This window comes from Microplitis mediator, chromosome 6, assembly GCF_029852145.1.
Source record: "Microplitis mediator isolate UGA2020A chromosome 6, iyMicMedi2.1, whole genome shotgun sequence".
Taxonomy (NCBI): domain Eukaryota; kingdom Metazoa; phylum Arthropoda; class Insecta; order Hymenoptera; family Braconidae; genus Microplitis; species Microplitis mediator.
This window is the reverse complement of record NC_079974.1, coordinates 4,417,031-4,489,119: the sequence shown is the minus strand read 5'-3', so window position 1 is coordinate 4,489,119 and position 72,089 is coordinate 4,417,031. Positions and strand designations below refer to the sequence as shown.

General features: G+C 32.9%; 5 protein-coding genes and 1 pseudogene across 5 annotated transcripts; 2 read left to right on the top strand and 4 right to left on the bottom strand.

Annotated features, from left to right (window-relative positions):
- Nucleotides 1-25,207: 25,207 nt before the first annotated feature.
- LOC130670382 (E3 SUMO-protein ligase PIAS1-like) lies at nucleotides 25,208-26,029 on the bottom strand. The gene has a single exon (XM_057473784.1). It carries the CDS (start codon nucleotides 26,027-26,029, stop codon nucleotides 25,208-25,210), a length of 822 nt encoding a protein of 273 aa, XP_057329767.1.
- Nucleotides 26,030-30,488: 4,459 nt separating this feature from the next.
- On the top strand, nucleotides 30,489-31,310 carry LOC130670381 (E3 SUMO-protein ligase PIAS1-like). Its single transcript, XM_057473783.1, has one exon. It carries the CDS (start codon nucleotides 30,489-30,491, stop codon nucleotides 31,308-31,310), a length of 822 nt encoding a protein of 273 aa, XP_057329766.1.
- A 10,088-nt stretch (nucleotides 31,311-41,398) lies between these two features.
- Nucleotides 41,399-42,302, bottom strand: LOC130670379 (uncharacterized). Its single transcript, XM_057473782.1, has 2 exons — nucleotides 41,643-42,302; nucleotides 41,399-41,563 (listed from the first exon to the last, which is right to left on the bottom strand). Exons 1-2 carry the CDS (start codon nucleotides 42,300-42,302, stop codon nucleotides 41,399-41,401), a joined length of 825 nt encoding a protein of 274 aa, XP_057329765.1.
- Nucleotides 42,303-42,358: 56 nt separating this feature from the next.
- On the bottom strand, nucleotides 42,359-44,107 carry LOC130670378 (uncharacterized). Its single transcript, XM_057473781.1, has one exon. The coding sequence runs from the start codon at nucleotides 44,105-44,107 to the stop codon at nucleotides 42,359-42,361; it is 1,749 nt and encodes a 582-aa protein (XP_057329764.1).
- A 237-nt stretch (nucleotides 44,108-44,344) lies between these two features.
- Nucleotides 44,345-44,998, bottom strand: LOC130670377 (uncharacterized). Its single transcript, XM_057473780.1, has one exon. The coding sequence runs from the start codon at nucleotides 44,996-44,998 to the stop codon at nucleotides 44,345-44,347; it is 654 nt and encodes a 217-aa protein (XP_057329763.1).
- A 26,586-nt stretch (nucleotides 44,999-71,584) lies between these two features.
- Nucleotides 71,585-72,089, top strand: part of LOC130669676 (uncharacterized) — a 3,188-nt pseudogene continuing 2,683 nt past the window's right edge.

Here is a 72,089-nt window from a genome sequence, read left to right as displayed (position 1 = left end):
CGCCTTGGCAGAGACATTTCTTACTTTACTGCCCTAGGTGTGTAATATACTATTTATTTTTTGATATATTTTTTTTTTCAATCGAATTAACTTGTTCTTTTTGTATATTTAATTGAATTACGGTTCAATTACCTCTCGTGCGCTTAATTATTTTTTCTGCTTCAGTGGCAGCCAACGATGTCTCTGTAAGAGTTCAAATTTTTATAAGTTTTCTACAGTTTTATTCAACATTCCTATTGTAACGAGGTCTTTTAACAAAAATTGATTAATATTACTTTAACGTTCGTCATTCAGATCTCCATTTGTAGAAAAACCAATATTGACAACGGGGCTGGTCTTGGCACAATACTTGGCCTCCCAGGCTCGGACTCTAAAGGTTGGTATGAGATCCGACCAACGTTCAAGTGACGAGCCTCGGTTTGCCAGTCTTGTGACAAGATCCAGCCACTAATCAAGTAACAAGCCTTGGCTTGTAAGTCTTGAGCCAAGATTCAGCTAATACTCAAGTAACAAGCCTTGGTTTACCAGGCTAAATAACAAATCGTACATATAAACCTCAGGCTTCTATGCATAGTGTAACAGCCTAGTGGATAAGACACTTGCCTAGCAGCCGTGAAGGATCAGGTTCGAGACCCAGCAAATGCAAAAAATAATTAGATTCATCGATCTACCCGATTTCTCCATTGTACAAATTTATTCTCATATGTTACCACCACGCACATGTCTACTAACGTTTTTTTTTAATTTATTTATTTTTAATAAGTGTAAGTGCTTATTTAGCTACAGTCTTGGCACAATACTGACTCTCGATATTGGGCCAATACTTAGTTGCAGTTTTGGCACAATACTGTCACTCAAGCTTGCCTGGGTGTTATCATTTCGATGCTCAACGAATCTCGGGCCAAGCTTGGATTTCAAGCTTTCCCCAAAGTTTATAAATCTTTCGCCAAGCCTCGGCCAAGCTTGGGCCTATCGTTTTTTCCTATAAGGATCATAACTATTGTTCGTAAAAACTTGAGAAATAGTTTTTTACATCCTAATGTGTGTGTCTTAAGTGTTTATGTCATATGTGAATTAATTTATCAAAGAAAAGTTAAAGCTTGTGATAGGTTATTTGTGATAAGTTAAGTTACAAAGTTGTAATAGGTTTTTGGTCAATCGTTTTAGGAGGTGTAACAGGAAAGTTATTAGGTCGTCAAACGTTGACGTATTGTTTCTCACATATCTGATGCTTTTGAACCAATAGTTCGAATTTGGCACATTTTTTTATTAATTAATTAGAGATTTGCTAAGATGAAATGGGGTGCGTAAAAGTGATGAACAGTATTAAGAATATTATTGAAATAGAAAATCTCTTTTAATCGGTAAAAAAAAAATTTATAAATTCTTAAATCCGGACTGTGTGAGTCTACATTCTTTCTATTCACGCGGCGTGGATTTATCAGGACTTTTTTTTTAAATAATAGTTACTTCTTTAAAAAAAAATCGGTCTATCGGTTAACCCTGCGGGCCAGCCCCAAAACTTCCCGCTGTTTTCGAGCTCGTTGAGCTCGAAAACATTATTGTGAATACATTTTCAAGCTCTTCGAGCTCGAAAATACTTTTGTATGCCATTGTTTTCTAAAAAAACATTGTTTAGCATTTCTTTCTCCCACGATATCTCGCGAACGAATTAACCGATTTTTATGGTTGAGGCGGCAATCGACGCGTTTTATTAAGTTCTAGAGCTGATTAGATTTTTAAATCGAATGATTCAATTTTTCTGTAGATATCGGAAAAAAAACGTTTTTCACTATTTTTTTAATCAACGATATCTCGTAAACGAATTGACCGATTAAGGCAGTTGAGGTGGCAATCGACGTGTTTTATTGAGGTCTAGAGCTGATAAAATTTTGGGAATGATTGGTTTACTCGTTTCGACGATATTTGCAAAAAAACGTTTTCTACTGTTTCTTTCGTCGACGATATCTTTTGAAAGGATTATTTGATTGAGACGTTCTTGGTGGCAATCGAAAGCTTTTATCGAGTTCTAGAGCTGATTATATATTGGAATCGATCGATCCAACAGTTTCCACAATATCCAAAAAAAACGAAAAAAAAAATTTTTTTTTGTTTTCGTATTTCTTAAATATCTCAGAGTTTATTTGACTAAATGGTCTAAAATTTTTTTAAAAATCTAAGTTCAGAAGATATCTTTCGAATGCCGCAAGAACCATCTAAATCGGTTCATTCATCAAAAAGATATGAGAGGCTTACATCCACAAACACACACACACACACACACACACATACATACAGGCATCGCTCTAAAAATTTCAGAATAGCATCTTAGCACCTTCAAACGTCGACATATGATGAAAACCCGATTTTTGAAAATCGGGGTGAAACCAATAACTTCCCGAATTTTTTGAAAATCGTCGATTTTCTCAGCGGGAAGTTAAAAAAATGGCATGGATGGCATAACAATAGCACATTTGAACTTTCAACGAACAATAGCTACAATATCAACAAATATAAAGAACATATAATACATTCGAATATACTTATTATGTGAATTTTAAACTAGTAGAAGTATGCAAGGGAAATAGATTAGTCAAGTGTCAAGTCTTTGTTTCAAAAATCACTTTTTTCATTCGGGCAGGGAAAAGCAAATTCTTAATTCACAGAAAATAGTTATCAAAATTCTACCGATTTTTAATAGTCCTTTCAGAGGTGTTCGTGCAGGTTTGGAAAGCGTTGGAGGTGACCTGTTTTTTTTTATTCCCGAAGTTGAAGGCTGATCTGTAATCATATTATATAATAACCCTGGTTAAAAAATCTCATAGAATCCAATAGATTCTCATAAATTCCCATAAAGATTTTATAAGAATGAATGAGTTCTATGAAAAGTGCTATAGTTAAGTATAGGGCCTTACATATACAGCTATAAGAATCTATCGAATTTTTTATGCAGGGAAGGTTAACAATATGATATTATAGAGATTATAATTGATTAGAATGCCGATAATGTTAATTATCATTTAGAATTAAAAAAGTTTTATATGATTAGCAAATTTTATTATATCATGTAAATTTGAATTGGTTAACTTACCATTTCGCGGTGTTTCTGTTAAAATGACTGGAGAGACACTTTTCATTTGGCCATTTTTACTGTTGCTTTCTGCATTTTCGTCAGCTAAGACAATTTAAAGCTTATGTAATTCATACATTATTAACTTTCAGAAATTTTATTGAATATACGGTATTCAGAATAATCAACAAATATCAACTATCATACTCTCGATTATTCACAAAAGCTTTCTAATAGTTTAGCTATTTTGAAAAATATTAATCTGACATTATTTTATTCTGTAATTTTTTACATCTCTGATTAAAAAAAAAACAACTCAAAACAATTGGAAATGTTAATTTTCCATAAACAGAAGAAATTCAAGAGTATTGAAAATATTTAGAAGTATTAAAAAAACTTCAAATTTCGATATTCTGAATATTTTTAACTTCCCGCTAAGAAAATAAAAAATTTTCAAAAATTCGGGAAGTTATTGGTTTCGGTCCGATTTGCAAAAACCGAATTTCTATCAGATGTTGACGTTTTGAAGTTCTAGGAAGCTATCTTGACTAATTTCACGATGATGTCCGAGTGCATGAACTCTTGAACGGATGAACCGATTTTGATCTTTGAGGTGTCATTCGACGCGGCTTGTTAATATCTTGAAGCTGTAAAACTTTGAGCTTAATCGGTAGGGTGCGTTCGGAGATATTTCAAAAATAAAATTTTTTCAAAAATGTTTTATTTGGATAACTTTTAATTTGCTCGGTGGATTGATTCCAAAATCTAATCACCTCTAAGACTTTATAAGCCGCGTCGAATGCCACCTCAACTATCGAAATCGGTTTATTCGTTCAAGAGAAACCGTTGATGAAAGAATTCAAAAAAAATTTTTTTTTTGTTTTTTTTGAAATTTCTCAAAAACGACTAAATAAATCAATTTCAAAATTCGATCAGCTTTAGAACTTGATAAAACACGCCGATTGCTGCCTAAACTATCAAAATCGGTTAATTCGTTCGCGAGATATCGTGGGAAAAAGAAATGCTAAAAAAGATATGAGAGGTTTACATCCACACACACACACACACACACACACACACACACACACACACACACACACACACACACACACACACACACACACACACACACACACACACACACACACACACACACACACACACACACACACACACACAAATGCATACATACATACAGACATCGCTCTGAAAATGTCAGAATAGCATCTTAGCACCTTCAAACGTCGACATATGATGAAAACCCGATTTTTGAAAATCGAGGTAAAACCAATAACTTCCCGAATTTTTTGAAAATCGTCGATTTTCTCAGCGGGAAGCTAAAAAATGGTATCATTTTCCAAATAGTTTTTTTAATCTGGAATATGATAAATTTTTTCAAATTTCTAATACTGTACCAATATCAACTTCTGAATCTGAGTCATCGCTCGGAACCGCAAATTTCGGAGCTCTCTTTCGGATGAGATGACTTATTCGACAAAGGAAGAAGTTTATGGACTTTGTTCCTTCGTCGATTTCATCCCACGCCTGCCGAATTTCTCTTAATTTTATAAGAGTATCGCCGGCCAAAGTGTCGACTTTTATTCCAGCTTTAATCGACGCTAGTTTCCTCTCTCCAGATTCCAAGTTCTGCTTGATGTAATCTTAGGAACGAAATAAGTGTATTTAAGAATTTAAAGAGATAAATAGGTAGATAGATATGATAGGATACGATAAGATAAGATAGGATAGGAGAGGATAGGATAAGAAAGGATAGGATAGGATAAGATAGGAAAGAATAAGATAGGATAGGGTAAGATAGGACAGGATATGATAAGATAAGATAGGATAGGAGTGGATAGGATAGGATAGGATAAGATAGGACAGGAAAGAATAAGATAGGATAGGGTAAGATAGGACAGGATATGATAAGATAAGATAGGATAAGATAGGACAGGATAGGATAAGATAGGAAAGAATAAGATAGGATAGGGTAAGATAGGACAGGATATGATAAGATACGATAGGATAGGAGTGGATAGGATAGGATAGGATAAGATAGGACAGGATAGGATAATATAGGATAGGATAGATATATACTCACCAACGAGCTGTAGAGGTTTTGGTTTCTTTCTTAGATTGCGTGTAAGGTTTGAGTTATATGACTCTGAAAAGTTGTCTGTTTTGAAGTTCAAACCATACACGCTAATATCTTTTGGGCCTCTTTGCTCAATCCAGTACTTTTGATAATAATCCAAAAGAGGTTCGAAAACATCATGTTGATCTTCGGGTAAGTTTTTAATGAATTCTCGGTAGCCCTCCTCAATACGTTCTTCAGACAGGAAAGCAATTGCCATCAATTTCCTCAATTGTTGTCGAGCATCATCATCATTTTTTATTTTTTTCCAGACTCCAAGTTTTCCCGCTTGTTTTTGGATAGCCTAGGAAGGAAATGAGGAGTTGGGATGTAATGAATGAGAGGAATAATTGAAAGAACGAAAGGATAGGCATTTGAGGAGAAAAGTGGTTTTCATCAGTAGGTTAAATTTAACCAGTTCTTCCCCGGGTAGTGCCAAATGAACAAAGCCTGTAAAAATGTGGTCATGTTTCACAATACTGGCCCCTAGACTTAATTGAACGTGCCACGAGATAGAAACCCTTGCGATACTGCCTATGATTTTGTAACTACTGCAACTCCTAAAAAATTATGTCCAAAAGATATGAAAACTATAATTTTCAAGTTTTGAATCTTTTTTAAATCCATATCACGATTATTTTCCATTGAAATACTGCCCAGATAGCAAAATGACGTCTTGATAAGTTCTGAATGAGTTCCTATGTATAATTTGGACGTCTTATAAACTTTTTAAAGAAGTCTTTAAGAAGTTTTCAAGATGTCGAATGAGTCACCTAGTGAATTCAGTAAGACGATTTTAAAAAGAGCTCTCAAGAAGTTGTTTTTTCTGACTGCGCAAATAAGACTTCAGTATGAATTTAAAATGACGTCTTGAGGAGTTCCTAATTTAGACTTCACGAATAAGTTGAAAAAAAGAATACATTCAGCCGTCACAAAACTGATGTCGTATTTATGGAGTTTTGAAGAACTCTTATTTAAGAGTTCTTAAAAATTACACCTTTAAGGAGTCGTAACTTCTTGAGAACGCCTTCAAAAACGCATCGTAAATCAGTCATTCCGACTGGAATGCTGTTTAGGTTAGGATATAATAGGATAGGATAGGAAATGACAGGATAGAATAGGATAGGATAAGATAAGATAGGATAGGATAAGATAAAATAGGATAGGATAGGATAAGATAGGATAGGATACGATAGGTTACGATAAGATAAAATAGGATAGGATAGGATAAGATATGATAAGATAGGATATAAGAAATTCTACCTGGGCATGGTGAAAGTAACATCCCCGTATGTCGGCTGCAGGCATAACTGTTTTAAATGCATTTCGTGAAGCGATTTCAAAATCAGCCATTATAACATTTTTATATGATCCAAAATCTTTGAAAATAATTTTAAATACAGAATTATAAGCAGCTTCTGATTTATGATCCATTAATATCCACGCCACAGGAAATGCCTATGAAGTAAATAACATTGTAAAAATTATAAACAGAATCATAATCAAACTGTGGTCACGTTCTTTTAAATTAAGTATTAATTCGAATATTTAGCAATGGCACTGAAATTTTGAAGGAAAATATTTACTCACCGAACTTTCGTAAATGGCATTAATGACATATAATTGGTGGTACTTAATGTCAATTTTAGGGCCAATGTCTGGGTATCTCGAAAATGTGCCATCCCCACACAACATTTCACAGTTTTTAAATTTGGCCATGTACTGTGGATTCCACAGAATGACAGATTCGTTCCCATTTTCCATTACATAGTCCACTTTTAATCGCCCACCCGTATATTCCAGCTTATCCAAAAATTCATCTTTTGTAATGGTTTCATAAAACTCCTTTAAACCATTTTTAATCATTGGAAAGGATTTTCCAGTGCCTGACCAACGCTTCATTGAACTTTTAATTGATGAATAGGGAATTTCAACGGCCGCTTCAGGATGTCTTTATTTGAGAAAAAAATAACATCTTTATACATGAGTTATTCCATTTTAAATCAATCACCCATATAACAATCTTTTTCAATTCTTAAGCAAGTCCCCAATAAAAAATGATTTTATTTGATTATATATGAATATATATAATTATATATGAGATCATATATAACTGTATATAATCATATATGGAATTATATATGATTATACATAGTTATACGTAGAATTACTTATATTTATATGAGTCTATTAGGGTGGTCGTTAAAAATTAAATTTTCTCAGGCGCCCCATAAAAAGCTTCTTTTTAGTGACAAAATACGTAGGGAATTTAGTTTATTCGTTTTAAGTAAAAAGAACACGTGCCGAAGGACGATCAAAGTTCATTTTGCGATACAATCGCGTTTTTTTAAAAATATCTCATGAAATATGCAATTTAGAGGAAAAAAAAACATGGAAACAATTTTGTAGGAATAAATACTTGACAAAAAAGGTCATGTTCATTTTTTTCATAAAATGTGTATTTATAAAGATATTTAAAAAAAAAACTTTTTTTAGATCTGATGAATTGAGCGTTTTAAGAATTACAAATTTTGAAAATAACATTGTTCTAAGTATATAGAAACTGTAACAAGCATTAATAATTGATATGTTACGAGTAACGAAGTTGTCTATATTTAAGAAAAAACGTTATTTTTAACATTCATCATCCTTAAAATGCCCAATTGCTAATCTAAAAAATTTTTTTTAAAATATCTTCATAAAAACACGTTGTATAAAAAAATTGAAAACAACATTTTTTGTCAACAATTTAATTCCCTACAAAATTGGCACACTAGTTTTTTCCTCTGAACTGCATATTTCATGAGATATTTAAAAAAAACCAAGATTGTATCGAAAAATGAACTTTGATCTTCCTTCGACACGTGTTCTTTTTACTTAAAACGAAAAAACTAAATTCCCCACGTATTTTTTCACTAAAAAGAAGCTTTTTATGGGGCACCTGAGAAAATTTAATTTTTAACGACCACCCTAATATATATATAACATAATATGACCATTTTAGTATTAATGTTATTAAATTTTTATTTTGTCAACTATCAATCAAACTTTAATCCCCATTACTTACAAATTATTGAAAGGTTTCGGCAGCAATTTAAAAGTATAAATCAATATCGATTTATATATGGATTTTTTATGTTTATAGATAAAAAGATTTGATTGTATCTATCTTATCAATGCTATTGTAATTTATGTACAAAACCAAATTCATCATTAGGTGCATTATTTGCGTAGGATGTATCAACTAGATTATTTGAGTTAAGTTATGCCATGTCTTTTTTTTAATTATCAGTGTATAGCCGACTAGAGGATCACACTACAATCCAGCAATAACCAGAGTTAAGCAGGATTGACGTGGGATATTATCTACACAGGTGACCCGTAGTAAAATAATAGTTAACCGAGAGTAAATGTTTTTTTTTTTTTTTTTTTTTTCAATTTAAATTTAACCGACATATATATTACTGAAGACAAAAAAATCGAATTTAATTACTTAATTAATAATTTACAGATATTTTCAATGAGATTTTAAAAATGACTATATTCGTTCATGCATGATTATGTATAATCATTTATGATTATATATGATCAGATCTGGCCAATTTTCAGATCTGATTATATATGGAGTCACATATAATTATACTAAATTATTTTTCATCGGGTCTACTCTCAAGATCGATAGGTGCTAGTGTCTTTTTCTACGTATGTGTCTTGCTGCAGATACTAGTGAACAGATTTAAATTGCAAGCCTAGTGTAAGCCTTACACAAAAATTCGTGCCAGATGAAAACTCAATTCTGGAGGAAGAATATAGTTGAAAATAGTTGCGCATGGCTTGCTTAAGATATGGTCAAGCTTCAAAATTGACCGTTAGCCTTGGGAGATCTTGAGCAAGTCATGCGGGAGTATCTACTGTAAGTTACTGTTGCAGAAAATGCGTCAGATACTTTTCATTACACGTGTTCAAAATATCTTTAATATAGTTGTGTACGAGAACATGAGCAAGACATACACAAATCTTGACGTAGGTTTCTTGATACACGATCTTGCCAAATCTTGTCAAAGACACATGAGTAGTAAAAGACACTAGCAGCAGGGGGTCTTGCTCAAGATACTTAATACAGAATCTTGCTCAAACACGTGTTACTTGGGTAATTACTTTCATTATAATAAATAAAGATACTAACTCTTTAGCGATTTCGGAGTAAATCAATTTTTTATCACAATTAGGCAAACATTTCTCTTTTAATGCCTGCCTAAATCGACGTTTCGCCCCAAGCATTTTATTTTTTAAGCAACTATGTTTTTGATTCTCCGTGAACCAACCATCTCTCCAAACTAACGTTCCGGTGCAGTGATCATTGCCTTTAAATTTTTTATAGTGACAATTGTAATATCTACGAAAAGAAGAAAAAATATTTATTGATTTTCAGTATAAAAATATAACAGGATCTAACGATTTCGCGCGTTTTCATTCCCCGACAAAATATTTCTGGAAATAATATCCCCGACAAAATATCCTATCAGCAAAATTTCTCTATTTTATTTAAATGTTTTATTAGCACTATTCACAACTAATTTGGGTGCTTGTTTTTCAGGGAAATTGTGATAATCCTCTTCTAAAAAGTTGATGACCGGATGTCGTATCGTTTTACGTCACTTCTGTGACTATTTTTTTCGGTTGTCGATTGGTCGACTGAGATAGTGGCGGGATTTTTGAAAGAATGAAGGCGAGCGAAGCGAGCATGTTGTGTCTAGTTTATAAACAAAAAGTAACTGCCTATTTAGAGTGCTAGTTTTATAGGAAAATTGTGAAAATTATATCGAAAGATATTTTGTCGGGGATATTATGTCCCCCAAAAAAAATTTAATGCTTATTTGTACTATTCACAACTAATTTGGGTGCTTGTTTTTCAGGAAAATTGTGGGAATTTATAAATAAAAAATAACTGCCTGCTTAGATGCTAGTTTTTTCAGGAAAATTGTGAAAATTATATCGAAAGATATTTTGTCGGGGGATGAAAACGCGCATTACCGATCCAACACTTAAAACAATTTTATATCAATTACAAATTCCAAAAAAAAAAAAATAATTTGAAGAAAACGTTTTCTTTATTAGTATAGCTAAGATGAAATGTGAAAAACAAGTTTTACACTAAAAAATACCGCTTGCTTTTAACTTGGTTGATTAAGTCTAAAGTAAGGTTAGTAAATAACTTTTTTCGACTTGAATCAGCAAGTCAAAAGTAAGGGGAACGATTGTCGTGCTCAAAGTGAAGACGAGTAAGTTGAAGCTAAGATGACAAAAGTTTTAAGAGTTGCCAAAAATTTTATTTAAGTCGAAAAAGTCGATCGCTTATTGAAAAATCGTCGGCAAATTTGTAATTTAAAAAGAAAATAAGGTGAAGCGAGCCTGAATCAAGTTTGATTATTAACCCGGGTAGTAGAAACTCAAAGAGTACCAATTATTAAAAATCATTGATTTCGTAGTAGGAAGTTAAAAATTAAATTTTAGATATCATTTTTTTGATAAACCATGAATTGAAATTAATTGTTATTAAGGTACATTTATAAAAAGAAACGATTTAAAACAACTAGAAAAAAATAAATTTTTTTAATACTTTTCAATGCTTTTGATAACCTTGAATACTTTTGAATCACCCTTCTTATAAGCTTTTAACATTGCGAATAATTTAGAATCGTTTCTTTTAACCAGAGTATTGCAATAAAATTACTTACATAGCGGAAATTGTCCCATCATCAAGCCTAATGACTTGATTACGGTGATAATTATAATCACCATACTCCATTTTTTAATAAAAAAATAAAATTTACAGCAAATGAAAATAATTTATTTAATGAAATAATTTAATGAAAATATATATTATTTATCTCAATACTTGTATTTAAAAATAAACAGTAACAGTCAATTAAAATAAGAATAATTTAAAGAAAATAATAAATTAACTTTGTTGAAGCATACGAATAAGACTGAAACTAGCCGCTTATAAAAAACAATAGCGAAGCAATAACAAATATATAGATATGTTTATATATATATATATAAACATTTATATATATATATATATATATATACATACATATATATATGTTCATATGTATGTGTGTAAATTCGTCAAAATACAAATGCGTATTTGTCAAGAAAATAAACAATACGGAATAATCGTTAAACATAAATATATGGAAAAACTAAAATAAAATTAAAAAAAAAAAAACATTTACTCTAGTCATTATCGTCGTGTTGAAAAAATATATAACTCAAACTTACCTTTACAGAGTTATTGTAAGCTTAAATAAATTTGTTAGTTACTTCTTGAGGTTAACCTGTATAAATTTCGATATTAAATAATATTATATTTAAAAATATAAAATGACACTTTTTCTAAGATGATAATTACCTGCTCGGCATAAATGTCAGAAGTTCATGTTACTGGTATCATGAAGTTATTTAAATAAATTTTGTTATATTTCCGATGTAAAAAATATATCTTTCTGATATTCATGCCGATCGGGTAATGAATAATAATATGATTGATAAACCTTAATTGTTTATTAACGAAATTAATAATAAATAGCAGAGAAAGTTAAACAAATATTATTTTCAATAAAGCTGAGCAAAGGCACGAAAATATGAGCATGGACTAAAAGCCTAGGGCCGATTAATTATGATATGAAATTTAAAGTTTGGATAAAAAAAAGGTTTATTTGAACCTATAAAAAATTTATGGAACCAAAAAAATTTGTTGGAAGACGGAAATCATGTTAGACGAAATTCATATTTTTATGGGCAAAAAAAAAATTGAACTAAAAATTGTTTCTTGGCTGAAAAAAATTTTTTTATTTCTTCAAATTTATTGATTTAAAAATTTTTCTGTCATTTATTTAAGTAAATTGTTTTCATATTTAATGATGACTACAGTAATGATAATGAAAACAATTTTTCCAAATATTAATAAAAACTTTTCGTTTATGCGATTACATCTGTAAATAATTGTTCAATTATTTTTGAATATTCATTTTCTTTCAGAGAAGTTTTGGCTTCGTCAAGTCGCGTCATGTCACCGATGAAGTATTCAGTCGTCAAGTTATTTAAATCTTTTAAGTTTTTCGCTCCAACGTTGTTAATAGAGTTATCTTTTTCTTTTTCCAATTGTTCATCCAATTTTCCATTTGTGCTGTTGATCGTTACTACTTCTCCATTCCGTTCATTATCATTGTCTGTCATGTCGCTGACTGATGTTACTTCCATTTCAAATCTGCCAGGCTCACTCATAGTTTGATCTGAATTTTGTTCCATTACGTCGGGTTGATTAATTGTGCTATTATCGGCTATTTCAAAGTCATTATTTTCTGATTCTATTGATAATATAGACTCATTATCAATAGAATCAGGAAAGTTATGATCATCAATTTTAATAATTTCTCTCGCACAATTGCTTAGCAACAATAACTTTTCTTTCACAGTTTCAGGATTTTTCAAAATATTTCTGCTTATCTTTATCCACAATTTATCAACTGCTTCTTCTTCAATAGTTTTTACCATTTTTATGTTACGTTCCGTCTTCTTCAGTGCCCATTTAGCTTTTTTCGCTTGTCCAGGAGTTCTATATCTGTTAACCCAAGTTTGATCACATTGTCTCTGAAACGAGAAAAGAAACTATGAAATTTATAACTTTTCCCGCTTTGACAATGCATCATTTTCAAAAATAGGAAGTAATTAATTTCGGTACGATTATGGAAATGCGAGTTTTCATCAGATCTACACGTTTTAAGGTCCCAGGAAGCCATTCTGACTATTCCCGGTATGTATGTATGTATGTATGTATGTATGTATGTATGTATGTATGTATGTATGTATGTATGTATGTATGTATGTATGTATGTATGTATGTATGTATGCATGTATGCATGTATGTATGTATGTATGTATGTATGTATGTATGTATGTATGTATGTGAATCAAATTCTATCGTACGTTATCTTTAGAATGAATCAACCGATCGAAATGAGCGACATAGCGTTCGAAAGTGTTAAAATTAGATACACAGAAGCTCAAACTTTTAAACTTTGGTATGCATTTTATCACGGAAATATAAAATATCGCTAAAAGGTAAATTTTTTCGTAAAAAATTGGATAAAAGTCATAAAATTGCATATTGTTGAGATTTACATGCGATGTGCGATGGCCTAAATTCGTATGTACTTTTCTCCGTTTAGATATTTGAAAGTGCTCGCAGTAAAGATTACAATAATTTATTATTTACCTCAGCTGGCTGGTGGTTATGCTCATGAATCCATGTTGTGATAACAAACTTTCTGGACTTCTTCTGCAGCCTACCAATCAGTCTCACGGGACAGTCGATCCTATGTTTCGTCAAAGAAACATAATTAATAATCCAATCAATATTTATTTATACTAATCTATCGCCAATGAACTTTTGAAGAAAAATATAAAAAAAGTAATAAAAATTTCCATTATTTTAAGTTAAAATTATTGAATATATATTATTAAATAATTTTTATAATTAAATGGATTTTTAAAATCCTTCAAAGTTTAACGATTTTTTTTTAAATTGAAGTAAAAGTTATTGCTCATTAACAAAATCGGACAAAAAAATGTTTTTGACATGTTTCATAATTCTTCAAAAGAATCTTTAGTGAAAGTATAAAAATTATGAATATAAAAATAAAGAATAAAACAGAAATGAGAAAAAAATAAATAACAAAGTTTCAGTAATATAAAAAAAAAAAAAATTGCTTACTTTGAATGCTGGGATGCTAATTTTTTTTTGTTTCCAAATACGCATTGTAAATACATTTCAGACATACTAATTGCACCAAAATTTTTCATTTTGCCAATTTTATCACGACAATTTTTTATTGTTCTAGTCTCGTATGATGAAAACTCAAATCCAGTTTCTTCTTCATAGTGGTCAATATCTTTCAAAAAATCTTTCGTATTACTATAATTTTTTGCAAGTGAAAAATACTCCGCCATTTCTAAATTGCTGGAATAAAATAGATTAGTAAATATTTTTAATGTATACTTATTTGGAATATACAAGAAAAATAACAAATTGATATTTGTTGAAAAAAAAAAAATATCACATGGAATATTGGTTTAAATTTTGTGTTACTAATGCGGCTGAAAAAAAATTTATAACTACAGGTACAAAAGTAAATATATGCAGAAACAGGACACAGTTTTGTAGAAGCAATATAATTTTTAGATAATAGAAACAGAAATATTATATTGCAGCAACATAAAAAGTCGTAAGAGCATCATGACTGACTTTTGCCAGAAACAGAAAAGACTTGCAACAGTGAGATATTATTATTGTTATTTTTATTATCATTATAATGATTAAGTTTGTAGAATATTAGCTAACCGTTCGAAATAAAAAATAAAACAAGGGGCAAAAAATATGCAAAATTTTGAAATGTCAGAGTATATAAGTAAAATTTAAAACAGATATGCTTGTGAGAACAGTAACAACGATAGTAAAAATATATTCACAAAGAAAAGTAGCGATAGAAAAAAAAATATTAATTAAAATAGAAATAATGAAAAGTAAATACTTACGTTTGTAGCTTCGTATAATTATATGTTACTTACTGTTAAGTTTTTAGGTTTAGATAAACAAATGACGGCACTAACGCTTGACAATCACAAACTTTAAGGCATCAATTAACATCGGAATATTTAGATTTAAGAATTAATAAATTTTTTTTCATTTCCAATTTCATTTAAATACTTAAAGTTTTCTATACAATCACAAAAATTAAGAAAGCAGTGATTGCATACTAACGACTTAATTTTAATAAATAAAAACATGTCACGTAACATTGAATTGGTTGAATTATAACATTAATAATGGGAAAATTTTTAGATAATATTGAGGAAAAATAAAAGCTCATTGAAAAAAATGAAACAATATGAAAACCAGTATACATTGTAAAAAGGTGACATAGAGCCATGATTAACTATCCTTGATTGAGAAACCTAATTTAAAATAATTCAAACACGATCCGAAACAATTCAAAGTTGGAAAACTTGACTATATGTAGATATACACTTTAGCATGGATTGAATCATTCCAAAAGAGATTTCTGAATCAGGGATATGGGAAAATAATCCTACACTAGATCATTTATCCATTTGTATGGACTTAATACACTTAAATACATTCAAAAAATGGTTATAAATTTTTTTGACTTGTTATGAAACAATAAACACTGCTCATGTTATAATAAATCATCGCTTATGAAGTGCAATAAGTAATAATATGGAAAATGACTCCAACATTAGGCCATTTTTTTCATGTATGAGCTTTATAAATGTTACAAACTTCCAGAAAATAGTAAAAAAATATTTCTCTGAAGTTCCGAAGCATATAAGACTACCCGTTTTATAGTAAACAGGCACTTGTAAAGTGATATAACTAATTATATAGCAACGAACTTCTAGGCTATGCCAATTTTTCACATATAGGGGCTTTACACGTCCATATATTTCTAAAATATAGTCACAGAAATTTCTTCCTTTCAGCCACAGCAGTTGACACTACCCGTTTCATAGTAAACGGGCACTTGGATGGTGATATTAATAACGATATGGCAAGAAACTACTATACTAGGCCATTTTATATGTATATGGGCTTTATATCTCCATATACTTTTAAAAAATAGTAGGTAAATTTTTTTATTAATCACCGCATCAGTTAAAACTAGCCGTTTTATAGTAAACGAGCACTTGTAAGGTGCAGATATTAATAACATAGCAATGTACTCCTAGACTAGGCGATTGGTTTACACATATGGGCGTTATACGTCCATATACTTCTAAAAAATAGTCACTGAATATTTTTTCTATCCACTACAGAAAGAAACACTACCTGTTTGATACAGAACAAGGACTTGTAGGGTGAAATTACTGATTATATGGCAACATACTTGTAGATTAGGCCATTGGTTTGCTCATATGGTCTTTATACTTCCATATCCTTCAAATAAATAATTACAGAATTTTTTTGACTATTTACCCCAACAGTTTAGACTACCCATTTTATACTAAACGGGCACTTGAATAGTGCTATTAATAATGAGTTGGCAATAAACTACTCGACTAGGCCATTTTTATATATATGTGAGATATTTTCCGTCATTTAGCTCTAAAAAATAGTCACAGAATTTTTTTACGACTTACCGCAGCAGTTAAGTCTACTCATGTTAAAGTAAACAGGCACTTGTAAAGTGCAGATATTAATTACATATCATCGTACGCCTAGACTAGGCCCATGTTTTGCTCATATGGTCTTTATACTTTCATAGACTTCTGATAAATAATTACAGAACTGTTTTTACGATTTATCGCAGCAGTTTAGACTACTCGGTTTATAGTGAACGGGTACTTGTGAGGTGCAGATATTGAAAACATGCCAACGTACTCCTAGGCTGGAACAATGTTTCAAATACATAGGCATATAAACTTCAGAAAGATAGTCACGAAATTTTGTTACTATCTACCACAGCTGTTGAGACTACCCGTTTTATTCTAAACGGGCACTTGTAGGGGGCAATTACTGATTATCGGGCAACGTACTCCTAGGCTAGGCCATTGTAGTACATATATGGAATCTATACGTCTATATACGCTGAGAAATAGTCACCAAATTAATCTACTATCTATCACAGCAGTTAATACTTCCCGTTTTATACAAAACGGGCACTTGTAGGGTGCAACTACTTATTATATGTCGACGTACTCCTAGGCTAGGCCACTTTGTTACATGTGTGGACTTTATACGTCTATATACGCCTGAGAAATAGTCACCGAATTTTTCTACTATCAATCACAGCAGTTAATACTACCCGTTCGATAGTAAACGGGCACTTGTAGGACGCAATTACTTATTATATGTCGACGTACTGCTAGGCTAGGCCACTTTGTTACATGTGTGGACTTTATACGGCTATATACGCCTACGAAATAGTCACCGAATTTTTCAACTGTCTACCACAGCAGTTGATACTACCCGTTTTATACAAAACGGGCACTTGTAGGGTGCAACTACTTATTATATGTCGACGTACTCCTAGGCTAGGCCACTTTGTTACATGTGTGGACTTTATACGTCTATATATGCCTGAGAAATAGTCACCGAATTTTTTTACTCTCTATTACAGCAGTTAATACTACCCGTTTGATAGTAAACGGGCACTTGTAGGACGCAATTACTGATTACATGGCAACGTACTCCTAGACTAGGCCATTTTATCACGTGTATGGACTTTATACGGCCCTATATTCTAAAAAATATCCAACGAATTGTTATACTATCTACCATAGCAGTTGATACTACCCGTTTTATACAAAACGGACACTTGTAGGGTGCAACTATTTATTATATGTCGACGTACTCCTAGACTAGGCCATTTTGTTACATGTATGGACTTTATACGTCCATATAGTTCTAAAAAATAGCCACCAATTTTTTTTATATCTACCACAGCTGTTTAGACTACTCGTTTCATACATAACGGGCACAATTACACCATAATTACTGAATATATGGCAACGTACTCTTAGGCTAGACCATTTTTTACATGCATGGGCCTGATATAGCTATATACTTATAAGAAATCTCCACATAATTGTTTTACTATCCACTACAGCAGTTATAACTACCCGTTTAACAGTAAACGGGCACTTGTGCGGTGCTATTAATAATTATATATCAATGAACTTTTACGCTAGGCCATTTCTTCACATAAATGGGCTATATACGTTTATATACTTGGAAAAATTAGTCACAGAATTTCATTTTACCCTACTACAGCGGTTAAATCTACCCGTTTTATGGTAAACGGGTATTCGTTAGATTCAATTATTAATTATATGACAACGTTCTCTTACGCTTGGCAATTTCATCTTCTTTTCCTACAAAACACGGTTAAAATTTTCTTTATTTACTTCGGAAACATTTCACACTACCCGTTTCATACTAAACGGCTACTAGTATAGACCAATTTTTAACTATATTTTAAATTTTGTACCATAAAAGCATCTTTTTACGTTAATTTGTTAAAAAAGGTGAAAATTTTTTTTTTTGGGCCTTAAGGCCCCAAAATAATTATTAATTTTTTATGGCCTTCATGGATAATAATTATTTAAATAACAATTAGAGCTATATTTGCAATTTGTTATATCATTCTCTGTCTAAAAACAGTTTTGGGCCTTAGTAGTCCTACTTTCGGCATTATTATTTATTTCTCATCATCATGAGTATTATTTGCTTAAATATTAATTCTCTTCTATTCCAAAATTTTAAAACTAGTGCTCAATAATTTTTATGGGTCCCAGGGGCCTTACTTCCGGTCTTATATTTTCTCTGAAAAAAAATTAACCGGACTACAATTTATTTGTATATTACTCATAAATTGCTATCGAGATTTTAAATTATGACCGGAAGCCCCCCACCTCCGTCTGTCAGGGTTATGCTACATCATACTCATAGCTCTTCTCGATCTGTACTTTTATTCTAATAAATTCCCGCAATATTCATTTATTGCACGCAGTCCGCCATCTATTCATTCACATTGAAACTACATTACCGTATTTCTATGTCGATAATAATTTCATTCGGGATTTTAGTCTTCGGGGAAATAAACCTCACCCTTATTTAACCATATCTATGGTTATCTTTGAAGAAGATTCCTATTTTACCACCACTTTATTTAAAAAAAAAAAAAAAAGAGAAACAGAAAAATTAAGTAACAAACATTTACTAGACTTAAGTTTATATAATAAATTTTGGTGAAAGAGAAAAAAATCTATTAACAGATTCTTATATTTAAATTATTGAAGAAATTTAAAATCACCTGAACATTCGAGGAAACAGGATGATTGGTAAACTCCTGTTAAAAACCGCGAAATCACTTTTCAAACTAATGTAAATTATTTGAACGTTTACCTTTCACAGCGCATGCGCGAATCCAAACGTAAATGACAGCCGCTGACAAATACTATCACAGCCTTGACAAAATTTTCTTACAGGACGTCATTTCTCTGCCAAATTCTCCATTTAAAAATTTAAACCCCATGGAACCTCCTTAAAAAAAAAAAACTCCTTTTCACCACCTACAACAAAAAAAATGGAAGCAGTAAAGCGATAGAAATTTTTCTTTCAAAAACAAACTTCAGAATGTTACTCACCTCAGACTAGTCATATGTTCCATAATAAACTCAAAACACTTACCTGGCGAATTTAGATAATTGCGCCGTAATAAAAAAAAAAAACTTCAAACTCAAAAAGAATAAGGGAAACCAAGTTTTCTTTACGTATACACTTGCATATTTAACCATATCCAAGTTGTATACGGTTATTTGAAGGAATAGGCGAATTTTTGGGTTAAAAGAAGGAACACACGATCTTTAAGCTCATTTTCTCTTTATTAAAAAGAGAAAACCGACAGCTGAAGTTGACTTGCAAGTGGTAACATCACTTCCGTTATCCAGCGAACGCTGGTGATGGCCGAATCGCCCCATTTTCTTCCGCTACCTCGAATTCCTACTCTTCTGGCTCATCACCTCCATCTTCCCTAAAGAGCCAGGAAATTGATATCCAGTCCTCCATCAAATCATCCAAGTCCTCGTCCTTTTCCCACCAAAGATGTTTACTCGATGCCAGGAAAAGCTCACGCTTTAGCCGGGATGGACAGCACGGTAGAGAACCCCGACTTAAATAAAACTGGATAAATAGAAAGATTAATAGACACTACAATCACAATTAACTGGACTTAACACTTTAACACTTACGTGGAACAGATTATTACACACACTACACGAGTAATGACACTCACAAATGTGAATTCTGAGATCCCAAATTGAAAAAAAATTCCTTCGAATATGAGTAAATTCGGCGTAAAATCTTACAAAATAATAAATGGGATCCTCAAGGTCATACTTTTGATCGAAAGACGTGCACATTGTGCTAGTTCCAAATCAGATGGCTAAATGCCCGACTTAACGTATAAACGCACCGTCAGCGGTAATAAGACGCGCTAGCTGTGAGAGTGTTTGTTAAAATCACATGGAATTAAACTTATGAATAAAATGATAAAAGTCACTCTTAAAACTATTAAAATAAATTGTAAAACATGTTGAAATTCACTTTGCCTTTATTTTCTCAAGGTCATATATATGCTTATGTGTACGCATCATATGCGTGTGAAAAGTTGAAATAAATAATATTGTAATCCTAATTTGGGATAATCATACTATGTAATCCTTATATTTAAGAATGATTATAATTATTTTGGTAATGGGAAATGATATACTTTAAGAAAAAACTATCACACCAAAAACAGCACAGCTGTAATAGATTGCGCCAAGTACACGTTCAAATTGCAATAATATATTAACTGTACTATTCTACAAAAATATTTGAAATCACTAAATAATGCCAAGTTAAGATACAACATTCTGCAATAAAATAGTTGATAGATCGGTTCAATAGATATGAATGTACTTAATATAAAAAGAAAATTGCCAAAAAAGGCGGAAATCATAAAAATATCAAGTATTTGGAATTTTCTTTAATTAAAAAAAAAAAAAGTTTTAGAAAATATATAAATGAAAAAAAAAATTAGTTGAACGTACTTGGTGTGCGTTCACGCAAACAACTTGTTATGTCATAATTCAGTTATTTCATAATTTGTAAATGTTTTACAATCAATTGATATACTTATTTCGCTTTAATAACGCACACCAAGTACGTTCAACTAATTTTTTTTTTCATTTATATATTTTCTAAAACTTTTTTTTTTTTTAATTAAAGAAAATTCCAAATACTTGATATTTTTATGATTTCCGCCTTTTTTGGCAATTTTCTTTTTATATTAAGTACATTCATATCTATTGAACCGATCTATCAACTATTTTATTGCAGAATGTTGTATCTTAACTTGGCATTATTTAGTGATTTCAAATATTTTTGTAGAATAGTACAGTTAATATATTATTGCAATTTGAACGTGTACTTGGCGCAATCTATTACAGCTGTGCTGTTTTTGGTGTGATTTCTAATCTTTTTGTAAAGACATTATATGTATATATATTAGGGTGCTTTTTTTTTACGAATATATTTTTTTTTCGCTCCCATCCCGAAATTTTATTAGAAATAGCCCCAAAAAAATTCCCTGAAAGTTTGAGCCCTTAATATTAATATTAAGTACTCGACGACAGCGTGTTAAGATTTCCCATTTAAAATACACGTAAACTCGGGTTTTTATTTTTTAAACTTTTATCGATAATGATCGTACTATCAATTTCACAGAAAAATTAATCACACGATATTTAAATTCTGTCAAAATTAATCTCTTCAACTTCAGTTAATAGGAATTAATATATATATGCTATGAAGTCGAAAAAAATATCCCAAGCAGTGCCTCTATGTTACTTTTTAAGTTATGAAAAGTTAAAAATAATCAATTACCCTGATAGCCACCCTAACCGTAAGTTAGGGCCAGTTTTTCAAACCGAGTTTCTTTTTATCCGGGTTTTAATTAATATTGTTAGTATATCTATATGTTAATAATTATATAGATATACCAGCAATGATAATCAAACCCGGACTAAAAATAAACCTGGTTTGAAAAACTGGCCCTTAACTACAAGCTACTGCCGTATTTTAAAGGTAACTTGAAGGAAAGTGTTGGAGAGCGAGCAGATTACCTTTAAGTTGACAGTAAATTGTCTGTTAAGTTAAATTCAATTTGACTACATGTATGACTGTCAGACAATGACGCTAAGTTGATTGAAAATTTCACTTCAAATTGACGTTTTTCTGTCAAGTTACTGCCGTATTCTGAAACCAACTTAAAGGAAAGTATTATCCAGCCAAGGTTTGCCAGAAACTTTCTCGTTAAGTTAGCCGAAAGTGTTGCTCTGCAGACCTTACTGAGTAAGGTATGGCTATCAGGGTATATAATAAAAAACCCAGTAAGTAACTGGTTAAATAACTATATGGCTAGTAATTATGTACAAATTGCAGCTAAATTCGTCTTGAGCGCTGGAAGCCGCCAGCTTTTCAATCCAAGATTCTTAATCTGTGACTTAATTATTGCTAGTATACTTGGATATTTTCATATAGATGTACGAGCAATAATAGTCTAATCACATATTAATCAAATTTCGTATTGAGAAACTACCTTTATGTATACGTGATTATATGTATAGACAGAGTCACTGATTTTACATTTCGGGTAAGTTTTTCAAACCGAGTTTATTATTAATCCGGGTTTGAATTATTATTACTGGTATGTCTATATATTATTAATACCAGCACTTTAATTTAAACTCGGATTAAAACGAACCTAGTTTGAAAAACTGGTCCTTAATAAAATCTGCTTAACATGTGTGTATACTCAAATGCTAAGAACGAAAATATTGTACATATTATAAAATATATATTGATGAAAATATACACAATTTATTGTGTATATTCATGTGCTAAGAAACTAAAATATTCATACATACTAAAATATATATTGATGAAAGTATACACAATTCATCAAAAATTAGAGTTTATAAAATTTATTAAAATTATCAAAAACGGCGCAAGCAAAAATTTAGAAATTTAAAAATGAAAACTCAAATATTAAACTCAAAGATTTCTCATGGAATTGGTAGAGAATGATGAAATATTAATAATGAAATAGGTAAATAACGGATATAATTTATATTTATCTATTAATTAATCAATTTAAATATGAGAGAGGTTAAAAAGGCATATGACACCGGTATAGAGACACGGTCGACTCGCGCCGCCACGTTCACACATATGTATGTATATGTGTTTGAACGTGTACTTGGCGCGAGACACGACCGTGTCTCCGGATATAAAATTCATATTAACACATATATACTTACACATATATACATATATAACACATATATACATACATATATACCATAAATGTTGAAAACACAAATATAATCTCATATGTTTTACATATCCTATATATGTTTAGTCGTAAAACATTTTCAAATTTTCAGCTTTTTAAAAGAGGGGACATATGTTTAGGAAAGCAAGAATGTTTTGCAACCCTCTTACTTTCCGGGGGATTGTTATGTCCGAATAATTTTTGTTTATTTTAATAATTATTTAAAATAATTATTTCTGAGCTCCTCTTTGCAAAGCGCGCGAAAACGCAGCGTCAGACTTTTCACCGTTTTATGCGGCAAAGAATAGTGGGAGGATAACTGCAATAAGTTTAACGAATGAACAATAAACTGTCGTCACCTTCCACTAATGACGATAATTAAAAAATCCCCATCAATCGCCAAGCAAAGTCTATAAAATGCCTGAGCACCATGGCTCAGGACCTCAGTTTTATTTAAACTTCTTGGTCCGCGTAAACGGCGTCGATAGCCCGTAATCTTATTGCAGAAATCTTCTGACGTGGCAATAAGTAATCGTCGCTGATCTAGGTATCCGGCTGATTAATTTCGTGTAGGATATTATTTTATCAGTTACGGTTTTCCAAAATTCACTTTAAATAAATTGTAAATCGATCTAGGTATCCGGCTGATTAATTTTGTGTAGGATATTAATTTATTCATTTACAAAAATTCAAATCAATTATACCGTAAATCGATCTAGGTATCCGGCTGATTAAGTTCGTGTAGGATATTAATTTATTCATTTACGGTCATTATTAATAAATTAAATTGCCAATTGAGTTAGATACTTGGCTGATAGTCAACTATCGTGTAGAGTATAGTTCATAATTGCAATTGAAAGATCTCGAAGATCTATACGGTTCGAGTGAGTTGTGACACAAATCACGTCAATTTGTGATCTCATTTTGTGCCGAGTTTCTGCGCATAAAAACCCCTTTTGGGTGTGAAAAAGGATGCATTTATAAATAAACATCTGTTTAGAATATCCGATAAGATAAATAATCTTATAATACAAATTATATAAAAGTTGTGAAAAACTAGAGTGAACAAGTGACGTTCAGTTAAAACATTGTAATTTAAAATACTTTTGGCTCAAACAAAAGCACCAGTCTCTTCAAAGGCGTTTGGGTTCTTAATTATCGAAAAGATCCACTATAAATTATAAATTATAGGAAGATAATCTCTTTCTCGTATTCTTTATTGTTGTCCGCACCCTCCAACCCGCTTGTCCAAAAATTACTATCGCTACCAAAGGGAGAAATCCCGGATAAATAATTAAAATTTAAGCGGCGGACATAACATAGAATTAATTATAATTATATAAACATTACCAGTAAAAACAAGATTATTTAAAATTTATAAAAATATTTATTGTCAGTATAATTTTACACACAATCCATTAAAAAAATTGAAAACTAAAATATGTACATAATTTAAAAAACATTATTAAAAGAAGCGTTTTTAAACGATTAAAAAAAATTAATTTTACAAATATTCAGTTCATTTAAATAAATCAGTTATTGCCGTATTAATACAATCTCCATAAGCCGAAATCAAGTCTTCTTCGTGATCGCTTGATTCTCTTGCAGGAGCCAATAATTCCGAAAATAATTCATCCCTTTCGTTATTAGAGTTCACTGTTTCCGATATTCTTTTTTCTGATCTTTTATCACATTTTTTGTGATCCGATTTAACAAGAGCCGGAACGAAATTACCCCAGGTACCATCTTCAGAAAATAGAATTTTAACAACATTAGACTGTAATTTACTTGAAGATAAAATCCCACTAAAGTAATTATCAGTAATGAGATTTTCAAACCCCGCCGGCTTATTGCAGACTGGACATTTCCAGGTGACATGAGCTTCATTAGTCTGTAAATATGTCAAGGCGTCAATACACTCAATATGATTACAAAACAATGCCCGGCAGGGGTAACGTATTCTCTTGTTCCCAATGGGACAGACAAGAGACATTGTCACTGAGACAGCAGCAATATCGTTGATGTCTTGATCTTTACTCAATATCTTCTTGATAGCTTCTCTTGTATAATATGAATCCAAAAACCAGCCTTAGATTTCAATGCGTCAAATAATTCCGCGCTGGTCTTCTTACGGACGAGATTGATAACCGCAACATATTTATTCGTATCTGCTGGTATGTTTATTTTTACGACATTTTCCACTGGTGATATTTCAATTCGAGATGTAATATCGATTGGCTTGAACTTCTGTGATTGAAGTCTTGCAGAATTGCCCGTCAATGAATCACTTAATTGAATATCTCGTTTGTTGATCTTCAGTCCAATGCCCAAAGGAATAAAGTCATCTTGTTTTTTCGCTGATGAGTCCAGTTTACACAAACGAATTTGCACTTGTACGGAGAATTTTGCTTCCTTGGACTGGGACCGTGAGTTGGAAATATCATCAGCTTGTTTTGGAGACAACTTGAACCGAATAATATTCTGCTGTGGCTGTAAACTTGTAGGCTCGACTAATTCGGTCAACAAGTCGAATAACGGGGACTTGCTGAATTCAATATCCGGATCCAAAATAATGATCTTGGGTGAATTTTTTGATTTCGAAAGAGTCTTTTTGGGAAGTTGATACGGCCGAGATTGACTGCGATTGAGTTTTAACTTTGATATTTTGTAGAAAACATCCGATTGCTGGTACGGCAATGATATTGAAGTACTTACTGGTGTACATTTGAAATCAGTCAGCAGAATATTTTCAGTTACTTTTGGAATACACTTCAATTTTTTCTCGAATTTGCTGTGGTTACTTCCCAATAAATTTTGGAGTAATTCTTGGTCGTATCTCGATGGCGTGGAGTTTCCCATTTTGCACTACACTGGTCTGTAGAATTATATTTTTAGTCACTATAGTCCGGTTGAGTTTATTAATGTAGTGTAAATATTGTCCGAAAAATAGCTGACGGCAAAACTACTTGACGTTTAAAAGGGACACTGTTACTTGACTGAGGTCAAGCGAGTAACTAAAGTTTAAATAGCTGAGGGTGCAGTGAAGCCAGACCAGGGTATCTTTTCCCCTTTCCCAGACGAAATAGCATGGAGCATAATGCGGAGAGGGGGCAAATATCCGATGATCTGGCTGCACTGGGAAGCTGGGCCTCCCAAAGCGACCTAATTTCGACAAAACTTTATGGATTGGCCACTGGGGATTGGTTAGCAGCCGACCAATGAATGGTGTACCACTGGGCGGCAGCTGATGATGATCCGAGAAGCAGATTGTCTACAAAGACATCAACATGATGATAGTAAAGTTGGCAGACATTTGGAATTAACAAAAAATTTTTGACAGATTAATAATGAAAAAAAAAAATCTGTCTATCGGTTGACCCTGCGGGCCAGCCCCAAAACTTCCCGCTATTTTCGAGCTCCTTGAGCTCGAAAATACTGTTGTATCCCATTCTTTTCGAAAAAAACCATTTTTTGCATTTCTCACTCCCACGATATCTCACGAACGAATCGACCAATTTCGATGGTTGAGGCGGCAATCGACGTGTTTTATTGAGTCCTAGAGCTGATCAAATTTTGAAATCGTTTGGTTAAGTCGTTTCAAAGATATTAGCAAAAAGCCTTTTTTTGGCATTTCTTTTGCCCGCGATATCTCACGAACGAATGAACCGATTTTGATGGTTGAGGCGGCAATTGACGTGTTTTATTGAGTTCTAGAGCTGATTAGATTTTGAAGTCGATCGTTCGAGTCGATTCTGAGAAATCAATAAAAAACTAAAAAAAAAAAAAATTTTTTTTCCGTAATTCGCCAATATTTTCGAGTCTACTCAATCAATTGATGGCCATCAAGCTCTTTCGATTGCCGCCTCAACCATCCAAATTGGTTCATTAGTTAAAAAGTTATAAGCCGGTCACACACATACATACACACATACACACACACACACACACACACACACACACACACACACACACACACACACACACACACACACACACACACACACACACAACCACACACACACACACACACACACACACACACACAAACACACACACACACACACACACACACACACACACACACACACACACACACACACACACACACACACATACAGACACTCGGACATCATTCTGAAAATATCAGAATCGCTTCCTAGGACCTCAAAACGTCGACATCTGATGAAATTTCGATTTTTGCAAATCGGGGTGAAAACAATAACTTTCCAATTTTTCGAAAATCGTCGATTTTCTTAGTGGGAAGTTAAAAATTTCTAAAAAAATGCACATGTCGAAAATTTAAGAAACTATACGTGCAATTTTTCAAAATTTTTTTTAATATTCATGTCTTTGTTAAAAAAAAATCTAACAATTGTTAAATGTCTGCTAACTTCATTGTCATATCAACATGCTGGGATAAATATAGATCCCCCGGTTGCTTTCGTCCGAAACTTGACGTAATTATGCAGCTTAAACTGGACAACTTGCAATTCGCAGTTGATGACAATTTTATCGCTGGAATTACTATTTTCCGTATCTCAATTAAATTTCTTATAGTCTTTACAATAAAAAAATTACATTTACTGGGATATAATCAAACAGATAAATGTTTCGATACACGGAGAAAAGTAAATAATATAGGATTACTACTAAGTTACAATCCTGTGTGTTAACTAGAGTTAATTATTATTATTATTCTAAATAGTTAATATCACGTATAATAAAATTTATTATTTGGAATGTTAAAATTCCCCATATTGATACCCGGGTTCCGGGTTATAATTTCAAACACTAATTTTTAAAGTTAATTTTTTTCCGTGTATTAATGAAAGTTTATAGTGTCGGTGTTCTTTTAAAATTAATCGGTGAATATTCACTGCATGGATTATTTATTTTAATATGCTAAAAATTATTCAAATTATATACTTCGATTGGCGCTTTAAGAGTTAAATTAGAAAAATTTCGGGAGCTAATGCGTGCATACCCCGGCTATTTTTTAAAGTGTAATATTTACTATCAGGATAATAATATTAACTATTTAGAATAATAATAATAATTAACTCTAGTTAACACACAGCATTGTAACTTAGTAGTAATTCCGATATTATTTAGTTTTCTCCGTGTATCGAAACATTTATCTGTTTGATTATATCTCAGCAAATGTAATTTTTTTATTGTAAAGACTATAAGAAATTTAATTGAGATACGGAAAATAGTAATTCCACACAGAAAAAACAGTTAACTTGAATCAAGGAAAATATTCTTGATTCAAGAAAGTTTTTTTGATCGATTGGGAAAAGAAAAATTTACTTGCCCCCAAGTAAACAATTATCTTCAAATTTTTATCTTGAATCAAAATTTTATTTCTCACGTCAACATATTTTTACGCTTAAATCAAAAAATTTTCACTTGTTCCAAGAGTTTATATTTCTTAAAGTAAGAGATATTTATTTTGGAGCAAGATACATTATTTTTTTGTAGCAATATTGCATTTTTTTGGTTAAAGAAAATAAAATTTCTCGGATCAATTGCTATTCTTTATGACGCAAGCATTTTTCTATTCTCCGACCAAGAAAACAAAAGTTACTTAAGGCAAGAAAAAAAATTTCTTGGAAGAAAAGATCGATATGGAGAAGAGGAAAGTCACCGGTGCTAGACAGCAGCAGCGGGAGTAGTTCGGTGCTCGCCACGAGATCGCGCCTACGACATGTAGTGTTCCTGGTAAGTCATTTATTTCAGAAGTGTTATATTCCAAAATTCATTACGATTTTGTTTGAGTACTCTTCTGTCATTTGACAAAACTAAAAGTATCCTTTTGAATTGTACTATAGTATATCCTATAATACATCATGACTTTAATATTTAATATTAAAGTGACTTGAAATTCAAGTCTTGAATAATTTTGCTCGGAAAAAAAACACAAAAAATTACGTTTCAAATAAAAACAAAAAAATAAAAAAAATCCACACGTCAACCTTTCAAAAAGAGAATACTTTTTTGACTGAGAAAAATTTTAGTCTTTATTGAAAAAGCAAACTTGTGGAGCAAGAAATTTTTTTTTCTTGACCCGAGCAACTTTTATTTTCACTTAAGCAATTTATTTTTCGGAGCAAGAGAATTTTTTTCTTGGGCCAAGAGATTTTTTCTTGGCCCAAAGGTTTTTTTTTTCAATCAAGACGTTTATTTTTTGGAGCAAGAAAATTTTTTCATTGTGTCAAGAAATGTTTTCAGCACATGTTAGCTTTTTTTCGTTCAAAACTTTGATTTTTAGGAGTAACAAATTTTTTTTCTTGGGGCAAGAAAAAGTTTTTTGGCTGAAGTTAAACTGTTTTTCGTTCAAAACGTTGAATTTTTGGCAAGAGATGAATTATTTTCTGTAGTCAAGAATTTTTTTTCTAAAACCAAGAAATTTTCAATTTCACTTTAAATATAAATTTTTTTGGAGCAAGAGAATTTACTGTCTTGAACCAAAAAAAATTTTTGAATCAAGTGTTTTACTTTTATTGAATCAAGAAAGAAAATTCGGAAGACAATATTTTTTTGAACCAAGTTAACTGTTTTTTCTGTGCAGCGATAAAATTTTCATCAACTGCGAATTGCGAGTTGTCCAGTTTAAGCTGCATAATTACGTCAAGTTTCGGACGAAAGCTACCGGGGGTTCTATATTTATCCCAGCATGTTGATATGACAATAAAGTTAGCAGACATTTAGCAATTGTTAGATTTTTTTTTAACAAAGACATGAATATTAAAAAAAATTTTGAAAAATTGCACGTATAGTGTTTTAAATTTTCGACATGTTCATTTTTTTAGAAATTTTTTTTTTTTCATTATTAATCTGTCAAAAATTTTTTGTTAATTCCAAATGTCTGCCAACTTTACTATCATCATGTTGATGTCTTTGTAGACAATCTGCTTCTCGGATCATCATCAGCTGCCGCCCAGTGGTACACCATTCATTGGTCGGCTGCTAACCAATCCCCAGTGGCCAATCCATAAAGTTTTGTCGAAATTAGGTCGCTTTGGGAGGCCCAGCTTCCCAGTGCAGCCAGATCATCGGATATTTGCCCCCTCTCCGCATTATGCTCCATGCTATTTCGTCTGGGAAAGGGGAAAAGATACCCTGGTCTGGCTTCACTGCACCCTCAGCTATTTAAACTTTAGTTACTCGCTTGACCTCAGTCAAGTAACAGTGTCCCTTTTAAACGTCAAGTAGTTTTGCCGTCAGCTATTTTTCGGACAATATTTACACTACATTAATAAACTCAACCGGACTATAGTGACTAAAAATATAATTCTACAGACCAGTGTAGTGCAAAATGGGAAACTCCACGCCATCGAGATACGACCAAGAATTACTCCAAAATTTATTGGGAAGTAACCACAGCAAATTCGAGAAAAAATTGAAGTGTATTCCAAAAGTAACTGAAAATATTCTGCTGACTGATTTCAAATGTACACCAGTAAGTACTTCAATATCATTGCCGTACCAGCAATCGGATGTTTTCTACAAAATATCAAAGTTAAAACTCAATCGCAGTCAATCTCGGCCGTATCAACTTCCCAAAAAGACTCTTTCGAAATCAAAAAATTCACCCAAGATCATTATTTTGGATCCGGATATTGAATTCAGCAAGTCCCCGTTATTCGACTTGTTGACCGAATTAGTCGAGCCTACAAGTTTACAGCCACAGCAGAATATTATTCGGTTCAAGTTGTCTCCAAAACAAGCTGATGATATTTCCAACTCACGGTCCCAGTCCAAGGAAGCAAAATTCTCCGTACAAGTGCAAATTCGTTTGTGTAAACTGGACTCATCAGCGAAAAAACAAGATGACTTTATTCCTTTGGGCATTGGACTGAAGATCAACAAACGAGATATTCAATTAAGTGATTCATTGACGGGCAATTCTGCAAGACTTCAATCACAGAAGTTCAAGCCAATCGATATTACATCTCGAATTGAAATATCACCAGTGGAAAATGTCGTAAAAATAAACATACCAGCAGATACGAATAAATATGTTGCGGTTATCAATCTCGTCCGTAAGAAGACCAGCGCGGAATTATTTGACGCATTGAAATCTAAGGCTGGTTTTTGGATTCATATTATACAAGAGAAGCTATCAAGAAGATATTGAGTAAAGATCAAGACATCAACGATATTGCTGCTGTCTCAGTGACAATGTCTCTTGTCTGTCCCATTGGGAACAAGAGAATACGTTACCCCTGCCGGGCATTGTTTTGTAATCATATTGAGTGTATTGACGCCTTGACATATTTACAGACTAATGAAGCTCATGTCACCTGGAAATGTCCAGTCTGCAATAAGCCGGCGGGGTTTGAAAATCTCATTACTGATAATTACTTTAGTGGGATTTTATCTTCAAGTAAATTACAGTCTAATGTTGTTAAAATTCTATTTTCTGAAGATGGTACCTGGGGTAATTTCGTTCCGGCTCTTGTTAAATCGGATCACAAAAAATGTGATAAAAGATCAGAAAAAAGAATATCGGAAACAGTGAACTCTAATAACGAAAGGGATGAATTGTTTTCGGAATTATTGGCTCTTGCAAGAGAATCAAGCGATCACGAAGAAGACTTGATTTCGGCTTATGGAGATTGTATTAATACGGCAATAACTGATTTATTTAAATGAACTGAATATTTGTAAAATTAATTTTTTTTAATCGTTTTAAACCGCTTCTTTTAATAATGTTTTTTAAATTATGTACATATTTTAATTTTCAATTTTTTTAATGAATTGTATGTAAAATTATACTGACAATAAATATTTTTATAAATTTTAAATAATTTTGTTTTTGCTGGTAATGTTTATATAATTATAATTAATTTTAACTCATGTAATTTTTTTTATTTATTATGTGATATTGGAATAAGTAACGCAGTATAAATAATATAGCTTTATATATTCAGTGATATAAAGCGGCTGAGGCAGCCGTTCGGCACGCGCGTGGCTCGGGCGATCACCAAGGTTAAGTAGCATCGAGCATGGTTACTACTTGGATGGGTGACCGCTTAGCCACGCGTCGAGTTCGAACGGAGGTCTTTGAACGTTAGGCGCGGGATGAAGATCTAGTGATCGGTAAAATGGGAATTTTATCGATCACTGGAGCTTCACTTAAACCGATACTGTACTGGCTAGGTTTTCTCTGTGGTTTTCCTACGCCACTACACCTCCATTGCACAAGGGAGTTAGTAGGGCATCACCGTAATGATGCAGTAGAGCACGAGCACAAGTCGGGCCACAGTCGCAAAAATGAAAGAGAGTAACGAAAGGAAAGAGAGCGTAGAAACATTGTAAAAAACAGAAGTTATACAATTGAAACACTAAAATAAAAAAAAAAATATATTCAGTGTTATACAGTCATATTTAGTGACAGAATAATTAAAGTATTAATTTATTTAGAGAAAGTAAATACGATCCGCCTTTTTCCCCGCGTAACTTAAATGTAATTCGAATGATATAGATAAATCTATTTATCTGAATACTTGGGAATTAAAAAGAGTTTACACTATGAAAAGTATAACGGTGGGCCCTGGCTACTCCGTATCTAGTAGCCACGAACCACACTTAATTAATATTTCCTGAATTTATTTTATTTAATTATTAATTAATTTAATCTTAGATTTAGGTCGATTATCATTAGTTCTAGAATCGGGAACTTCATGTGTCTCAGGAGTGGATCGGCTCGTCCTGACCGGACACGTGGCTGAAAAATAGACTTACGACTATGGGACTCTGGTGATAATTAACTTACGCGTTCGATAAAGTTCATTGAACAAATTTATTTAACCAAATCCCCTTAATATATACAGTTTTCCACTTAAGCTACAGTAATTTTATATATATATTTACAAATAATTCAAAGGAGCTCATCGACTCGAAACGCGCGTGTTTTATAACGAGCGGGAATAAATGATGGCTAATTAACTACGTTGAAGAGAGAGTGCAATTAATGCGTGTGTAACAATGTAAAAATATATAGATATATTAGACAAAGGCTGTAGGACTTACTGCGGGCACTGCTCGCCTCTGCATGACTTCGTCCTTAAGATCTCCCGGCAGCTAGGTCCTGGTAAAGTTCAAAATCCTTGGCTTGGTGATAACAGCAGTTGGTCTGAGGTGTTCCACGTAAACCGCGAACACTTATGATTTTATTTTATTAAACACAAACTCTAATTCACTGTATAATTATATGATTTTACAAATGAGAGGTTTGGATTTATTTCATTCGAAAAAAATTGCAAAAGAAAATTTCGACTGAACGGTTCAACTTCTTAAGCTTGAGTGTCGTCTTCTGATTAATCGTCTTGGGTCACAACCTCGTGTTGACCCCTCCCGCACTCTCATGTCTTAAATCGCTGCTGCACGGTTACAAAAGGCACAAATTCAAATTTAAGATCTATCTAATGATACCAATTTTAATAAAATTAACTAACTCTATCATGTCAATTAGGGTGGGCCGAAAATCCGCTTTTTTTCGAATTTTCATTATCAATTCCAAAACCATTTTTCTTTGTACAAAAAAAAAAATTTTTCGGAAAAAAAAAAATTTAGGTCGATATCTTAAGCTCACCAAATCCCACTTAAGTTAGAAATTGTTTAAAATTTTTTTTCCAACTTATTCTGATTGGAAATTTAATTCTCTACAAAAAAGTCTTATAATAAAATTACGTAAACCCGACTAGAATTTCTTCCTGATTTGCCTGAAGTACAATAAGGACCTTATCGGGTTAATATCAGGTTTGCATCATTAGGGCAAACCTGACAAGTTCCTGATCAGGACCTCGTCAGGATATCTCTATTAAAAAAAAAAGTTATTTGCCATCGGGTCGACCTGACGAGTTCCTGATCAGGGCCTCGTCAGGATATTCTTATTAAAAAAAAGTTATCCCATCTCTTTAAAGATTTCATTTACAGGCTAAAAATTAAAAAAAGTACAAAAGAATATTATATAAAAATCACGTCAATCATTGTAACACAGATTTTTTACTTTTTCATTAGTTATTCTTTGACATCATAATGAATATTATATTTACAGTTTCAAGATCACTTGTGTATGTTAGCCCAGTGGATCGCATCGAGGACTTTGAATCAAAAGGACGCAGGTTCGAGCCCAGCAGTTATCGGGATTTTTTCATCAATAAAAAATATGTTTACTTCCTTTTAGCCCACAGAAAGTAGTCAATTTTACAAAATCAAATAGAAACACCTTTGATTTTGCTCCAATTGTTTTTTTTTTGATACCTAATAGGATATTAAGAAATCCTAGAAAGAATCAGAAGACGCTCGCCATTTGTTCATAAATAATAAGTATTTGAAAAAAATGTAAATTGAATAATTTTTTTCTCAGAACCTATTGGTTTTAGGTTTTTGAGGTCCACAGATAAATTGTAGAGCTTAAAGAAGAATATGTTACTTTTTTTTTAATCCCCGTCCGATCAGTAGCACCAAAGTTATAAATAATTGAAATTTCGGCTTATTTTTATAAACAAATGGTGTATCTTTTGAACAAATGATCAGATCGCTCTGAAAGTTTAACCAGTTATTTGTTACATTGAAATAAACATTTTTTTAAGTTGGTCGGAATTTTTTAAAAAAAATTGCGTGGTGTCGTGGGACACCAGATAGGAACGAAGTTCCTTATTATAAAAATATTAATTTCAAGTTCTATTCGAAGTATAAAGAAAATGATTATTGGGGTATACATTTTTATTATGATTTTTTTCTCGATAGGTGTGTATGCTGTAAAGAATAAGCATACACAATAGACTGGGCCAAAAAAATCGATTATTTTTTTTTTTTTTCGATACTGTAAAAATATTATTCCTGATGACCAAAAAAAATTATTGTGCAAGTTTGAGTCCTTAATATTGATATGAAGAGGTGTATCGTTACGACTATTTTTATGACAGAAATTTCATATATTACCTCAAACTCGTAAATCATCTATCTGAAAAATTTGAGCAATGTATAGTCTTAAAGAAATTGAATTCCCTACAAAAAATATCTATTAGGAAATTGCCGTAAAACGAGCCGTTTCCTCGTAACCGTTCCTTAAACATTGATTTGTTTTTTTAATTCTTTGATTCTATTTTAGATTTTTGTAACTACTAGAAATATTAAAATTTTTTTTTACGCAAGATTCATATTCTTGAAGAAAATTTAATGCTCTACAAAAAAGTTCTATTATTTTTTGCTAAATTCACTCCTTCGAAAGTTATTCAAGGTTGAAGTTGAGTCAAAACGAGGCCACAGTTCGCATCTAAACTAGAAAATATATTTTTAGCTTTAATTTATCGAACTATTAATCGAGTTGATTCATTTGGAAATTCTAATTTCAATGAAATATTCAGAAACTTCATTGATGAGCTAAAATACTTAGAGACTGAAGGTATTAAAATTCAGACGGAGAATGGTGCAGTACAAGTTTATTTTACCGTAGCTATTGTTTGTGGTGACAATTTAGGAATTTACTATTTGCTGGGTTTTAATAAGAGTTTCAACTCTATTCATTACTGTCGATTTTGTCGAGAACCGAAAAATGTAATGCAAGAACAAACTAAAGAGAATACTGAAGTTCTTCGGACTGTAGAAAATTATAACGATGATTTAAACAAAACAACATGTGGTATCAAACGATATCGTGCTTATTTCATAACTTACCAAATTTTCATTTAACTAAAAACTTATATGCAGACGTTATGCATGACTTTTTAAAGGGTGTATTACGATATGAAATTCCAATGATTATTCGTAGCTTAATTAATGAAAAGAAATCATCATTATCATTATCGTACTTGAATAACCGTATAAAATATTTGAATTACGGACTAAACGTTCCTAATAAAAATTTTCCACCATTCACTGATAACAACTTAAATAATGGTCTCTACATTTGTAGTGCTGCTGAAATGTTGACTTTACTTAATTTACTTAGTTTTATGATTGGTCATCTTATTCCTCGTAAAAGTAAACCATGGCAGTTATTTTTAAAACTGATGCAAATATCGAATTTTTTATTTAGTGACTCTATCGATAGTCCTACAATTGAAATACTAAGTCAACTTATTACAGACCACCACAAACTATATTTAAAATTGTATGGCGACACACTGTTAAAACCCAAATTTCACTTCATGCTTCATTACCCTCGTATTCTTTACTTACTCGGCCCCTTATGGCCATTATCTTGCATGCGATTCGAAGCAAATCATCGTGATCTTCATCATCACGCACAAGTTATAAAAAATAGAAAGAACATATGTTACAGTCTAGCAGTTATGAGTCAGTTTATGTTAAACGAAAAATTTATTTCTCAAAATGGCTTTGAAAAATATACTATTTCTTTCGGCCCATCAATCGAAATTAAAATAACAGATTGAGATAAAAATTTTTTACTCAATAACATAATTACTGATATTGATATAAATGCTACTTTTATTAATACTTCTTGGGCAAAAATTAATGGCATTAAATATATGAAAAACATGATCTTAAAAACTAATGAACTCAATAAATTTGGTAAAATCAAGTATATATTGTTGGATCAAGATAATGTAATTTTTCGAATTTTATTATTGCATGAAACTTTTGATGCGCATTATCATGCCAACAGAATTATTACTAGAAAAATGTGGAGTTTGTTAAAACACGTTGATTTGATTGATCCAATCCCAAAAGAGGAATACGCAGTCGCAAATCGGCATAATTATATTATTTGTTAATTTCAGTATTATGTAAACTAATAATGTAGATAAGATAAAGAAATTTTATTGTAATTTTTAATTATAAAAATTAAAACTAAATGGTAAATAATTTAGTAAACAAACAATACTTTTATAATCTTTTTTATGCATTTTTTTTTACTTTTAGTCGATTTCTAATAAAATACTATTACGTTTTAATAAAATCGTAAATATGTTAAAAGTAATAGTTCTCGCATTTCAATCAAACAATGATTGAGTTCTATTCAAACGAAGGTCGATAGGAGGACGTTTTAAGAACGTTTTTATCAATTCATTACTTCATTTATCATGAAGTACATATTAATTTAAATTAAGCATTTGTTCCCGACTAGAATTTCTTCCTGATTTGCCGGAAGTACCATAAGGACCTTTTCGGGTTGATATAAGGTTTGCCTGAGTAGGGCAAACCTGACAAGGATCTTGTCAGGACCTCATCAGGATATCTTCATTCAAAAAAAAGTTATTTGCCACCGGGTCAGCCCGAAGAGTTCCTGATCAGGACCTCATCAGGATATCCTTATTCAAAAAAAAGTTATTTGCCACCGGGTCAACCCGACGAGTTCCTGATCAGGACCTCATCAGGATATCCTTATTCAAAAAAAAGTTATTTGCCACCGGGTTGACCTGAAGAGTTCCTGATCAGGACCTTGTCAGGATATTCTTATTAAAAAAAAGTTATTTGCCATCGGGTCGACCTGACGAGTTCCTGATCAGGGCCTCGTCAGGATATTATTATTAAAAAAAAAGTTATTTGCCATCGGGTCGACCTGACGAGTTCTTGATCGGGGCCTCGTCAGGATATTCTTATTAAAAAAAAAAGTTATTTGCCATCGGGTCAACCTGACAAGTTCCTGATTAGGGCCTCGTCAGGATATCTCTATTAAAAAAAAAGTTATTTGCCATCGGGTCAACCTGACAAGTTCCTGATCAGGGCCTCGTCAGGATATCTCTATTAAAAAAAAAGTTATTTGCCATCGGGTCAACCTGACAAGTTCCTGATCAGGACCTCGTCAGGATATCGCTCTTAAAAAAAAAGTTATTTGCCATCGAGTCAACCTGACGAGTTCCTGATCAGGGCCTCGTCAGGATATTCTTATCAAAAAAATAGTTATTTGCCATCGGGTCAACCTGACGAGTTCCTGATCAGGACCTTATCTGGAGATCCTTATTCAAAAAAAAGTTATCCCATCTCTTTCAATATTTCATTTACAGGCTAAAAATTGAAAAAAGTACAAAAGAATATTATATAAAAATTACGTCAATTGTTTGAATAATTAATCAATAATTAATTATAAGATGAGAGGATGAGAGGATCTGGTGCGTGTGAATTGGCAGGTGGTGAATGAATTTATTTTAACACTTAAACTTTGCTGAATAAATATATAAAAGATTGATTTAAACTATTTACATTTCACTGAAAAGTTATTCATGAAAAAAGCAATAAGTTATTGTCTTTAGTATGTTATTTCACTTAATTTATTTCCGTGTGCAACACGTGGCCAAGATGGCGACTACGCGCGAAAACGGCCGGTACACGCGGTGAGACTGAATTAATTACAAAAGCACTGAAATTAATGATGAGAACAAAAATAATATATTTAATAATTGGGTGCAAAAAAAAAGAGTAGAAACGCAACAGGAGGAGAGCGAAGTGTGCAGTCAAAAAATTAAAAAAAAAGGCAGCAAACAAAAATAACAATAAGAAAAATAATGACAATGGGGAAAAAGAAAATAACAGGGGCAGCAGAAAGGGGTATAATAGTAAAAATAAAAACAATAAAAACAAAAATGAAGAAAGAAATAATGGGGACAGCAACAACGAGGAGATGGATAAAGGTGACAAAGACATAAGCCGGATAAAAAATAATAATAATAAGAATGAAAACAAAAAGGATAAAGGGAAAGAGGAGGGCAGGAAAATATTCTATTGGAACATAGCAGGCTGGAACGACTACGAGGAGTTAAACAAAATAAGTGAGGGGTATGAGATCGCAACATGGGTAGAAACATGGATAGAAGAAAAAAATATCGAGAAAGTAAAGGAAAAGTTAAGTGGAAAAAATACCCCAAATTATATTGCAAGAAAAAAAACAAGAGGGACGAGCATAGAATATGTCATAAGAGAGAGAGCGATAAGGTACATGCTGGATATCACAAGAATGGAGAATGATAGATGGCCAAAGATATGTTTAAAGGAGGAAATGAGAGGAGTGCTAAATAAAAACCCAACAAAGTGGGGAAAGAGAATGGCAGAAATCTTAAAAGAAATAGGAAGTGAGGAAATAATACAAATGATTTATGAAAATAAGGAAACAGAAGAGATAGAGACTGCAGCAAAAGCAGGGCTGGAAAGAATGAAGCAGAATATAGAGGCTAAAGAGGCGAGAGCGATAGAAAACTCAAGCTACAGCGAAATGTATAAGAGAATAATAATAGAAGAGCTCAGGAGCTCAAGGAGCTTGACAACATCACTGTGAATATATTTTCGAGCTCGAAAATGCTATTACGTGGAATCATTATTTTATGAGCTTTTCAAGCTCTAACAAGTTACGTTTTATGCCAGAGTTTGAAAAGTTAAGAATCGAAAATCATTAATGAAGAAGCGGCTTTTAAATTTTTATTATCGATTATGTTCTCTGAAATAAATGTGTTAAGGCAGAAATCAATGTCAGTGATCAAAATCAAGATTTGAATGAGTTTTAAATTAGGTCCGAGCAATAATATGTGGAATATCCAAGAAAAACATTGAAGACTGGGTTTTTTCAATTTTTTGCTGACAATATGTTTAAAACTAAGGAACAAGTTACATGACATTATCTGATGATCGAGAGAGACCATAAAGAGAAAGAGTTGGTATGATTTCAGACACATTTTAGCATATTATATTTTGATTTATCTGGAAAAATAACATAAAACGTTATTTTTTTAACTTTTCAGCGCCGATATCTTTTGAACTAATCAACGGATTTTAACGTTTGAGGTGGCGATCGACGCGTTTTCTTGAATTCTAGAGCTGATTATATTTTGAAATTGATCGGATGAGTCACTTCAAAGATAATCGAAAAAAAACAGTTTTTTGTCATTTCTTTCGCCAACGATATCTCTCGAACAAATTAACCGATTGAGATGGTTGAGGTGGCATTCGACGCGGCTTATAAAGTTCTGAAGCTGATTATTTCGAAGTCGATCGTTCAAGTCGTTTCTGAGAAATCACTAAAAAACTAAAAAAAAAATTTTTTTTTTTTTTCGTAATTCGCCAATATTTTCGAGTCTGCTTGATCAAATGATCTGAAATTTTTAGAAAAGTTGAGGGCCAACAAGCTCTTTCGATTGCCACCTCAACCATCCAAATCGATTCATTAGTTAAAAAGTTACAAAGAGTTTACCCACACACACACACACACATACATACATACTCTACGACATCATTCTGAAAATAGTCAGAATAGCTTCCTCGGACCTCCAAACGTCGATATCTGATGAAATTTCGATTTTCGCTAATCGGGGTGAAAACAATAACTTCGAAATTTTTCGAAAATCGTCGATTTTCTGAGCGGGAAGTTAAAAAAAAAATATATATAGGAAAGAGAGTGAAAAATTAAAAATTAAAAATAAAAATAAATAAATATAATTAATAATAATAAAAAAAAGGGGAGAGGGCATTAATAAAAAAGAGTGTATGTGCATGGCAAAGTCCATAAAGCGGTTAAAGCAGAGGCATATACATAATCTGGGAAAGTGGTGAATAAAAAGAGAAGGGGAAAAGCAATATGATAATATGTGCAGTGGGGCTAGAAGCTATAAATTGGTGATAACAAAAGACTTAAAGACTAAAGTATATATAAATAATAAAATTAATTAAGAACAAAAAGAATTTATAAAACAAGTAATAGATATAGATAAAAATGAATATACTCTAAAAACAATATATATAAGACATTATAACTAATGTATTTAAACACTTTGTAAGACACTAAGGTGATACAAATAAAAACCATTATTATCATTATATTTAATAATTGCATTGAAGTATTAGAAGCAAAAGTTCACAATTTAATTGATGAGAGCACACTTGATTATTCGCAAAACTGAGAGATTAAATAATGCACGATGCGTTTACAATGAGAAAACTGTAAGCAAGATGTCTGAGAGAGTCTAAAAGAGTGAGTGAGACAGCGCATCCGTCTTCTTCATCCCCACTCCAGCGGTCTTTTATATGAGAACGCGACTAGCGGAGCCGCCTATTGTAGATGACTGATCGATAATACGGTCGATAAGATATCGCCGGTGAGAATTGAATATCTGAGGGCGGGAGATTTGAACATTCTCCCCGCCTTCTCCTACTCGTTGTAGAAGTGAGACTATTTCTGAGGATCTTCCGTGGTCGATGAGACTGGCAATAGCACTAGTTTGCCAATTGGCCTTTTGAGAGTTGTTGATGCAGTTTTGAGAGTAACTACTCTGATGAGACCATCGGCACCAGGATGTAGTTGGATGACATGGGCGAGCGGCCATTTTGTTGGGGGATACCGCTCGTCTGAGAGCAAGACAAGTGATCCAACTGCGATGTCGTGATGAGAGGTGTTCCATTTTCAGATCGATTGATGAGATTGTAAGCATTCTGTAGACCACCGGTCCCAGAAATGCTGCAAGCGTTTTTGTATATGCTGCAGATGAGATAGCCTTGAGGTTGAGATTACAGTGAGATTAGGTTCCGGAATGGTGTTGATGGCAGCACCACGGATGAAATGTCCGGGCGTAAGAGCAGTGAGATCGTCCGGATCCTCTGAGAGTGCGCTGAGAGGACGAGAATTGAGAACAACTTCAACTTGAATGAGAAAAGTTGAGAAGTCTTCGTAGGTGAGAAGAGTATCAGCAATGGTTCGCTGAAGATGATACTTTATTGATTTCACTGCAGCTTCCCATTTTCCTCCCATATGAGGAGCCCCAGGTGGGTTAAATGACCACTGGGTTCCGTCATTGGCGAGATGCCGCTGTAGATGAGATGATTCCTTGAGAGCACCGGTGAGAAGTTGCTTGAGAATAAGATCAGCACCCTTGAAGTTTGTCCCACAGTCACTTCGAAGTGTGCGGCAAATTCCCCGTCTAGTGAAGCGGCGGAATGCCTTGAGAAAGCCTTTACTGGAGTAGTCAGTGACAACCTCCAAATGAACGGCTGATGTTGAGAGACAGATAAAGACAGCGATCCAGCCTTTGTAGCATCTAGTACCGCGTCCTTGAAAGAATTTCAGAGACACTGGACCGGCGTAATCGACTCCAGTGTTTTCAAAGACGAGAGATGGTGAGACCCTATGAGATGGAAGTTGACCCATGAGTTGTTGAGATTTGACTCCCCGCATTCGTGCGCAGGTGAGACAGCGATGGATGTAGTTTTTAATTGGAGCTCGTCCACCAATTATCCAACACTTCTTGCGAACATAAGATAAGGTAAGTTGGGTACCTCCGTGCAAAGTGCGTAGATAAGAGTCTGAGATGATGAGACGTGAGAGCGTACAATCCTTGGGAAGGATTGCTGGATGCTTGCTGTCAGCATCCAATGATGAATTTTGAAGACGTCCACCGACTCTGATTTCGCCAGCTTGGTCGATGAATGCGGTGAGGCGGGTGAAACAGTGTGATTTCTTGAGAGCATTGCCTTGAGATAATGCTGAGATTTCTGATGAGAAATATTCTGCTGCGTTGATTTAATCCAATGGATGAGAGCTGATTGTAATTCAGCAGGAGTGAGAGGTGAGATGCTGAGTGTTGAACCAGGTACTTTTTTGAAACATGAGATTGCTCTGAATACTGTTGCAGTACGACGTAGTAGAGCTGTGAGTGTAGTCCATGTGTGAATGAGAGATGATAGTGGCATGAGAGGTGGACTAGTAGAGACATGAGACTTGCAAGGTCTCATTTCTGAATTTACTTGCTCTGTTTCATCTGCTGCTGAACTGAGAACATGATGAGATGGCCATTGAGAGGGAGGATCAGCTAGCCAGCTGGATCCTGACCACCATAACTGATGGTTGATGAGCTGAGATGCTGTTAGACCCCTGGATGCACAGTCAGCCGGGTTCTGTTTTCCTGAGATGTATCTCCACTGTGCATCTGGAGAATGGTGCTGGATCGCTTCAACTCGATTCTTGACGAATTCTTTCCATCTTGTAGGTTCACTGGTCACCCAAGCAAGTGTTGTTGATGAGTCAGTCCACAGATAAGTTGGAACATGAGATAATTGAAGGGTCGATGAGACATGAGATGCCAGTTTTGAGAGCAATAATGCAGCTGAGAGTTCGAGTCGAGGAATTGTGAGACGTTTGAGTGGTGCTACTTTAGTTTTTGAGCAGATGAGAGAGATGCTAGTCTGTTCGCCAGGTTGACAGACTCTGAGATACATTACTGTAGACATTGCAGCTTGAGATGCGTCAGAAAACCCGTGAATCTCGATGCTCGATGAATTTGGGATGAGATTGATCCATCGAGGAATTCTGAGATGAGAGAGTTGAGGAAGTTCATTGCGGAAAGTTTTCCATCGGTGAACTAGCTCTGGTGAGAGTGCATCATCCCAGTCGACCTTTTGTAGCCAAAGGTCTTGTATGATGATTTTTGCCTTGACAATTACCGGTGAGATTAAACCCAGAGGGTCAAATAATTGAGCAGCCTCTGAGGTGATGGTGCGCTTGGTGATGCTGAGAGTCTGAGAAGTCTTGCCAGTAAACGTGAGAACATCTTCTTGACAATTCCATGAGAGACCCAAGATTTTTGAGATGTGGTCTGAGAATGAATGAGAATCTTCTGGACTGAGTGATGATGAGATTTTGCTGAACTGAGGATGATTGCTTTTCCATTTAGCTAGTGGAAAGCAACCTAAGTTGCAAAGTGCCTCGACATTATTTGCAATGTCGTTGAGATCGCTGAGATTGTCGGCACGGCCGCCGATGTCGTCGACGTTGCTGCCCTTTTGAAAGGGTTCCACTGCTAGTGGATATTGAGACCCTTCGTCGATGAGAAGTTGTTTGAGAGCTCGGCCAGCAAGATATGGTGCTGGTCGAGTGCCATATGTGACGGTGTTGAGTTGATAAGCCACAGTGAGACTGTTCTCTGTCCAGAGAATGCGCTGATAGTCCCTGTCATCAGGGTGGATGAGAATTTGGCGAAACATCTTAACGATGTCAGTCAAGAAGATGTATCTGTGACTTCTGAGGTACAGAAGTACATCACAGATCTTTGATTGCAGGCTTGGGCCGATATGTAGATGATCATTGAGAGAAGTGGCTGATGATGTTTTGCTTGAACCATTGAACACGACCCTCAACTTGGTAGTTTCGCTGTCTTCGCGAACAACGCAATGATGAGGTAAATAATATACATGAGATGGTTCAGGCGATGATGATGAGACTCACGTCATGTGTCCGATTGCTTCATACTCGTTGAGAAAGGCAGTATATTGACCTTGAAGTTCCGGGTCTTGAGAAAGACGCTTCATGAGACGGTTGAGACAGCGCTGCGCAATATGACGAGATTCACCTAGCTTCTGAGATGATGATTTGAATGGTAAATGGACGATGTATCGTCCTGATGCGTCTCGAGAATGAGTTGATAGGAAGTGAGCTTCACACTCGGCTTCCTCGACGGTGAGAGTTTCGTTGCAGGACTCTGGAACTTCTTCAAGTTCCCAGAACTTGGTGAGAGAGTCGTGCAGTTGAGAATTTGAGATGATATGATGAGACAGTCTAGGTGAATGATGAGATTGTTCATGAACTGGGCCGAGAATTATCCAACCGAGCATGGTTTGCATAGCGATCGGTTCTGATGAACTTCCTGCTTTGAGACCTGGTCGTATAATTTGACCGTAGAAATCTGCGCCGATGAGAATGTCAATTTTGCCAGACTTGTAGAATTCTGGGTCGGCGAGTTCTAAATCTTGAATATGAGACCAAAGAGTGGGTGAGATCGAGACTGATGGAATCTGCGCTGTGATGTTCTTGAGAATGTGTGCGTTGAGGTATGCGTATTCTGATGAGATGGTAGACTGCAGTTTGAATGAGACCATGCCTGAGGTTTTCCCTGATGAGATATTGCCAACTCCTTGCAAAGGTATATTGCATGGCTGAGAGATGAGACTGCAAGTGCAAACAGCAGCTTGAGAAATCAGAGTAAGTTCTGATCCAGGATCAATAAGAACTCTGATACGATGAGACGAGCCTGATTGATGAGAGATGAGAGCTTGTGCGGTTGCCAACAGCACTGTCGGTCGAGATGTCACATGCTTGTGATCTGGAGCACGGCTGATGGCAGATGAGATGAAAGCTGCTGCTTGAGAAGTGCAAAATTGTTATTGCTGAGATGTTTGCTGCTGAGCTTCGGGATGAGGTGCAGGTAGTGATGAGACTTGCTGAGTTTCAGCAGCTGCTGTAGGTGGCTTCTTGGTAAGCCTCATGAGACGAGAATAGTGCAGCATTGAATGGTGAGGTTCGTCGCACTCCTTGCAGCGACGACGGCTCTTTGATTGACAATTTTCGAAACTGTGGTCACCAAGACAGTTTCGATAGAGGTGACAATGCGCTGCTAGCTGGAACCGTTCATCCGGGGACATTGCCTGGAATCTCGGGCATCCGACAATGAAGTGATTGCCCTCACAGCAATGACAGTAATCTGATTTAAATGAAAGCGTGTGTTTTGGCATTGCTGGATGAGACTGAGATGCTGTTGACTGAGATCGAGCAGGCTGAGATTGCTGGTTGTGGGTTGGTGGATGAGACTGCGTTTGCGATTGATGAGACTGAGATTGCACTGGCTGATATTGCTGAGACTGAAGAGCTGTTGCCACGTGTATGTGAGCAGATGAGATCCGTGATTTGATTCCCAGGTGGCTGCGCGAATCATGAGATGGCTTGCGTGGTGAAACACCACACTCCATAGCTTCACGAGCTCTGGCGCGACCGGTGAGGAATTTACGCAGGTCCTCGTAGCTTGGAAACTCCGTTGAAGTGCCTAAATGGACTTCCCAAGCCTCACGTAATGAGATGTCAAGCTTCTGGACGATGAGATGGACCAGGATCTGGTCCGAGTGCTCTGTTGGAGATCCTAGAGCCTTGAGAGCTTGAACTGCCTCGTTGGCAGTGTTGATGATAGCCTTCAGCTGCTTTGCAGAGCTGCTGTCAGCTGGTCGGGTGCGGCATCACCCTCCAATGCCGACTTGAGATGGTACATCTTCTCAACTGATGTGAGAGATGCATTTTCCCCGATGATAGAGACAAACATGTCGTGGAAGTGTTTCCACTCTTGATATTTGCCTGAGAACTTGGGCACAGGGATAGTAGGGACATTAAGCCTACTTCCAGCTGGCACGATGAGACTCGAGTTGGCCAGGACACTACCTTGAGACGGTAATGCTGATTCCAACTCATGAATGCGATGAAGCAGAGCATTTTGAGCTCCTTGGAACAATTTGAGAGCCTTTTCAAACGAACCGTTGGTGAAATATTTATGTTCGACCGTCACGTCGGTCTTTGATGAGAGCGATTTCTCGTGGTCTTCAGTAAATTTGCTCCAATGTTGGGTGAGAAGCTCCAACTTCGAGTTGGCTGCACGTAGTGAGAGATCGTCGACCATGCCGGCTTCTGCGGATGCCGCAACGGCGGTGAAAACTGAGATCCGGTGCATCTGCAGCACAATTTTGTTAGGCACAGTAGCCATATCTGTAAAATAGATGAATGAGACACAGAAAAAAACAAAATTAGCTTAAAAGCTTTACTGAGATGCGGAACGACCTGACGGGGGGTTAATGCGATGCGATGAGACCTGATGGTAGTTGCGTTCCAGGTGAGATGACTGAGATTAATTGCACTGATCACTTCACAATAATTAATTTGCACTGTAGTGTCCCTTAATTATTTTCCACAAGTGCAGTACCACGTCCTGGGTACTCCGCAATGCACCTGTGTTGAAGTGAGAAGTATGCACAGAATAAATACGTCACTTTTTGTCACTGAGAATAGATTTAGATAAATTTATTCAACCAATTCACACTATCCGGCTCCAAGGACCATAAAATGTTTGAATAATTAATCGACAATTAATTATAAGATGAGAGAATGAGAGGATCTGGTGCGTGTAAATTGGCAGGTGGTGAATGAATTTATTTTAACACTTAAACTTTGCTGAATAAATACATAAATGATTGATTTACACTATTGACATTTCACTGAGAAGTTATTCATGAAAAAAGCAATAAGTTACTGTCTTTAGTATTTTATTTCACTTAATTTATTTCCGTGTGCAACACGTGGCCAAGATGGCGACTACGCGCGAAAAAAGGCCGGTACACGCGGTGAGACTGAATTAATTACAAAAGCACTGAAATTAATGATGAGAACAAAAATAATATATTTAATAATTGCATTAAAGTATTAGAAGCAAAAGTTCACAATTTAATTGATGAGAGCACACTTGATTATTCGCAAAACTGAGAGATTAAATAATGCACGATGCGTTTACAATGAGAAAACTGTAAGCAAGATGTCTGAGAGAGTCTAAAAGAGTGAGTGAGACAGCGCATCCGTCTTCTTCATCCCCACTCCAGCGGTCTTTTATATGAGAACGCGACTAGCGGAGCCGCCTATTGTAGATGACTGATCGATAATACGGTCGATAAGATATCGACGGTGAGAATTGAATATCTGAGCGCGGGAGATTTGAACATCAATCATTGGAGCAGAGATTTTTTACTTTTTCATCAGTTATTCTTTGACATCATAATGAATATCATGTTTACACTTTCAAGATCACTTGTGTATGTTAGCCCAGTGGATAGCATCGAGGACTTCGAATCGAAAGGACGCAGGTTCGAGCCCAGCAGTTATCGGGATTTTTTCATCAATACAAAATATGTTTGATTCCTTTAATGAATGCTTTCAATACAATAGATAACATTCTTGATCGAATTAAAATTATCTTATTTTTTTTTTGCAGTTTAATATTTTTTTAAAAATAATTACTAATAAGGCAATCCTGATAAGGACGTGATGAGGATATCCTGGAAAGGTCCTGATAAGGCAATCCCGATAAGGACCCCATGGGTCTTAACCGTTACATCCATATCAGGATCCTCGTCAGGATACCCTGATCGGGACCTTATTTGAAATAAGGTTAACCCGATAAGGACCTCGTCAGGCCCTTATGAAAAATTATAGTCGGGTTACTGCTGGTATAACCAGACAAAGAATTTATTTCAAGTATGAAATTATTTTCTATGAAGTAAGCTGGCACTTATTGCAAAATTAATTACCCAGTCAAGTGATATTACTTTTTATTCAAATCGCACAATATTTAATTAAGCCTACTGTTTCTTTTAAATGAAAGTATTATAGCTACTTGAAATAAATCAATTTTCTTTCCAAAAATTGCGAAGATAGTTTCTATGGACTAGACGAATATTTCTTCAAACTTTAAAATTTATTTGTTCCAATAAAATATGCGCTCGGCTGAAAATTCGTATCTTCAATCTTCTTACAATTTAGTTTGAGTTAAATTCTAAATGCATTAAAGTAAAACGAAAATTATTATTCTATCAAAATTATTAACGACTTCAAACAAATTTTTTTTTTATTACTTCAAATAACTGATTTAATTGTATCAAAGAGTAATGTGTTAACACAAACGACTCAGTATCTCCTCTCAAGAAACCGTCACTTGAAGTAAAGAGCATTGTCAAACGTAGAGGGCCCTAGACTCGATCGCCTCACGCGTTTGAGTCAAACTTGAGTCAAACGAATCTGGTTTGACGTCAGGAATCTTTTTTTACAGTGCAGAGTATGGAGACTAGTTTATTATTTCCATAGTCTAGACACTAATGATTATCTCATGTATATTCAACGAGGGCCGTATGAAAAAACCATATACTGTCGATAATATATAAAAAAATATGTTGAAAATAACTGAACATATATGGCGGCAAAATTATTAATAGTGATTAATATATGATTAATCATATATAATAATTTATACGTTTAATATTATAATAATCCATATTATTTATAATATATGTGATTATATACATGTGATATTGTATCAAAAATTATATTCTCGTTTTATATATAAACTTATAATTTCAATATTATAATAATTTCGATATTATTATACATAAATGATTTGAAAAATACACTCATCATACCAAAAATTAAAGGAACAAAAAAATTTTAGAAATTTTTTAGTGATTTTTGCAAGACTGTAACTTCATGGAAAATAATCGTATCGAGATTTGAAAAAAAGCATGTTATAACTTGAAATCTCTAGTTTTATATTTGTGCAAATATATATAAACATATATCTATATAAATATATATTTACATAAATTTATACAAATATATGTGAACATATATTTATATAATTATATATTCACATGTATAAATATTATATGTCAGTTATATAATTAAATCATATATCCTATCATATAAATTAAAGTATAGTATAAAATATTATAAGCAATATTCATAAGTTAGCATGTAAAAAAAATATTTTACCAATATATATGTTGCAAATTATAAAATCATATAATATTTCGGCAAAATTTTGTATATGACTACATATATGACTTCTTATAATTCCATATAATTTATCATATATTTCGAATTATACTGAAGCTCATATATTGCTTTTTCAAACGGGGTATGCCGAATAGGATTATTTTGCAAAGGACAAATAATATGAAAATATTTTGATCCATAATCATTACTCATAATCCGAAGTGGACATTAGTTGCGCAAGTTGTATTCAGTCATATTGTCTAGGTATATATTCTGCTATTATCTCAGTGTACCTGTATAGGGATTAGGACCTCTTTAAAATTAAGTATTTTTGGATGCTTATCGGTGATCCTTATGACCAGGCTATTAAAATCTATAAAATTTCATATTTATACACTGTAAAAAATCACCGGGGTAAGTCCAAACGGTTTAGGTGTTAAAATCGGCGGTGTTAAATTTCAACACCGAAAGCGGTGTGAAAATAACGCCGCCGCCGGTGTAAATATTCTGTACCGATGTTAAAAAAAATTATCCGGTGTTAAAATAACGCCACCGCCGGTGTAGATATTCTTTACCGGTGTTAAAATATTTTACTTTGTGAATATTTTGACTTACTCGGTCACTATACTTGTTAATAAATATTATTCTTTACTAATTTTCATAAAGAACTGACATTTTTGGTGTTTTATAATCTTTAAAGTTAATACTCTAAGCGGACGCAATTTACCTCGCTTTTACACTGGTATTACTCCGCTTTTACACCGGTAACCACGCTTTTACACCGATATTACTCCGTTTTTACACCGGTTACCCTGATTTAACACCGGTATTTGTAACACCGGTGAATTACTCCTCCTACACCGGTGTAATTTTATTTTAACACCGCTCTTTTTACGGTGTAGTATTCAGATTTACTTAAGGTGATAGTTTCACTTTTAATGAGTTTAAAACTCAAATTTTGAATCCATCGCATTAAAAAATAAAATTTTAGAATCAGTGCCTGACTGACGTGGTCTCCCCCTCTCCTCCCGATCCTTAGGCACAACAAATACAAATTTATTTTGAAAGAAGTTTCATTTTAAATATTATCATACTGTACTTGCATACGAAAAAAAAAAAAAAATTACTACATATGTGGAAGGTAACAGAAATAATAAAAATCTGTCTATCGGTTGACCCTGCGGGCCAGCCCCAAAACTTCCCGCTGTTCTCGAGCTCCTTGAGCTCGAAAACATTGTTGTGGATACATTTTCGAGCTCTTCGAGCTCAAAAATACTTTTGTGTGCCATTGTTTGCGAAAAAAACCGATTTTAGCATTTCTTTCTCCCACGATATCTCAGGAACAAATTGACCAATTTTGATGGTTGAGGCGGCAATCGACGCATTTTATTAAGTTCTAGAGCTGATTAAATTTTGAAGTTGATCGTATAAGTCGTTTCTGAGAAATCAATAAAAAACTAAAAAAAAATATTTTTTCGTATTTCGCCAATATTTTCGAGTCTACTTAATCAAATGATCTGAAACTTTCAGAAAAGTTGATGGCCAACAAGCTCTTTCGATTGCCGCCTATTAGTTAAAAAGTTATAGACTGGTCACACACACACACACACACACACACACACACACACACACACACACACTCACATACACACACACACGCACACACACACATACACACACTAATGCAAAAAATTAAAGGCGCAGAAAAATTTTATAAATTTTTTAGTGATTTTTGAAAGGCTGTAACTTGGTGAAAAAAAATCGTATCTAAAATTTAAAAAAAGCATTTTATAGCTTGAAATCTCTAGTTTAGGTGTATTTTTTCAAAATTTTTTAAAAGCTCCGATTATTGCGCAAACATGAGAAATACCGCGAGCCAAAAAATTTCTAAATTTTTTTTTTTTTCCGAAGAGCCTATGGACCGCGGAAAAATTCTTTCAACTAAACGAAAGCATACATCGTTTAGCAAATTTATTCAGCTTCAATTTGGTTTTTTTTTTAACCTCTAGAACGATTTGTCGCAGAGATATCAGCCTTCAAACAGAAAATGATCCTTTTGGCTTTGATCTTCGATATTTCAGGTACCAATGATCGCACAAAAAGTTGAAGGGCGGTGTTGGAAACTTGAATAAATTCTCTACAAGACCCTGTCATCATTTTGTGAAAAAAAAAAATTTTTTTTATTTTTAACATCCATTAGAAGAAAGTACAAAAAAATGACTTTTTTTGGTTTTTTAGTAAATCAACCGCTAGTCTGCAAATATCGATAAAAAAAATAATGTTGCCAGGGACTTTTTTAGCTTAATGTACCCCCAAGACCCCTGTAAATTTTTAAATTGATCTATCGGACCGTTTTTTGGGAATCATCGATCAAAGTTTAGCTAAACAATTGAAGGAGCAAGTTTTGTTCCTTTAATTGTGTAATCATAATCAAAATGAAAAAAATTTTTTTTCCGACTTTTCTCAAATTTTTGCGTTGGTAACTCAGCAAATGCAAGGAAATGACAAAAAAAATGAAAAATTTCCAAAAAATGTCAAAAAAAAAAATTTAGAACACAAAAAACACAAATTTAGACAGAATAAGAGACTAGGATTTATTATTAAATAACTACAATGGCTTCCAGCCCTTTTCTACTACCTCTTACAATAATTAATATCGATAATTAAACGCGGTTTTAATATTATATAATTACGGCTTGTTGTTTATTCAACAATTTACACGGTTTATTGCTAATTAAGCAATTTATACACGGCTTACACGGTATAGACGGTTTACACGGTTACACGGTTTACACGGTCACACACATACTCAAAAGTTCGCGGTCTACAACGCGGTACTACCCCTCCCGGGTGCTTTAGGGGAGTCTGGTCGACTACCCCGTCGGCCCTACACGAAGTCCCGTCCCGGAGGGTAAGCGGATGGTCTCCGTCTAACCCCTACCTACGCGGTTAGTTTCACCTACCGTACCTCAGCAGAAGGCCTTAGTACGGGGACACCAAATCTCCACGAGAATACAAATTTCGCTTACCTTGATCCGGTCGGACGTGGGGTAGGCGAAGTTCCAATTGTTGTCCAGGGAATGGCCTTCCTCTAGATAACGTCTCGGGAGACTAAGTTGAATTGTACGGGCTCATATGCGCGGTTTTATCTTTATATCTACCCGTTGTAGAGGTGAACGGGAATAAATTCCCTCGCCCTCTGTTGTTGACATCGAGAGTATATTGTTTGTGAAATTTTTCTAAGTCCCGAGTTAAAAAGTCAAAGGAAATCGAGAGAAATTAATTTTATCGTATGTGAAATTGAATTTAAAAGAAAAGAATTCGTTTAAACTGTTAAGTAAATACTGAGTCCCGAGAACTTAGCCGTGTAAGCGACGATAATCCGGGCGGACGGATAGAAAATGAAAGAATGAACGATTGAAATATTAGAGTTTATTTTAATTTTCACTAATATTTCTTGTATTTCAGTCCATTTTATAATTCTTTCAATCTCTTGAATCTTTTAAACGATTCATTTAAAATCTATATAAGCGTTTTTATTTTATTTCCTTTGACTTTGGTGCTCAGGACTTAGAATAATTTTTGCTCGGCCGCGCATTCACATACTTATACCGTTCATCCATATAATTTTATATCTCGCTATATTCATTCAACTCAGACTTTAAAAACACAGCCATATAAGTATAAATAATAATAATAACTCATTGTTAAAGTAAAATAATAATGTTTATAATAAAGTAAGAAAAAGAAAAAAAAAATATTATATACAAAAGTATAAGTCATATTAAATAGAAACATAAATAAGTAATAGTTTTTAAGTCAATAGATAATAGAGTAGTATAAGTACAATAGTAATTAATTGTTTAAGCAAAAGAAAATAATATTTAGAATTTTAGTCCTAGTTTTTAAGCATACTAGTTTTAAGTATAAACGATAGTCCAGTAGATATAAGAATAATAATTAGTGAATAAGTAGTATTAAGTCATAAGTATAAGAAAATAGTAATAGTAGAGTAGTTTTTAAATAACTATGACGGAAACTAGTGTAGTATTCCTTTTTCACAGCACTATTTTAAAACAATCACAGGTGTCCTCCGTATTGGTTCACTGGGTCACTCCACTCCACCATCACAAGATTTCAAGCTATAAAATGCTTTTTTTATATTTTAGATACGATTTTTTTTCACCAAGTTACAGCCTTCCAAAAATCACTAAAAAATTTATAAAATTTTTCTGCTCCTTTAATTTTTTGCATTAGTGTACATTAGGGTGGTCGTTAAAAATTGAATTTTCTTAGGCGCCCCATAAAAAGCTTCTTTTTAGTGTAAAAATACGTGGGGAATTTGGTTTTTTCGTTTTAAGTAAAAAGAACACGTGCCGCAGGACGATCAAAGTTCATTTTTCGATACAATTGCGGATTTTTTTTAATATCTCATGAAATATGCAGATTAAAGGAAAAAATCATAGAAACAATTTTGTAGGAAATTAAATTTTTGACAAAAAAGGTCGTATTCATTTTTTTTATAAAATGTGTATTTATGAAGATATTCAAAAAAAACTTTTTTTAGATCTGATGAATTGAGCGTTTTAAGGATTACAAATTTTGAAAATAACATTTTTCTAAGTATATAGAAACTGTAACAAGCATTATTAATTGATATTTTACGAGTTACGAAGTTGTCTACATTTAAGAAAAAACGTTATTTTTGACATTCGTTATCCTTAAAATGCCCAATTGATAAGATCTACAAAAGTTTTTTCAAATATCTTCATAAATACACGTTTTATGAAAAAAATGAACATGACTTTTTTTGTCAAGAATTTAATTTCCTACAAAATTGTTCCTATGATTTTTTCCTTTAATCTGTATATTTCATGAGATATTTAAAAAAAACCGCGATTGTATCGAAAAATGAACTTTGATTGTCTTGCGGCACGTGTTCTTTTTACTTAAAACGAAAAAACCAAATTCGCCAAGTATGTTTTTACTAAAAAGAAGCTTTTTATGGGGCGCCTGAGAAAATTTAATTTTTAACGACCACCCTAGTGTACATACATACAGACACTCGGACATCATTCTGAAAATAGTCAGAATAGCTTCCTAGAACCTCAAAACGTCGACATCTGATGAAATTTCGATTTTCGCTAATCGGGGTGAAAACAATAACTTCGAAAATTTTCGAAAATCGTCGATTTTCTGAGCGGGACGTTAAAAAAAATGACTATATTCTATAAAGAAAATGTGTATTCTATAAAGAAAAAAAAATTTTTTTCCGAAAAACGAAAAAAATAAATAACCCCCCGAATAAAACGTAAAAAAAAAAAATGTAAAAAAATTCTTGTTTGGTCTCGTTTTTTTGAAAAATTTCTTATTTTCCTCATTATCTCAAGTACTGAATAAATAACGCAAAAATGGAAAAAAAATCAAAAAAATAGTATATTACACACCTGGGGAAGTAAAGTAAGAAATGTCTCAGATCACATGTAATTGTTGGCCGAGGCGAAGCCGAGGTCAACAAACATGTGATCTGAGGCTTTCTTATTTACTTCCCGAGGAGTGTATACTATTTTTCTCCTCGACGGAGGAGGAAAGCGGCAACTTCGTTTTGCACAGCGGGACGAAAGTTGCACTTTCCGCCCGGAGGTGAGAAAAATTAATTTTTTCATTTTGGTAATAATTACAAGTGTGTACATTAAGGAACAAAACTTGTTCCTTTAATTGTTTTGTAAAACTTTGAGCAATCGGTCTGGACGAACGGTTCAATGGATCAAACTGAAAATTTCCAAGGTTTTTAGGAGTTCATTAAGCTGTAAAATTACCTGTCAACATTATTTTTTTTATCAATATTTGCAGAGTAGCGATAAGTTGACTAAACAAACAGAAAATGGCCATTTTTTGTGGGTTTTTCAAATGGATATCAAGGATGAAAAAAAAATTTTTTTTGAAAAAATCGAAAATGGAGCTTGTAGGGAATTTATTAAAGTTTATTAAACTGCCCTTTAAATTACTGTGTGACCATTACTTGCTGAGATATCAATCATTAAAGACAAAAGGATCTTTTTTTATTTGAAGGCTGATATCTCAGCAGCAAATTGTCGTACAGAGAAACAAAAAAAAGCAAATTGTAGCTGAATAAATTTCCTAAACCATCCATGAATTCGTTTTTTGGAAAAAATTTTTCCCGGCCCCGTAGACCTAAAAAACAAAACCAAAAAATTTAGAAAAATTTTGTCTCGACCTTTTTCTCATGATTCCGTAAAAACAGTGGCTCAAAAAAATATTTTGCTAAAAGATCTTCAAACTAGAGATTTCAAGCTTCAATTTGCTTTTTTAATTTTATCAATACGATCATTTTTCACGAAAATACAGCCTTCCAAAAATCACTAAAAAATTTATAAAATTTTCTCGTTCCTTTAATTTGTTGGATAAGTGTATTTTGTTTTCTTATGTCGTTGATTCAATTAAAAATAGGAGAGCCTGGGGCACGAAGGCCCCCCTTAAAAATTAGGTATAAAAAAATTTATTTTTCATTTTCCGTCAAGTTAATTATTTCGTTACAATTTTTTTTTTTTAATGGTCCATTTCACCCCACATATGACATATTGGCCTAAAGTATGATAAAAACATTATGAAGGTCATAACTTGACGGAAAATGGAAAAAAATAATTTTTTCGGTACAATGTTTTATATTTAATGGTTCATTTTACCCCACATATCACATATTGACCTGAGTTATAATAAAAATATTATAGAGGTCATGACTTGACGGAGAATAAAAAAGAATATTTTTTTTAATTTTTTGGGGAGGGGGCCCTTCGCGCCCCAGCAAAAAAAAAATTTATTCGATTTTTTGCACGATTTCAACTGATTCTTCCGAAATAGACGAAAAATAATTGAATTTGATGGTTGAAAGCCACAAAAAGAAAAAACCGGCTTAAGGGAGCCTTCATGCCCCAACCTCCCCTACACGGAGAAAAAAATATAGTAAATTTTACTAAAAAATATGAGAATAATTACTAAGTTTGGATAGTAATCTTAAAACGCTTATGATTTATATGAATAATTCATAAGCAGATTAGCATATTTTACAAGTCGTTTAGTAAAATTTACTATCCCATTTGGTAAATTTTACTATACCGTTTAGTAAATTTTACTGTATTAGAATGGAAAAAATAAAATAAAATTTTTAATAGTTTTTCAACTTTTTATTATTATTGATTATTAATAATATTATTTCTGTCATCTGTATTGATGTTGGTGTGGATTTTTGTTTTTTAAAAAATCACTTGATTCAAACCGAGATTCGAACCCTGATCTCCCGCGCGTGAGTCCTCTCAAAAGTTTCAGAACTTGTAATACATCTTTGTATATGCTATCCCCACCAACTTTTAATTTTATCTATACATAGTAGAATTTACCATACAGATAGTAAAAAAATATAATCGTGTTAGCAAAAAATACATCACGTATAGTAACTTTTAATATTTTGTATAGTAACAAATCCTATATTGTATTGGAAAATTTACTTTCTTAAATTTGTATTTATTAATAGTACTTGATGGTAAAATTTACTATACAAATAGTAAAAAATATAATCGTCTTAGCAAAAAATATATTACGTATAGTAATTTTTAATATCTCATTATGTAATTATTACTAACTAGTAAATGTTACTAAACGTTTAGTAATAATTGAAAAACAGAATGTATTTTTTCATATCTGTTAGTAAATTTTACTATAGTATTGTAATTTTTACTATACTTTTTTCTCCGTGTATCTACTTTATTATTAAGAGAATATGGATTTTTTACGTTTAAGAAAATTTTATTTTTTCGATTATTTTGTTTTTTTATTGATAAAAGCTACATTTTCTTTGATTTTTTAAGTGAAAGACATAAATAATATCATTCCAAGTAAAGCATTGATACTATTAGTTCAATAATAAAAAACTTGTTCATCTGGTGCAACAAAATTAAAATTCGATATCTCAACAGAATTTATATTAAAACCAGCAAAAAGGCCAACTGATGACTATCGATTTAACCACTATGACCGTTCATGATCGACTCTCATCATTCTAATTAAAAAACATCGACAGCCGTTTTTTTTTTTTTTTGACTTTTAGAATTCTCTTTATTTATCAATTTTAGGTATTACATGTTTGTTATTACATAGTTTATGTTTCTTAATTTATATTTTTTGTACCCGTTTGCTCGCAAACTTTACCAAATTTGTTGATATGTTTTGATTTTGTGGTTTTATATTTATTTAGCGTTTGTGTTTCATTTTGGGTAAAAAATTTTGTTAAATATAAAATCCCTTTTGTTTCTTTAGACAGCCTTTTGTCCAGTGAGACGACTTAAAGTACTGGAGATGAGGAATAGCGCTCTCTCCATGGTCCGCGCTTGGAAAGTGGTCTCTCCATGGTCCGCGCCACTTAACATTAATTATTTTAAGAAATTCGAGTATAACATTTTCTATCAATCTGTATTTTCTAAAATGCTAGCCTAATAAAAATATCTAAGATATATTTCTTCTAAGAAAAGAGAGGGTGACAGCAGAGAAAGAGAGTGTTTTGTCTCTTAATAGAAGATTTCACTAGATTAGCGACATGTGAGTTGATTTTTTTTTCCCAAGCTCTGGGGGCGACCACTGCAGTGCCGGCCATGGCCGGTAGACCTTAAGTGGAATTAAGTTTTTTGCACATATCTGTTATCGTTTGTTTTATTCAAATATTAAAAACTATAGTATTATATAGTTACGACGACTACACTATTATAAGATTCAAGAAAATTTTCCTTCAACTAAGATATTTTTCAGCGGGCGATATAAAAAACAGGAATTTTTTAAACGAAGTTAAATGATTTCTTGAATTGTCAATCTTGAATTAAGAAAAAAATTCTTAAGCCAAAATATATTTCATACTTGGTCTAATAATAGAATCACTTATTTTAAAACTTGCATTTCTCAGTATAATAAACATTTTTCTTAACCTAAGTATTACGTTACTTACTTGAACCAAGAAACCATGATGTTTTAAAACAATTAAAGGTATAAACTTAAACTAAAAATAAAGGGAGTTGGTTTAAAAAATTTTTACTCTTGGTTTGAGTAGTGTACTTTCTCTGACCAATCACACGAAAAATTTCAAACTAAGAGTATTAGAGTCTCAGCCAGGAAAGTTCTGTCCTGAATTCACTCATAGTTGCTTCCTCCTTCGCACCCTAAGAAACGAATACTACTTACTCTCTCTTTTTGCGCTGGAGCAGTAAACGGATACTAAGTCCATATTTTTATGAATAGATAAATTAATGCAATTATACAATATTAAATAATTTATCTTTTTTTTTTTTGTAACTAAATTTGTTTTTATTAAAAAATTTTTTTATTTTTATGACGAAATTCATTGATAAACGATTCATATGATCCGTTCATGATAAATTATGTGAATTTCCTTTACTATAAGTTATATTGAATGTTTAATTAATTATAATAAACATACGTTCTACTAATTTTTAGTTAAAATATACAATTGAAAACTTTATTTAAATGTATCCAATATTATTAAAAATACACTTACTTATAAATAAATTAGACCAAGTTAGTTAATTAATATAAATAAAAATGGGTGCACATCATAGACCATACACATCATTTATCATACATAGTCGTACAATAAATAGTATAATAACGTTATGTATAATTAAAATTGAAAAAAAATGTATATATATAGTTTTAAACTTAAAAGAAAATGTTAAAATACCAGAATAAAGTAGATAAGCCTGGATGTTTCAGTCATCTCTGGAAGCTGGATCACTTGGAACATCAGCCAGGATCAGTAGAATATCGGAATTTTTTTTTTTGATTGTGTCAATTAAAAAAAAAATAGTCGATCAGCCTGACTGTTTCGGACGTCTTTGACAGCTGGAGCACTTGGAACATCAGCCAGAATCAGTAGAATGTCGAAACAATTTTTTTTTGTTTGATCTTGTCAATTAAAAAAAAAAATAAAATCGATCAGCTTGACTGTTTCGGACTTCTCTGACAGCTGGAGCACTTGGAACATCAGCCAGAATCAGTAGAATGTCGAAATAATTTTTTTTTGTTTGATCTTGTCAATTAAAAAAAAAAAAGTAGATCAGCCTGACTTTTTCGGACGTCGTTGACAGCTGGAGCACTTCGAACATCAGCCAGAATCAGTAGAATGTCGAAATAATTTTTTTTCGTTTGATCTTGTCAATTAAAAAAAAAAAAGTAGATCAGCGTCACTGTTTCGGACTTCTCTGATAGCTGGAGCACTTGGAACATCAGCCAGAATCAGTTGAATGTCGGAATAATTTTTTTTTGATTGTGTCAATTAAAAGAAAAAATAATAATATCGATCAGCCTGACTTTTTCGGACATCTCTGACACCTGGAGCACTTGGAACATCAGCCAGAATCAGTAGAATGTCGGAATAATTTTTTTTTTTTGATCTTGTCAATTAAAAAAAAAAAAGTAGATCAGCGTCACTATTTCAGACATCTCTGACAGCTGAAGCACTTGGAACATCAGCCAGAATCAGTAGAATGTCGAGATAATTTTTTTTTGTTTGATCTTGTCAATTAAAAAAAAAAAGTAGATCAGAATGACTGTTTCGGACATCTCTGACATCTGGAGCACTTGGAACATTAGCCGGGATCAGTGAAATAACGAAATCATTTGTTTTTTGGTCCTTTTAATTAAATTAATAAAAAAAAAAAAGAAGATGTAAAAAGGTTGCGGAGTGAACGTGGATTAAATCTGGAGTGAATGCGGGCGGATGACTGTTTATTTGTTTACTTCCGTTGGAGTGAAATTTATTACAAAGGGGAGTTGTTTTTAATAATGAAACTCGAAATAAAATTCACTTCTAAAGGGAGTTTATTTTGATATTAAAACTCTGAATCGGAGTGAATTCAGATTCAAACAAAATCCGTAATCCCTCCGAATTCACTTGCTATTTTTTACAGTGTAGGTTCAACTATATGGAAGAATATATATTTTACTTATATTAGTAACATATATGGAAACATATATAATGATTCATATATTTTTTTTATAATAAATACATATAATATCAAATAATTAAAAAAATTATATACTTACTATATATATAGAATAATAAATTAGTATCATATATCTTTTAACATATATAATTTTATACTTAATATTCATATATACTAACATATATTTACCCATATATATTAAGGTATATGACAGAAAAATATATAGTTGAATATATTGAAAATCATATATTCAAAAATATAGTTAAATTGGCCACATATATTTACCGTTATTTAAAATATATTTTTACATATATTTTTAACATATATGACTTCTTCATACGGGTTATGACGACTTTGTTGATTGGAATGTCTTAAAAAATGAACCAGGAATCATTTCTTATGCAGACGATGAATGTCTGGTGCTCGAGTCTTCAATTAAAAAATTTTACAGTTCAAAAAGTGAATGCAATTTTGTTGGGCGCTTGAAAACTTACTATCTTCTATTCTGGAGATCGAAATGCTTGATAGATAATTTAATTAATTGTCATGTGTTAGAAGTTGGGATCGTGACGGACAATGGATTGGAGTCGATTTATAGAATCGATAATCGATACGATGTTGCAGTTAAATTTCGGTATGATGATAAAAGCAATAGCGGTCTATTAAAATGTTCAATTGACCAGGCGATGGTAAAATTGACCAACGGGTGTGTTAGCATCCAACCGGGCGAAACTGTAACATTTAATTGGAGAATGCTGATTGACGATGGAGTTAAAAGTAAAATGAACATTGATGCATCGCATAATTTTACATTTGAGTATCGGGATTTTAGATATTTGATAGAGTCGCAAAACATGCTGGAGTATTTTACAGTCAAGCAGAATGATGAAGTTATCATGCTCGGGAGCTCTAATCCAACTGAGACAGACTCTATCGCTTATGAAGGTACTGTTTGAGATAGAGATATTGACACAATGATGTATGAAAAACGAGTTGCTTGATTAATCAGCTCGACAATAAAGACCGATTTTGATGATTAATTGACAATTATTAGTCCGTTTTTTGAAAACAAATGGTTGGTTTACACAGAAGACAACATAGATTTAAAATTTAATTTAGTACATGTGGAAAAAAATCATAGTTCAACACAAACAAAAAAAAATTTTCGCGCAAGAAAAAAAATTCTACGTCGATTACAGACCTAGCTCATTGAAAAATTCGATTTCCCATTTAAATAACACGTGAAGATTTTTTTTTACTTTGAGTATTTTTAACTCGTAAACAAATTAATATATAGATCGACATTTTTTATAGGAAATTGAACGCTCTACGAAATAGGTAGCTAATTATTTTTTGATAAATCTACTTGTTCAAAAGTTATTAAAGCTTGAAGTAAAGTTCGAGATCTTTCCACTTTTCTGGCGAAACTGTAAGATTTATCATAAATTGTTATGGGTTTTTTTTTGTTGACAATTTTATTTTCTACTAATTATTATCAGTAGAATTAAAAAAAAAACCGATTAAAGCTTAGTCTCCCTTAACTTATATCCTTGCTCCAATATTTTTTTAATATTGATGTCCACTTTTAAATGTCTAAGAAAATTAAAAATATCTAACATTTATCGATTAATTATTTTTAACGTAAAATAACAACAGTAGTAATAACGTCGGTATCAGCGAGCCAATGAGGGAATAGTTGGCTGGGCGGGAAAAATAGCCTGGGTAACGAAAAAAAGTTGATCATTACAAATTTAAAATTTGATTTTAATGTTACTTCAAGGAAATCTCCCGAAATATTCATATATTATGATTGAAAATCCCTAGTACCAAATTTTCGGATTTATTTTGTCTAGAAATATATAAAATTTGTACATATTTTTTTATTTTCATCAACGTCTCAACTTGAGTACAATTTAAAATAAAAATATGGATATGGATTTAAATTTCTTGTTGGCTGGATTTATATGCCAGTGTGAATTCAATTTATTATAAAAAGTTCACTTACATTGATCATATTTCATATACTGTAAAAAGAGCGGTGTTGAAAAAGGACTTGTTTTATGAAAATTGATAAAGAATATCATTTATTAACAAGTACAGTGATTGAGTCAGTAAAAATATTTACAAAGTAAAATATTTTAACACCGGTACAGAATATTTACACCGGCGGCGGCGTTATTCTCACACCGCTTTCGATGTTGAAATTTAACACCGCCGATTTTAACACCTACACCGCTTGGACTTACCCCGGTGATTTTTTACAGTATAGTGAATATCTCGATTTTAGTTAGTTAAAATTAGGAATGAGGAGAGAAAATCAATATTGTCATGATTGGTCCTTTTTGAGGAGTGGGGGTAAAATTTACCTTTCCGATAATTCGTCAAAATTTAGTGGAGGGGATGGTCAAAGTATACACACATGTCACACGGTCAGTAGCACTCATTACGCTTGAAACGTTGCGCTGTACGCCTCGCACTTTAAACTCTTCATTTAGTTACTATCGATTGTCTGAAACATCATGGACTGTGATTTTCAAAGTTTAACGTGCACAAGTGCAGGTACCATTGCGCTGGAGAACTTCGACGAACTTCTGTACACCAACGAGACTGGGACAATTACTCCGTTATACACGGAGTTTTCTACAGGTCTCAGCGTTAACGACGTTTGGGGCTTCAAAGTGGAGGTTAGCCACGACGAAGAAGATGAACACTGGATCTCCTTGGGGATCCTTCCATTGAAAACGGAGCATACCTTAATCAGCTTCGAGCTCGAATGCTGTGTGGTGGATGAAGAAGGTAACATACTGCGACTGCCTGCAGAAATTGAACCTTTCAAAGACTACGACAATTATATATACCTCGGGGATTTCTTCAAACGAAGTGAGCCCGACTTATTGCGTCTACTGTCGGACGGAACTCTAATTTTACAGTTAGAGCTGACTATTCGCATAGGCGACGATTTGAAATAATTAGATACTCAAGTTTCGAACTTTGAGTTGAAAACGGCCCTTTTCAGGGCCACCAAATTTTTTAACACGTAAAAATTAACTCAAGTTTTATATATTCTCCATCTTATCCTTTGTCCTAAACTCTTCAAAAATTAATATTATTTATTTAATGCCTACTAAAGATAATTGATGATACTGAAGTTAGCAAACGTCTAATAATTCTTGGATTTTTTTTTAAGACGATAAACCATCAAAAAAATATTTGAAAAAATTGCACCTGTCGTTTTTATAATTTTCTACATGTGCATATTTTTATCCTATTTTTTTGCAATTAATTTGTTGAAAAACAAAAATTTAAAAATTTTTAAATGTCTGCTAACTTCAGGATGATAGTAATTAATCTCAATCTTCCCTCCAATATTTTTCCAACATGAATGCCTACTTCTCAAATGTCAAAAAGCATTAAAAATATCAAACATATATTTATGATACTCGATTTAGCCGTCTTAAAATTTCCAATTTTTTTTCAAACCTAAAAATTATAAACAAAATCTGGGCGTCGGTTGACTCTGCGGGCCAGCCCCAAAACTTCCTGCTGTTTTCGAGCTTTTTGAGCTTGAAAACATTGGTTTGGATATATTTTCGAGCTCAAAAATGCTATTACTATTAAAAGAATCCAGAATCATTAATGAAGAAGCGGCTTTTAAATTTTTATTATCGATTATGTTCTCTGAAATATATGTGTTGAGGCAGAAATCAATGTTAGTGATCGAAATCAAGATTTGAATGAGTTTTGACTTAGGTCAGAGCAATTATATATGGAATATCCGAGAAAAACATTAAAGACTGGGTTTTTCAATTTTTTGCTGACAAACTAAGAAACAAGATTTATGACATTATCTGATGATCGGAAGAGACTATACAGAGGAAGAGTTGGTATGTTTTCAGACACATTTTAGCACATTATATTTTGATTTATCTGGAAAAAATAACATAAAATGTTATTTTTTTAACTTTTCAGCGCCGATATCTTTTGAACTAATCAACCGATTTTGACGATTGAGGTGGCAATCGGCGCGTTTTCTTGAATTCTAGAGCTAATTCAATTTCGAAATCGATCGGATGAGTCACTTCAAAGATAATCGAAAGAAATCGTTTTTTATCATTTCTTTCGCCAACGATATCTCTCGAACAAATTAACCGATTGAGATGGTTGAGGTGGCATTCAACGCGGCTTATAAATTTCTAGAGCTGAATAAATTTTGAAGTCGATCGTCCAAGTCGTTTCTGAGAAATCACTAAAAAGCTCAAAAAAATAAATTTTTTTTTTTCGTATTTCGCCAATATTTTCAAGTCTGCTTGATCAAATAATCTAAAATTTTCAGGAAAGTTGAGGGCCAACAAGCTCTTTCGATTGCCACCTCAACCATCCAAATCGATTCATTAGTTAAAAAGTTACAAAGAGTTTACACACACACACACACACATACATACATAAATATACTAGGACATCATTCTGAAAATAGTCAGAATAGCATTCTCGGACCTTAAAACGTCGACATCTGATGAAAATTCGATTTTTGTAAATCGGACCGAAACCAATAACTTCCCGAATTTTTGAAAATTTACAATTTTCTTAGCGGGAAGTTAAAAATTTTTTTTTTTTTAGTTTTTTAGTGATTTCTCAGAAACAACTCGAACGATCGACTTCAAAATCTAATCAGCTCTAGAATTTCATAATACCCGTCGATTGCCGCCTTAGCTATCTTAATCGGATAATTCGTCCGAGAGTTATCGCGGGAGAAAGAAATGGTGAAAAACAGTTTTTTGCAAATATCTTTGAAACAACTGAACTAAACATTTTGAAAATCTAATCAACTTCAGAATTTATTGAAACGCGTCGATTGCCACCTCTACCATTAAAATCGGATGATTTGCCTAAGGGATATTGCGGAAAAAAGAAACGTTAAAAAACAGTTTTTTTGTGAATGTCATCGACACAACTGTACTTAAACAATTGCAAAATCTTATCAGCTCTCGAACAATAAAATACGCCGATTGCCGCCTTAACTATGAAAATCGGTGAATTTGTTCCTGGGATATCGTGGAAGAAAGAAATGCTAGCGAACATTTTTTTTTAAAAACAAGGGCACACACAAGTATTGTCGAGCTTGAAAATGTATCCAAACCAATGTTTTCAAGCTCAAAAAGCTCAAAAACAGCAGGAAGTTTTAGGGCTGGCCCGCAGAGTCAACCGACGCCAAGATTTTGTTTATAATTTTTAGGTTTGAAAAAAAATTGGAAATTTTAAGACGGCTAAATCGAGTATCATAAATATATGTTTGATATTTTTAATGCTTTTTGACATTTGAAAAGTAGGCATTCATGTTGGAAAAATATTGGAGGGAAGATTGAGATTAATTACTATCATCCTGAAGTTAGCAGACATTTAAAAATTTTTGAATTTTTGTTTTTCAACAAATTAATTGCAAAAAAATAGGATAAAAATATGCACATGTAGAAATTTATAAAAACGACAGGTGCAATTTTTTCAAATATTTTTTTGATGGTTTATCGTCTTAAAAAAAAATCCAAGAATTATTAGACGTTTGCTAACTTCAGTATCATCAATTATCTTTAGTAGGCATTAAATAAATAATATTAATTTTTGAAGAGTTTAGGACAAAGGATAAGATGGAGAATATATAAAACTTGAGTTAATTTTTACGTGTTAAAAAATTTGGTGGCCCTGAAAAGGGCCGTTTTCAACTCAAAGTTCGAAACTTGAGTATCTAATTATTTCAAATCGTCGCCTATACGAATAGTCAGCTCTAACTGTAAAATTAGAGTTCCGTCCGACAGTAGACGCAATAAGTCGGGCTCACTTCGTTTGAAGAAATCCCCGAGGTATATATAATTGTCGTAGTCTTTGAAAGGTTCAATTTCTGCAGGCAGTCGCAGTATGTTACCTTCTTCATCCACCACACAGCATTCGAGCTCGAAGCTGATTAAGGTATGCTCCGTTTTCAATGGAAGGATCCCCAAGGAGATCCAGTGTTCATCTTCTTCGTCGTGGCTAACCTCCACTTTGAAGCCCCAAACGTCGTTAACGCTGAGACCTGTAGAAAACTCCGTGTATAACGGAGTAATTGTCCCAGTCTCGTTGGTGTACAGAAGTTCGTCGAAGTTCTCCAGCGCAATGGTACCTGCACTTGTGCACGTTAAACTTTGAAAATCACAGTCCATGATGTTTCAAACAATCGATAGTAACTAAATGAAGAGTTTAAAGTGCGAGGCGTACAGCGCAACGTTTCAAGCGTAATGAGTGCTACTGACCGTGTGACATGTGTGTATACTTTGACCATCCCCTCCACTAAATTTTGACGAATTATCGGAAAGGTAAATTTTACCCCCACTCCTCAAAAAGGACCAATCATGACAATGTTGATTTTCTCTCTTCATTCCTAATTTTAACTAACGAAAATCGCGATATTGAATCACTACACTGTAAAAAATCACCGAGGTAAGTCCGAGCGGTGTAGGTGTTAAAATCGGCAGTGTTAAATTTCAACATCGAAAGCGGTGTGAAAATAACGCCGCCGCCGGTGTAAATATTCTAGACCGGTGTTAAAATATTTTTACTTACTTGATCACTCTACTTGTTAATAAATGATATTCTTTATTAATTTTCATAAAACAAGTCCATTTTTTACACCGCTCTTTTTACAGTATATGAAATATGATCAATATAAGTGAACTTTTTATAATGAATTGAATTCACACTGGCATATAAATCCAGCCAACAAGAAATTTAAATCCATATCAATATTTTTATTTTAAATTGTACTCAAGTTGGGACGTTGATGAAAATAAAAACATATGTACAAATTTTATATATTTCTAGACAAAATAAATCCGAAAATTTGGTACTAGGAATTTTCAATTATAATATATGAATATTTCGGGAGATTTCCTTGAAGTAACATTAAAATCAAATTTTAAATTTGTAATGATCAACTTTTTTTCGTTACCCAGGCTATTTTTCCCGCCCAGCCAACTATTCCCTCATTGGCTCGCTGATACCGACGTTATTACTACTGTTGTTATTTTACGTTAAAAATAATTAATCGATAAATGTTAGATATTTTTAATTTTCTTAGACATTTAAAAGCGGACATCAATATTAAAAAAATATTGGAGCAAGGATATAAGTTAAGGGAGACTAAGCTTTAATCGGTTTTTTTTTTAATTCTACTGATAATAATTAGTAGAAAATAAAATTGTCAACAAAAAAAAACCCATAACAATTTATGATAAATCTTACAGTTTCGCCGGAAAAGTGGAAAGATCTCGAACTTTACTTCAAGCTTTAATAACTATTGAACAGGTGGATTTATCAAAAAATGATGAGTGACTTTGTTTGTAAAGCGTTTAATTTCCTATATAGACATAAGAGTGCGCCGAAAATACGTTTTTTTTAATTTTCATTATTAATACCAAAAATATTATTCTTTGTACAAAAAAAAAATTTTTCGGAAATCAAAAAAAATTTTAGCTTAATATCTTAGGCTCGCCTAATCCCGCTAAAGTTTGAAGTTGTTTAAAATTTTTTCTCAACACATTTTGATCGGAAATTTAATTCTCTACATAAAAGGTCCTATAATAGAATTACGTCAAATTAATAGTTACTGAGATAATTGCAATTTTGTTCTAGAAAATATAATTTTTCAAGATATGATCACTTTTTCAGGGTAAAATATAAATTTTATCATATAAATTTCATGGAAAATAAAATTTCTTACAAAATTGGTCCTCTGGTAAAAATTGAAATTTATAGTTATTCAGAAACTGGCAGTTTTATGTTTAAATAGTCACATTTCTCGTCATTTGGTGGTTTTTACTCAAAATTGCTATTATCTTTGTAACTATCAACTTTAAATAAATTTTTATTAGGTCTGTTTCGTAGAAAATTGGATTTCCTGCGAAATTTATGTGATAAAATTTATTTTTTACCCTGAAAAAGTAATAATATCTTGAAAAATTTCATTTTTTAGAGCAAAATTGCAATTATCTGAGTAACTATCAACTTTACGTAATTTTATTATATGACCTTTTTTGTAGAGAATTAAATTTCCGATCAAAATAAGTTGAAAAAAAATTTTAAACAACTTCTAACGTTAGCGGGATTTGGCGAGCCTAAGATATCGACCTAAAATTTTTTTTGATTTCCGAAAAATTTTTTTTTTGTACAAGGAAAAATATTTTCGGTATTAATAATGAAAATGAAAAAAAAAAGCGGATTTTCGGCCCACTCTAATAGACATGTCTATTGATCTATGCGATCTATTAATTTGTTAACGAGTTAAAACTATTCAAAGTAAATAAAAATTTTCCTGTGTTAGTTATATGGGAAATTGAATTTTTCAATGAGCTAGGCCTGTCATCGACGTAGATTTTTTGTTTCTTGCGCGACAATTTTTTTTTTTTTGTTTGTGTTGAAGTATGATTTTTGCCAAATGCACAAAAGTAAATTTTGAATCTATGTCGTCTTCTGTGATGACCGACCATTTTTTTTTAAAAGACGGACTAATAATTGTCAATTAATCATCAGAATCGGTCATAATTGGCGAGCTGATTAATCAAGCAACTCGTTTTTCATACAACGTTGTTTCAATATTTCTATCTCAAACTTTAAAAAGTCATTTCTTAAAACCAACAAGGCGTATAACAAGAAAATTATTTTTTTCGTTTTTATCCATAGATTTTAATTTTTTCAACATTTTTATATTGATTGAAGCAAAAAAAAATTTTTTTATGCGCCTTTTTGCTTCTGCAGAACCAAAAAAGCGTATAATTTGAGATACGCCCTTATGGTTTTAGTACCGAGATATAAAATTTGTACTTATTTATTTATTTTCATCATCGTCCCAACTTGAGTATAATTTAAAATAAAAATATTAATATGGATTTAAATTTCTTGTTGGCTGGATTTACATGCCAGTGTAAATTCAATTTATTATAAAAAGTCCACTTACATTGATCATATTTCATAGTGATGCAATTCCTCGATTTTAATTAGTTAAAATTAAGAATGAAGAGAGAAAATAAGATCGTCATGATTGGTCCTTTCTAAGGAGTGGGGGTAAAATTTACCATTCTGGTAGTTAGTTAAAATTTAGTGAAGGGGGTGATCCGTGTTTATATATGAGTCACACGGTCAGTAGCAGTCATAACGCTCGAAACGTTGCGCTGTACGTCTCGCAAGTTAAATTCTTTATTTAGTGACGATCAATTGCCTGAATCATCATGGACTGTGGTTTTCAAAAATTAAGGTGCACAAGTGCAAGCATCTTTGTGGTGGAGGACTTCGATAAACTTCTCTTCACCAACGAGACTGGGACAATTACTCCGATATACAGGAAGTTTTGTTCAGCCGTCGACGTTAACGACGTTTGGGGCTTCAAAGTGGAGGTTAGCCACAACAAAAAAGATGAACACTGGATCTCCTTGGGGATCCTTCCATTGAAATCGGAGTATTCCGAAATCAGCTTCGAGCTCGAATGCTGTGTAGTGGATGAGGGAGGTAACCTACTGAGACTGCCTAGAAAAATACATCCTTTCAACGACTACGACAATTACATATACCTCGGAGATTTCTTCAAACGAAGTGACCCCGACTTAATGCGTCTACTGGTGGACGGAAATCTAATTTTACAGATAGAGCTGACCATTTTTCTAGGCGACGATGCAGATAATTAGATACTCAAGTTCCCGAACTTTGAGTTGAAAACGGCCCTTTTCAGGGCCACCAAATTTTTTAACACGTAAAAATTAACTCAAGTTTTATATATACCTCAACTCATATCCTTTGTCCAAAACTCTTTTAAAATTAATATTTATTTATTTAATGCCTAATAAAGATAATTAATGATACTGAAGTTAGCAGACATCTCATAATTTTTTGATTTTTTTTTTTTTAGATGATAAATCATAAAAAAAAAATATTTGAAAAAAATCCACCTGTAGTTATTTTAATTTTCTACATGTGCATATTTATAAGTCGTTTCTGCAAAATCAATAAAAAACTAAAAAAAAAAATCTGAAAACCGTCTGACCCTCCGGGCCAGCCCCAAAACTTCCCGCTGTTTTTGAGCTCAGAGAGCTCGGAAACATTATTATTTGTAAATTTTTGAGCTCTTCGAGTTAGGCCGGTAAAACATAGCTTCACTGAAGAATTATAATTTTTGTCCGACGATATCTTTGGATGGAATGAACCGATTTGGACGTTCTTGGTGGCAATCGAAAAGGCTCAACAAGACATAAAACTGATTACATTTTGAGGAAAATTGGACAATCGGTTTATAAGTTATGCGCAGAAAATCAAATCAAAAAACATTTTTAATTTTTATTCTTCGTATAACTCGTGAACTACATGACTGATCTACCCCAAAATCTAATCGATTCTGAATTTTGGTGAGCCCTTTCGATTGCCACCAAGTACATTCAAATCGGTTGATTCGTTCCAAAGATATCGTCGGACAAAAAAAGTATACACACACACACACACACATACACACACGGACGTCCATCCGGGAATAGTCAGAATAGCTTTCTAGGACCTCAAAACGTTGACATCTGATAAAAACTCGATTTTTGAAAATCGAACTGTTTTACGAAAATTTGCAATTTTCTTTGCAGGAAGTTAAAAATAATTAAAAATTATTGCCTACATACAGCTTCCATATTTCAAAAAAAAATTTTTTTAAATCTACCACTTAAAGATCTCGAGTCAATGAACAAGTGGCAACTTTCAAATTTATGGTAACTTTATTATTACCCTAGATATCCCTAGCTAAACTAATTTTTCGTCGGATATCTGCTACTTTCAGGGTCATCTTTCATAAGACTATTAATTAAAAATATTTCACTAATTATATATATTCACCGATCAAACATACATTTACTCAAATGAATGCTATTACTCATTACTATTGAAATCATATAACCACATAAACATATTACAAGTTTGCCAAAGTAAAAATTTGAGCCAAAACGTAAATTCAAGTATTCTATTAGAAAAATCAATTAATAATATTGTAATTAACCTTCTACATCGAACGTATACTCGAAAATATCATTAATAATAACTATTATAGAACTTATGTTCATAACACTATTCTTTTTACTTTGAGATGATACTCAATTACACATAATGAATCATAGAGAGCGTGATATTGCCACCTTAGATTTGAAAAAAAAACCTCAGATTATTTAGTACAGTAAACAATGAAATAAGAGACAAAGATGAATTGAGAATCAAAAACTATTCATTCGATCCGAAACAAACACCACACGACGATATTCGAAACTGGCAATATCGAGCTGAAAAATTGGGGGAATTGACTGGATTTGCCATCGTGCTGCTTTGGAATTCGATCACGATTGATGATAAACCTGTCACAGGTTACATAAAAAAAAAATTGAGAATAGTCAAAGACATTATGAAGCGACTTCTGAATGCTTTGCCCCGAAAATTCACCAACGACAAAATACCCTGGGATGATGCATGGCGACTTTTCTGGATCGATTTGCCAACGTTTTTCTCAATGTAACAAATAATCGGTACCATTGACGAATTAAAA

Bases quoted from the DNA above. Each gene is read 5' to 3' on its own strand.
- LOC130670382 (XM_057473784.1), bottom strand. From the start codon at position 26,029: ATGGGAAACTCCACGCCATCGAGATACGACCAAGAATTACTCCAAAAT.
- LOC130670381 (XM_057473783.1), top strand. From the start codon at position 30,489: ATGGGAAACTCCACGCCATCGAGATACGACCAAGAATTACTCCAAAAT.
- LOC130670379 (XM_057473782.1), bottom strand. From the start codon at position 42,302: ATGCGGGGAGTCAAATCTCAACAACTCATGGGTCAACTTCCATCTCAT. The intron at 41,564-41,642 runs GTAATCTCAACC...GGTGGTCTACAG, and splicing joins TTCCGGAACCTAATCTCACT to AATGCTTACAATCTCATCAA.
- LOC130670378 (XM_057473781.1), bottom strand. From the start codon at position 44,107: ATGTTTCGCCAAATTCTCATCCACCCTGATGACAGGGACTATCAGCGC.
- LOC130670377 (XM_057473780.1), bottom strand. From the start codon at position 44,998: ATGGTCTCATTCAAACTGCAGTCTACCATCTCATCAGAATACGCATAC.